We start from the raw sequence: 72,089 nt of genomic DNA on the forward strand, positions 1-72,089 counted from the left end.
AATGTATTTTACACAATCTGTTCTGTTCATTTTCTTTTTTCTATAAACTTACCAATTGATAATTCCATTATGCTACTTATTGTTGTTGCTCAGTTATTTGTTTGAATCATAGGCAATTAATAAAATATATCAATTTAATATGTTGCATCTTCAAATTAATTGACTTTTTTTGCCAATTGTCATCAATGGTTATATGTGTTTCTAAGCAGGTGTGTTAGCAATAGTTTAATAGTGCATATTCGCAGGTACATTGGGCATGATTTTAGCATGACGGCGGGAACTCAGCGGGTGAGTAAACAGTCGTGTGGGAAACCTGGAAATAATTTTAGCATGTCTGATTGAGCGATCGCAACTCAATTGTAGGCACTTAATTTTGCTTCCAGGCTTCACGTCTCCAAGCTGTGCAGCGGGTGTACTGTGCACTCAGATGACGTTTTGTGAATTTAAGCATTTAAAGGGCCAATGCAAAAATAGATTTTGAAGGAGAGAGGAGGAAGAAGTGAAATGGAAGGACACAGAGCAAAGGCAGCATCGAGGTTCACCGACGAATACCTTGAGGTTCTACTGCTGGTGTACGAAGCAGGAGGGAGATGCTGTACCCAGCTGATAGGAGGAAGAGACCTGCTTCTGCCGCCAAGAAGGCACGTCTGGTGGTGGCTGAAGAGATCAGCAGCAGGAGCGCGGTGCCCAGGTCTTGGGTTCAGTGCAGGAAACAGTTTAAATACCTAACCAGGTCAGGAAAAGTGAGTACATTTGCTGATTCACCCACATCCTGTGAAATGCCCCCCACCCCAATCTGTGTTGGCATGCCTACTCCATCACATCACTCCTCACACCCATTTAAGTTTCAGCATCAATCATTATTTACTTTCTATGTACTTCCTCAGGTTCCCATTTGTGTACCCACCACTGCCACTCACCCCAATCCTGATGCAATGTGATGTGTCTGTCTGATAGTTACCCTCTGATGCATCTGTTTCATTGTCAGTCTCACTCAAAGCAATGCCTCCGCCGGGTGAAGACGTCACCTTCAGTCACTCGCAGGTCTGTTCTTTCTCCCCTGGTAGGAGAAGAGAGCACAAAATGCAAGGGAGAGGAGTAGAACAAGAGGAGGAGGCGATGGACATCAGTCGGACAGTTGCATGCCTGGCCTTCGGAGAATGAGAGATCGGCAACCCGAAGATGGCTGGTGACAGAACTTGAATATCTTTCACCACATGATGAGTTGATGTTATCAGTGATTGAACCATTCCAGACCTCAGTGTGATCATTGGAATGATTGTCACTTTTCTGATGAATAATTAATATTGGTTTCTGTTGTCTTCGAGGCCTTCACAGCTTCAACAACAATCAGCCATAATGGCAGAAGGTGATTCCTCAGAGGAGCTCAATTCCTTTGAGGGCGCATCATCACATGACATCCATCCATGCACTAGCGCAGGTACTGGCACTTTGGTGGGCCTGTTAGCCAGCTAGTTGGGTTGTCACCTGGGGATTCACCACTCACAAGTGAGCAAGAGCAGATATTGGTGACGGGCAACTGTGGAGAGTCCGCATTGGGGGTGTGGGGGGGGCGCACTCCTCTCCAAGCTCTGCTGATCTGGACACAGATGCTGAACCCCAGGGGCCATCATTGAGAATGATACAGTTGCAGCTGCAACATTGTGAGGTACTAGAAAAGGTGCCACACACACACTCCACAATAGCGGATGGGATGGAGGAGTCCAACTCCATCGCTAGTGGATTGGTGGCGCAGGTAAGTGCGGGAATGTCTTCGACGGAGAGAATGCTGTTCCCCCATTGAGCTTCAAGCGTGGCTCTCTAATGAGTCCAATCAGGCCATGACAAGGACCATGAAGACTCTGGATGCCAACACGTCTGCCGCCTTAAACAGGCAGACAGATACTCTAGCCATGGCCTTAGAACGTGGCACATCTGCTCACCAGCCTGCTTGCCAGCAGAGTGGTGGGAATGATGTTGCGCTGGCTCAGGAGAGGGACAATTACAAAAGGGGACATGGAAGTGGGGACTCCGCTCAAAGCGCACCCATGTCTCACCCGTTGTCCACTCTTCAACCAATACCCGACATACTGCCTCCTCTCCCGATGGCCGAGTCTGCCCCTGCACAGGTGCAGGTGGACCAGTCTTTGGCGGAGCCCTCGCGGGCTCCAAAACTCAGAGGTCATAGGCCGAGAGCATCTCAACAGTCAGGGCAGGGATCTGAATAACCTGCCACTACCTCTGCTGAAGCGACAGGGGATGTACCATGTAGAAGCACTAGGAAGAGGAAGGCTAAGGTATTGTAATTCACCAAGGGTATGCACAAGGGTGTTTTACGAAATGTCATGTTGTTAATTTTTTTTTTTTTTGGTTATGTCACATTAAATTTAATAATCAACACCACCACTGCCATGTCTTGCCCATTCTTGAGCCTCTTTTGTGAATTCACCCTTTCATGTGTTTCATCATGAATGCCAAGACATTATGCCACCCATTGGGCACGTGTGCACTGGGTGAATGTGTGGTTGAAAGATTGTTTTTTGCAAATAGAGCTGGGGGAGGGTTGCTGGTGATGGTTGTTCCAGGCGGCCTGAGTATTTCAAAGTCTTCAATTTGCAGATCTCATTATGAGAACCTCTTTGAGATGATGGAATTCTTGGCATCATGGGCAGTGATGTGTGCCGCTGCTCTGCCGATGGTTCCCCATCTTCATTTTCCTTGTCCTCATCTGCCTCATCCTCGTCCGCAATGCTGCCGGCAGATGAGGAGGCTTCATGAACACTTCGAGCTCCTCCACCTGTAACCCTCTCTGCTGCTCTATGTTGTGCAGGATGCAGCACACGACGATTCTTCTGGACACACTTGCTGGAGATTACTGAAGGGCTCCCCCAGATCTATCCAGGCACCTGAAACACATCTTCAACATTCCTATGGTTTGTTCAATGACAGACCCGGTGGTGATGTGCGTCTGTTTGTACCGTTGCTGTGCCTCGTTAGTGGGTCATGAATGCCAAGACATTATGCCACCCATTGGGCACGTGTGCACTGGGTGAATGTGTGGTTGAAAGATTGTTTTTTTGCAAATGGAGCTGGGGGAGGGTTGTTGGTGATGGTTATTCCAGGCAGCGTGAGTATTTCAAAGTCTTCAATTTGCAGATCTCATTATGAGAACCTCTCAGAGATGATGGAATTCCTGGCATCCCTTGTGTCATGAGCCACGTCTGCTGGGGGTTTTCTTTGATTCCAAAGAGCCAGCCCTTAAGTCTGTCTCCTGTCTGGAAGAGGGCCGGGATGTTGGACTCGCACAAAATGAATGAATCATGACAGCTGCCAGGGAATCTGGCGCACACCTGCAGAAACCTCCTCTGGTGGTCGCACACCAGCTGTGCATTGATGGAGTGATAGCCCTTTCAGTTTATGAACAGTCTTGGCTCATGTGGAGGAGCTCAGATTGTTACATGTGTGCAATCAATTGCGCCCTGCACCTGTGGGAAGCCAGCCAGAGTGTTGAAACCCATTGCCTTCTCAGTTGGCTGATGTCGTCGATGGGGAAGTTGATGTAGTCAGATGCTCCGGCAAAGAAGCCATCCGTGACCTGGCGTATACACTTATGTGCAGACAACTGAGAGATCTGGAGATGTAACCAGTGAAGCCCTGGAAGGTTCCGGAAGCGAAGAATTTGAGGGTAGTGGTGACTTTAACTGCGACGGGGCAATGTGTGGTCACCAGGTCCACCCGGGAACAGCTTTGCATGAAGGACCCTGCAGATGTCTGCAACCACCTGCCGATTCAATCTCAGTCTGAGTAGGCACTGCTCCTCAGAGAGGTCCAGGAAGCTCATCCTCTGCCTGTAGGCCCTTTCACGTGGGTAGTGCCCTCTGCGACCTCAGCCCCTCTATTGGTCTCCTCTCTGCTCTTCTCCAGGCCCTTGTTGTGCACCTCTGTCTTTTGCACCTGCAGATCCCAGAACTGCACATCGTACCTGCCGTGGATGGTGATGTGCCTCCTCCTCAGATGTACTGTGGAATAGATCCATTGCGGTCCCCCATCCTAATGGTGTCAGTTTGACGGGCTCTAAAATGTGGGTAAATTTGTCTGAACACAAAAATTCTCAGTCTCAACAGAGAAATCTCAGTCTAAACACAAAGAACTCCCAGCCAAAGGTTTGTCTGAGAGAACTGCCCAGCTGCAATACCTCACCTTTTATTGAGATGTTCCAATCACTGGTTTAAAGGGCCAAACGAGCTTCGGCTGCAACTCGTCTCCGTTTCTATGGCATGTTTCAGAAGCCACGGGAGACACGTTCAGGAGAAGTTAAATTTGTTTCAGTTGCAGGATCCACAAAATGTTAAGTACCTAAGGTGTTTCAACTATCTGAATTGGCCCTTTAAATATCGGCCCGCCGGCTTTAAGTGGCGGCGGGACTTTCGGGTGTCTGTTGTGGGCGCACATCAAAACGCGCCTGGGTTAAACTCGGCAGTGGACCCGTTGGAGCCGGGAGGCGGTCCCGCTCCAAAAAGCTGGTACTTTAACCTCCCGCCTGCTCCCAACCCACCGTTCTTGGGATTTAAAATTATCCCCATTGCTTCGGTACAACATTTCCCTCCCAGTTGTATTGTACTGAGATAATCAAGTAGTTCAGTATTTTATATTCAAAAAAAGTATACTTTGTACGCATCACATACAATTTTAAATGGGTTTGTTCAGGTTTCATAAAGGTATCTTGATATCGAGTCACGCTTCTCCATTTATAAAAACACTGATTATGTTTAACAGGAATTGAAGATGACATACAGATTCATTTCAGACAGTTGGGTAGCTGTCTTGTGCATAGAGAGACCTTTCTGAACCAAATCTTGGAACATCAAATGCAGGATAATGGTACTCGTGCCAGGAATTTGTCTATGTTGATGTCTAGCTCAAATGCTATAGGCATAGAGCAATCAGGTAAATTCTGGGCCAACCATGCAGATGGTTCAAATTATCCTTCAAGGAATGAATTGCTCTGTCGCACAGGATATTAAAACAATTAGACCATGTGCATATGATTGTAATATTACAGGGATGATTTTAACTCCCCTCCATCTGGTGGGAGGGGTGCAGATGGGCGCTCAAGATTCTGCCTCAACTTGTAGCACCTCTGCTCCTAGGAAGCCTGACTGCCACTCCAAAAAGGAGCGGAAGTTCTAGGCTGTCGTCTGTAACCATATATTTACTCACTATAATCTCAGACTAGCCTAACTCTGTATATCAGACTGGCAGGGAACTTTAAATTCACTTGACTTTACAGCTGTTGACCGCTTGTTACAAACACGCTGTCTGTCCTTTCACTGTGTCTATGTGCCTCTCTCTCAGAACTGCCGCCTTAAGCCTGTGAAATAGTGTACTTGCCCACCAAGCTGTCAATCACATAGGGCTCCACCTTATCAAAGACCTGCCCCTTTTTCCATTGGTCTCAGAAACAGCTGTCAAACAAAGTTGCAACCCCCCCACCCCCCCCAACCCTGGACCAGGGCTTTATCCTTTGAAGTGCGAGCGGATGAAATATCTTTCATAATTTAATTAAACTAAAACACCTGAAGGCAGTGTCCATTGAAGACCTAGGATACTTGTCAATGAATGTGATGATTCCAATTAATTGACGGGCAGTTAAATTAGTCCAGGAGACTTACCGCCCAACGTCCCGCTGTCTTCTATTTTAAACTACTCCTCTGAGCAGCTGCAAGGACACCCACCTGAAGCTGGCAGGGTCCTTCTTTTAATGTGCAGACTGGGGTCGGATGATGTCATCGGGTCCCGACTGCAATTCTAACTGGTGACCTGAACAAGAAAGCCGTTGTGACTTGACCGCCAGGTGAAGATAGTGGGAAGAAGTTCTGGGGCCAGAAGAGACCCAAACAGGTACGTTTATTTATACTCCGACTCCTACAAGGAAAATTTAGGCCTCCTCTGCCTTGGGCTCCCCCACTTTTCCCGAACATGAATTGCCCTCACTGTGGCTTAACTGATTGCCAGTGACTGTTCCTTCAGCCCTGGCCAGTGGTCTTCTCATGCTTGACACTCCCCTCCTGCCCGCCAAACAACTGCCGCTTCCCATCTGTTTCAGGGGGCAACGGACCGGAGGCATGCAAATGAGGCCCAGTCATTAAAATTGCTCCGGGGCTCATGCTGCTAAGGTCACGGGGGTTTGGGGCTCACCTCTACACCACCACTGCCCAGCCGATAACCATTCTGAGTTCAAATCAAGGCTATAATCATTGTTTCAGTATGCTAATTATATGTTCTACCAGATTTCGGGTGAAGACATGAGCATCATTGTATCCGCATTCTGCCTCAGTTCAGGGTTTCTCAATGGGATTATTAGCAAGAGCTGCAGTGGCTTGCATCCAGCGTTTATGATGTTAAATTTACTCACTTTAAATTGAGTACTAACTGAATATCTTAATTTTCCACCAGCTTCGTTTTGAATCTTGTTTCAGATAATCAAGTAGAGAATGTTGGGCAGATATTGGGGTAGGATTTTGTCATGGGCAGCAGTGCAATGCTGGGGGATTCGGCGATGGTAATGCCATTGAATGTCAAGGGGAGGTGGTTAGACTCTCTCTTGTTGGAGATGGTCATTGCCTGGTACTTGTCTGGCACGAATGTTACTTGCCACTTATCAGCCCAAGCCTGGGTGTTGTCCACTTCTGACCTCATGATGGAGGAAGGTCATTGATGAAGCAGCTAAAGATGGTTGGGCCTAGGACACTGCCCTGAGGAACTCTTGCAGCGTTGTCCTGGGGCTGAGATGATTGGCCTCCAACAACCACTACCATCTTCCTTTGTGCTCGGTATGACTCCAGCCACTGGAGAGTTTTCCCCCTGATTCCCATTGACTTCAATTTTACCAGGGCTCCTTGGTGCCACACTCGGTCAAATGCTGCCTTGATGTCAAGGGCAGTCACTCTCACCTCACCTCTGGAATTCAGCTTTTTTGTCCATGTTTGGACCAAGGCTGTAATGAGGTCTGGAGCCGAGTGGTCCTGGTGGAACCCAAACTGAGCATCGGTGAGCAAGTTATTGGTGAGTAAGTGCCGCTTGATAGCACTGTCGACAACACCTTCCATCACTTTGCTGATGATTGAAAGTAGACTGATGGGTCAGTAATTGGCCAGATTGGATTTGTCCTGCTTTTTGTGGGCAGGACTTACCTGGGCAATTTTCCACATTGTCGGGTAGATGCCAGTGTTGTAGCTGTACTGGAACAGTTTAGCTAGCGGCGTGGCTAGTTCTGGAGCACAAGGCTTCAGCAATACATCGGGATGTTGTTGGAGCCCATAGCCTTTGCTGTATCCAGTGCACTCAGCCGTTTCTTGATATCACATGGAGTGAATCGAATTGGCTGAAGACTGGCCTCTGTGATGGTGGGGATATCGGGAGGAGGCCGAGATGGATCATCCACTCGCCACTTCTGGCTGAAGATGGTTGCAAACACTTCCACCTTGTCTTTTGCACTCAGGTGCTGGGCTCTACCAACATTGAGGATGGGGATATTCACGGAGCCTCCTCCTCCCGTTAATTGTTTCATTGTCCACCACCATTCTCGACTGGATGTGGCAGGATTGCAGAGCTTTGACCTGATCCTTTGGTTGTGGAATTGCTTAGCTCTGTCTGTGGCATGCTGCTTCCACCGATAAGCTTGCATGTAGTCCTGAGTTGTAGCTTCACCAGGTTGACACCTCATTTTTAGGTACGCCTGGTGCTGCTCCTGGCATGCTCTTCTACACTCCTCATTGAACCAGGGTTGATCCCCTGGCTTGTTGGTAATGGTAGAGTGAGGAATATGCCGGGCCATGAGATTACATATTGTGGTGGAATACAATTCTGCTGCTGCTGATGGCCCACAGCGCCTCATGGATGCCCAGAATTGAACTGCTAGATGTGTTCTGAATCTATCCCATTTAGCACAGTGGTAGCGCCACACAACACATTGGATGGTGTCCTCGGTGTGAAGACGGGACTTCGTCTCCACAAGGACTGTGCGGTGGTCACTACTACAAATACTGTCATGGACAGATGCATCTGCGACAGGTAGATTGGTGAGGATGAGGTCAAGTAGGTTTTTCCTCGTGTTGGTTCTCTCGCCACCTGCCACAGGCCCAGTCTGGCAGCTATGTCCTTCAAGGCTCGGTCAATAGTGGTGCTACCGAGCCACTCTTGGTGATGGACATTGAAGTCCCCCATCCAGAGTATATTCTGTGCCCTTGCTACTCTCAGTGCTTCCTCCAAGTGGTGCTCAACATGGAGGAGGACTGATTCATCAGCTGAGGGAGGGCAGTAGGTGATAGCAGGAGGTTTCCTTGCCCATGTTTGACCTGATGCCATGAGACGTCATGGGGTCTGGAGTCAATGTTGAGGACTCCCAGGGCCACTCCCTCCTGACTGTACACCATTGCACCGCCACCTCTGGTCGGTCCGTCCTGCCGATGGGACAGGACATATCCAGGGATGGTGATGGAGTCTGGGACGTTGGCTGAAAGGTGTGATTCTGTGAGTATGGCTATGTCAGGTTGTTGCTTGACTAGTCTGTGGGACAGCTCTCCCAATTTTGGCACAAGTCCCCAAATGTTAGTGAGGAGGAGTTTGCAGGGTCGACTGGGCTTGGTTTGCCTTTGCCTTTGCCTTTGTCGTGTCTGTTGCCTAGTGGTCCGATGCCGGGTGGTCTGTCCGGATTTATTCTTCTTATGACTTTTTGTAGTGGGATTGTACAACTGAGTAGCTTGCTAGGCCATTTCAAAGGCCAGTTAAGTATCAACCACATTGCTGTGGGGTCTGTGCTGTGAGTCATTGGAACTGAAATTCTACCTAAATGTTTATCATCCATGCAAGCACCTTCCTTACCAATATCTCAAAAATAGTATATATTTTCACATTTTGAAACACTGTTAGAGATGTATGACTGTAATGGATTTATCACAAAGTAATTTTGAATGTACTCGAGTAGTGAATGGCACAGAAGCCATTTCATAGCTGTTCATTTGTTACTGATCGATCTCCTAGTTACTATACCTCTGCATCTCCAGTTCCCCACATCAAGTCCTTGTTGATGCATGGTCAATAATGACAAGTGATATGAAGAAGGATGGCTGGTAATGAACCACTATAGACAGCAGACTGACAGTTGTACCTGTTATAGGGAGGGGGGCCGGGATGACAAGCATTCTGTATTAGGTCTGTACCTAGTTACTCATGCTATCACAGATGGTGCTTCAATCCCTTGTGCCCTACTGGACTGAGTTTATTTATTCAACGCAAGTATACGGTAAGATCCAATGTCAGCACTCTATTACATTTCAGTTTCTCTTCTGTTTTCAGATGTATAAAATATGAGATGTATAAATATGGGATTAAAAAAAGATGATGTAATACATTGATACTACTTTTCAGCTTCAGGCAAGCTTCTAACAAACATTGAGTCATTCCTTAGAAACAATTTATCTCTACAAGCTCTGAGCTTGCAATCTGAAAAATACATTATTCATAATTAATCTGTGAAAAATGTTTTTTTTTAAAGTAATATATTCAGTGATTAACAGGCATGAGGATATGCAGAGTATTGTAGAATTGTAGTTTTCTAGGTTGGAAGGATGTTGCTGCACATTTATTGCTTATAGCTGTGTCTTTTTATGATGGTAATGCCACTTTTAGCATAATTACTATCAATTTGCACTTCCATTTTGAATTAAACACAAACATGGTACTTTAGTGCACAATAACTAAAACACCAATTAAGCTCAATACTAGAGGTGTACTTGTTTCAAATAAGCTTAGCTTCTGCTCTCGATTTCTCACCGAATTTCGGCTGAGGATGGGCAAAAACCAGCTTGAGTGGCCACTTCCACTGTTTCTCTCGGGTTTCCACCAATCTTATGACAAAATTACGGGGGAGACAGGGAGAATCCCCCCAGAAATTTTAACCCCAGACCAAACTTTAAGCAGGCAGAAAAATCTACAAAAATCACCTCAAACAAGTGCAGACCTAATCTCGAGACATCAAAAATAGGGTTAAAATGAAAATATTTATATCCTTGGTACTAAAACTAACTTTTTTTATCCAAGCTACCCACGTCAACTCTATAATCACACTAGGGTATAAATCGGGTCACAAAACAAAATCATGAAAAATAGGGAGAAGATATGAAAAGATTCCTTTTTAATAACTCTTTATAAAGAACCATTTAAACATGGAAAAACTTTTTTTTTAAATTGAAACCACGCAAATAGGGAGAATGCAATTTGTAAGAAAAACAGAAAATGCTGGAACACACAACAGGACAGGCAGCACCTGCGGAGAGAACAGACAAGTTAATAGGCCCGAAATTGCTCCGAGTAACGAACCAGCAGTGCTCGCCGCTCATTAGATTTAAAGTCACCCACTAAGTTACCGTGTTCTTTTTGGTGGCAACTTCCTTGAACTGCAAGTTCAAAAAACATCAGGGTTCTTTCCTGGACTCTGAGAGTGGTGAAAGGATCTCTAAGGCCCCTTAGCCAATTAGCTTGAAGTAAGCCACGCTGTGAGAACCAGGAAGTGCAGTTCATGGACAAACCGCTCAAACTAAAAACTCGGATGTGCCAAATATCGAATTATAAAATAACATAGAAAAAGTGAAATAAAGAGAGGGTAAGATTACAAGATTCAGATAAAAGAGACAAAGAAAAAGTAAAAAAAATTAAATCTTTTAATTATTTTTTAAAAAAATGTCCAAAAACGATTAAAATCAGGAGTAATGAGACTCCACATTTTTAAAAGTTAATTTTCAGTGCCAGAGAGGTTGTTTGGCAGTCATTAATACTTACCACGCTGTTAAAACTTAGTTTAGACTTTAAAAAAACTCAGCGTAGCTGTTTTGTGGCGAGATTAGATAGTTTCCAGCTGGAAGTGCAGCAAGTTGGCGCTGGTCCATTGATTGCAGTCGCGAGGTCCCTTTAACATGAAGCTGACAGATCACCGGTCAACCAGGAACAGCAAGTTCCGGATTTCCGCGTTTGACTGCACATGTGCGGTTGCTGGAACTTGCTCTTCGATTTCGCCACTAATCACGGTGAGCGCTTTTACAGCACTGTTATTTTAAAAGCAATATCCAGCCCAACGTTTCAGGTGTGGATCTTTCATCAGAATTGGGAGATATTACAGATGAACAACATTTAGAAAAAAACAGAACAATGAGAAAGAAGACGGACACACACACACGGACACACACACACGGACACACACACACGGACACACACACACACACACACACACACACACACGTAGAATTACCTATGTATGTTTTCCCCTATCCTTCCCTTTGTTTTGTTCCATTTTAAATAGAATCATAGAAAGGTTACAGCACGGAAGGAGGCCATTTGGCCCATCGAGTCCATGCCTGCTCTATGCAAGAGCAATCCAGCTAGTCCCACTCCCTGCCCTATCCCCATAGCCCTGCAAATGTTTTCCTTTCATGTACTTATCCAGTTACCTTTTGAAGGCCATGATTGAATTTGCCTCCACCCCCCCCCCCCCCCCTCAGGCAGTGCATTCCAGATCCTAACCACTCGCTGTGTTAAAAAAAAGTTTTTCCTCATGTTGTTTATCTGCAATTTCTCCCAATTTTGATGAAGAGTTCACACCTGAAACATGAGCTTGTCTGTTCACAGATGCTCCCTGACCTGCTGAGTGTTCCCAGCATTTCCTGATTTTGATTCAGATTTCCAGCATGTGTAGTTTTTGCATTTGTAGAATACAATTTGTCTCTTGTCCAGGACAGTACATCTCGAGGGGATGGGGAGGAAATGGAATCTGCCCAGCAACAGCCTGCCATCATTTTAACACCATACAACAGAAAACACAGGGAAAAATCTGTAAAAATGAATTTTTCTCTTCAGAAGCCCATTAAATTGAGTTCTGGACACCAAACATGATTTTTAATACATTAATTATATGGCTAAACTTTAGCACAGGGGAAAAAATGCAAAAATATCCTAAAAATGAGTGCAAAACTAATCTCCAAACATCGAAAGAGAACAAAAATGAAAATATGTGTCTCCTTGGTGCTAAAATTAACTTTTCATTTACCCAGCCCACCCAACACAATTTCAGGTAAAATCGGGTTAAAAAATACAGATTGAAAAAATAGGAGAAAATTCAGAAACCGATTTCTTTTTAATAAATTTTGCCTACAAAGAACTATTTAAAAATATATTAAATTTCTACAAATATACACACGAATGAAAAACCTTAAAACAATTGAAACTATAGAAATAAAGAGGATTAAATTTGTAACAAAAACAGAAAATGCTTGAAACACACATCAGGTCAGGCAGCATCTGTGGAGAGAACAGACAAGTTAATGTTTTAGGTGTGGACCCTTCATCAGAACTAGAAGATACTACAGATAAACAACATTTAGACAAAAACAAAACAAAGGGGAGTGGAAATGAAAAAAACAAATATACACAAATAATGAATCCATACAAATTGAGAGGAATGTAAAAACAAAGATATAAAATAAATTCACATTAAAAGTAAAATAAATTCTTGTTAGTTCTTACCAATTGAAAACTAAGGATCACAAAACCAGCTAAAAGCCTTTCCAGAAAATCAACAAAAATTAATTACAGTTCAACATAATGGCCACATATATATCGGTAATAAATAGCAGCTGCTGTGTGGGTCACCAGTTTTGGGGAATCTGTAACAGGCAAGGTGTATAAGGGGGCATAACCTTCCAATTAGAGCTCAGCCATTCAGGGGTGATGTCAGGAAGCACTCCTTCACATAAAGGATAGTGGAAATCTGGAACTCTCTCCCTCAATAACCCATTGAGGCCAGGTCAATTGAAAAATTCAAAACTGAGTTAGATAGATTTTTGTTAAATGTAAGAAATCTTACAACACCAGGTTATAGTCCAACAGTTTTATTTGAAAATCACAAGCTTTCTGAGGCATTCTCCTTCGTCAGGTGAGTGTGGAATTCCTTGAAGGTTACCGCATATATAGTCAGAGAACAATGCCTGGTGATTACAGATAATCTTTCCAACTGCCCGTTGTCAAGGCAATCAGACAGAGAGACAGTACCTACAAGACTACTGAATATACGAATGGTCCAAACCCAAAGACAGAGCGAGAGAGAGAGAGAGAAAAACATCGGAAAGGAAGAGAAAGAGAGAGAATGACCAGTTGTATTAAAAACAGATAACTCTTTTTTCGCTGGTGGGGTTACATGTAGCGTGACATGAACCCAAGATCCCGGTTGAGGCCGTCCTCATGGGTGCGGAACTTGGCTATCAATTTCTGCTCGACGATTTTGCGTTGTCGTGTGTCTCGAAGGCCGCCTTGGAGAACGCTTACCCGAAGATCAGTGGCTGAATGTCCTTGACTGCTGAAGTGTTCCCCGACTGGGAGGGAACCGTCCTGTCTGGCGATTGTTGCGCGGTGTCCGTTCATCTGTTGTCGCAGTGTCTGCATGGTCTCACCAATGCGTTCTCCAAGGCGGCCTTCGAGACACACGACAACGCATGTTGCACTACACGTAACCCCACCAGCGAATAAAAGTTATCTGTTTTTAATTCAACGGGTCATTTTCAGTCTTTCTCTTCCTTTCGGATGTTTCTCCCTCTCTCTCTCTGTTTTGTGTTCTGGCCGTTTGTATATTCGGTGGTCCTGTAGGTAACACCTCTCTGTCTGAACACTTTGATTGCCTTGACAATGGGCAGTTGGAATGATTATCTGTAATCACCAGGCATTGTTCTCTGACTATATATGCGGTAACCTTCAAGGAATTCCACACTCACCTGACGAAGGAGAAAGCCTCAGAAAGCTTGTGATTTTCAAATAAAACTGTTGGACTATAACCTGGTGTTGTAAGATTTCTTACATTTATCCACCCCAGTCCATCACCGGCATCTCCACATGACAGGTTTTTGTTAGGTAAGGGTATTAAGGGATATGGAGCAAAGGTGGGTAAATGGAGTTGAGGTACAGATCAGCCATGATCTAATTGAATGGCGGAACAGGCTCGATAGGCTGAATGGCCTATTCGTCTTTCAAACACTTTTTTTGTATATCGAGAATATGCATCACAGCACCACCTATAGGCATACCTGGTATTACAGGTATTATCATGGGAGTTTTCATGTAAGAGCAAGATTGTCATGAACATTTTCAATGAAAGGTAGGCCCCATATACCGAATTTAATGTATAAAATAGATATTTGCATTTGTATGTGATAGAGAGAGAGAGAGAGAGAGAGATGTCAGTGAGGCTTCCCCGATTGCGCCATCTAGCATGTTAGAGTTACGTCGGCCAGAAAGTCCCCAAGTTTGATCCCTGGTATGTGTTGAGCTGTTGGATTGGTACAATTAGCTTTAGCCTTGATCATTGCTGAGTGACTCCTAACACAAGGTCGTGGTGGGGGGGTCGGAGATCGTGAGGGGTTTAGTCGATCGTGTTTGTGGGGTCGCGGCAGGTAGCCTTGTTGGGCCTGGAGGAAGCAATCCTGCTCCTCCTGGCCCACAAACAGTGCAATAAACCACTTAACTGCTGATCCGGGCCTTCTCGCCTCCTTACGTGGCATGAAGCAGATGGCCCGGGAATCCCAGCCCCTAGGAGTTTTAAAAAAAAGCTATCAAAATGGAGGCCCGCAGCCTCCTTAAAAGCTTTCACTGATCGACCTGCCTCCTGAGAGGGGTTGGTCGCCCATCCCTCGATCCGCCTCCCTGACTACTGGAGGAAGTGGGCGGGTTAGAAGCGGGTTTTAGTTTTTTACAATTTTTACCTTCCCACTCGCCCCCAACCCACCCGTTTGTGGGGTTAAAATTTACCCCTAACAGTCTAGTCTTATAGTTGAAAAATGGCCAGTTGGTAGCAGTGCTGTCGACCTGTTGATACCTGTGGAGCAATACTCCCGGATAAGTCACGATAAGTCACTCCCTTCAGGAATGGAGGAGACAAAAAGGAAGGGAAAAGGTGTCTATGAATCCTATCATGTTATGTGCTGAATTAAAAACTCATTCAAGATGCCAACGCACAAAAGCATACACCTTGCACAGACTTATACATAATGTGGTATACAAAACACAATTTTGACTTTGTGCGGTAGTGTAAAGTGGGTGATAGTGAATTGGCAGCCCGTTTTACATCTCTCCCAATTTTTATTTCCGTTGACTTCAATGGGAGAGATGTAAAACGGAAGGGATATAAAATGGGCTGCCGATTCGCTATTACCAGTTTTACACTATCGCACAAAGTCAAAATCTACCCCAATGATACATGCCGCTATATGCATCCCAGTGTGGTGCCTAATAAACATCACTGATGTGCTTTTGTATGGAATTGCTTCCCCACACCAACAGGTAGGCACAATATCAATTAGTGGGCACTGTTGAAAAGAAAGATAGTGACAGCTCTTTGATCCTGCCAGAGCTCCATCATCTGTAGTGAGCTTCATTGTATTTTGACAGTTGTATAGCAATGGCAGGTCTGACGTATCTACTTTCACCTCCCTCACTGCCAACTTATATATTAGAACTGGTAGGACTGCTGTGGTTCCTTTCTATTAACTAATGAAAGGAAATAACAACATATAATTTTAAAAACTGCGGATGGATCTTATTTAATTACAGTCATTCTAATGAATGTTGCATACCATCTTCAAACAGTACTTATTTTATTAATCATTCAGGAAACCCGACTGCAATATTTAAAAGGAATCAATCTTACATGAATTATACACAAAAAGGCTTTAAGCAGTTTTCAAACACAACAGTTAGGTGTCAAGGCGACTGGATGGATTGAGTTACAGCTGAATCAGGAGCAGAGAATAGTTGGATGGAGGACAAGCTGGCACCTCGAGCTTTCATCTTGCACCCCAGGCGAAGATTGTGAGCCAGCTTTGTAGCATTTCATCAATGTTAGTTCAAAGACTTGATCTCGAGCTTATTTCATCAGGGTCTTTTAGTTTTGATGAAGGGGAGGAAAGGGCTACATGAAAGGGACTTCGAAGGTGTGTTTGTTAAATTAATGAGGTTCTGGTGCACAATGGTGGCAAGACTAACATTCTCCAAGAGAATTTACTACCCTTCTTCAGGAAAGTATAAATTCACAGCATGAAATGGCTGATTATCAAGGCAGGGATGGAAAAAAAGATGAAAACTCGTTAGTTTCCAGGAACAAGGAAAGCTTGTTTCAGCAATATTGGCTCATTGGTAATAAATATCACTGATTGTGGTTGGTTTGTGCCTTTTTTTCATCGTTAATTTTATTTGTTAAGCATAACATTAGCATCCTACGGGTAATGCAGACTGTTGTAAATAAATTAATGGCTCCAAAAATCCACACCAGCACATCCCAGTGTATGTGCTTGCCCAGGACATCCAAAGTTTGCTGGGTCAGGGGATGGTTCCTGATTTGTACGCAATGCCAGGCGCCTACAACACCAGGGGCACATCTAGGGTACCTGCTCTCCAAAGAGGCTGGAAAGTCTGCCTAATGAATGGCCTGCCAGGGAGGTGCCAAGACCCCATTGTAAGGTTGGGGGGGGGGGGCAGAGGTTGTGCCCCTCACTCTTTCTGCTGGTTTGTGCCTCAGTAACTGAGGATATTAATTTAAGATAATCACCAAAATAACGAAGGGAGAGGTTAGGAGACATTTTTTATGCATAGGGTTGTTAGGACATGGAATACCCTACCAAGCACAATGTTGGAAACAAAATGCATTAAAGTTTTTAGAAGGGAAGTAGATAAATATTTGAAAAAGGTAAACTTGAAAGGATATTAAGAAAGGGCAAAGGAATGGGACTAAGTGGATAGCTCTTTCAGAAAGCTAGCACAGGTGCAATGGGCCAAATGACCTCTTCCTGTGCTATAAAATTCTATGATTCTATCAAATTGACAAGTCCACCTGATCACCTGTTATCACCTCCTCATCTCCCTCAGCATCCACATTTTCCTGCCTTCTGCTACCCTCACCCTCGATCTTTGGAAAAAAACTCCCCCCGCCAGACTCCCTTTTTGCTGGCCCTCCATCTAGCTGACCTGACTGTATCTGTTGATTTGGTCAACAGCTCCCTTTGTTCTGTCGTTGATGCCTGCACTCCTGCTGAGTTCCTCATAGTCTTTGGCCTCTGATGCTTTCTTGGTACAGTTCCCATCTCTGCACTCTTAACACCAAGGTCCACAGACTTAAGGCCACTTGGTGCATAACTGGCCTGGTTGTCCACTGTCACATCTGGCTGGATAGTCTCAAACAATACTGCCTCTCCCTCTTCCTAATCGTTGTACTAATCCAGGATTCTATCTGAGGGTCAATGGCAAAGAACCTTCTCCAACCGCCACTCACCCCTCCATCCTCATCTCTAACCTCAAGTGTGACAAGCTCATGGATTTTTTTTTGTGTGTCTCAGATTGAGACTATCCAGTCAGCTGCCTCAACCTTCTCATCCTATCCTGTCCCAAGCCTGCCAGCCCTTTCCTTATTCCAGCCCTGACCCCATTACACTGTGTAGCTTCTCCCCTATTACCCCCTCAGCCCATATCAAACTAACTTCCTCCACAAGACTCATCGCCAACTGCCTTGACCCTCTCCTCACCTAGTTCCTGACCAAACAAATATCTTCCCATGCCACAATGCTTGTTGACATCCATTTGCATCAACATTGTCCCCCTCCCTTCCAAAACAGCCAAGAGAATTCACCTTATAAAGCCCACCAATGACCCCTCTGTCCTCTCTAATGACCATTCCTTTTTAACCCTCTTCTCGTTAAGGTCCTGAATGTACTATTGCATTTCAGCTCTGCACTCATTGTTCAACTCCCTTCAGTCATGTTTCCTACCTACCCACAGCACCAAGATCATCCTGGTCAAAGTCACCAACTACATCTCCCATGACTATGATTGTGGTGTGTTATCTCTTCTTGTGCTCTGTGGCTTTTAACATGGTCAGTCACTTCATCTTTCATTTTCTTCTCTGTGGTCAACCTCCATGAGACTGTACTCTCTTGGTTCCACTCCTACCTTTCCCAATGTAGCTAATACATGTCGAGCAATGACATCTCCTATCCTCTGCATGATCACCTTGGGAGTACAGCAAGGCTCCATTCTTGGTTCCCTCTTTTTCCTTGTTTAAATGTTGACTCTCAGTGATATTATCCTTAGGCACATGGTCAGCTTCCACGAGTATGCTAATGACACCCAGTTTCATCTCTGTCACCTTCTTTGATTCACAACCACTATTTTGCTGTCAGATTGCTTTTCTAACACCAAGTCATGGACAAGTCAAACCTTTCTCCAACTTAACACTGGTGAGACCAAAACCATCTTGCTCCCACCAAAACTCTGTACCCTTGCCTGAGTCCGTTCCCCTCCATGCCTACTCACTTTGACTGAGCCCAGTGGTGGGCAGCTTTGGTGTCCTGTTCAACCCTGAACTGTTTCAAACCCCATAACCTGTCCATCATCAAGAATGCTTATTTCCAATCTGAAATAGCGCCCACCTCTGCCCTGATCTAATCTGCACTGTTACTAGACCACCCACACTTTTGTAACCTCCAGGCTTGACTACTCCAATGCCCTCCTTGCTGGTCTCCCAACCTCCAGCCTTTATGGATTTCAACTCTTCCAAAACTCCATTGCCTTCACCCTGTTCCACACTAAGCCTTGTTTACCTATCATTCCTGTCCTAGCCAAACTTTATTGGCTCCCTGTCCCCAACACCTTAAATTCAAAATTCTTATCCTGGTGTATAAATCTTTCCATAGGCCTCTGCAACTTTCTCCAGCCCTACATCCCAGTCCTGTCTTTCGGTTTCCCACTTCTGGCCTCCTGTGCATCCCACCTCCCTTCTCACTACTGCTGGAAGAGACTTCAGCTGTGTCCACCCTACTCTTTGGAACTCTCTTCCTAAACTCTTCTGTCTTGACACCTCTCTCCTCCCCTTCAAAAGCCTCCTTAAAAAACCTATCTGTTTAACTGTGCCTTTGGTCAACTCCTCTAACTTTTCTGTCACTGCTGGACATCTGTGAAGCGCCTTGGGACATTTAATATGTCAAAGGTGCTATAGAAATGCACATTTTTGACATATGAATATCGCTGTTCAGTTCTGCGTTGTGGTCAAAATGGTGAATGAGTCTTTTGGTTCTTCTCCCCCCTCAAACAAAAAACAAGGTTTTCAAATATTTTTTCATGAAGGACAGAGCAGAAATCATTATTCTCCTGTCCTGCCAAGTCCTGTAATTCTCGGAAAATAGCAGGAATGTGTTAACTCAGGTGCTAGTGTGACTATGTCCTGCCTCCCCATGGTGACACCCTGCCGTGGCTCTGACATATTTCTGGATAGCACTTCTTGAATTTAATTCCTTTCCACTTCATTTTCTAAATAACTTCCCCTTATGCCACATGCCATTCTCTGCCACCTGTCAGTGCTGCTTATCCAACAGTTGTTAGGTGTGGGTTGACTTTCCTCTCAGGGAGTATCTTGCATTTGCTAGTGCCTTTCCTGAGACTAGGAACTGATCATGTGGGGAATTATAGAAGGTGATTCAGCAATTCGGCACATCCAGCAGGGAGCCCATTTAGAGGAAATTGCGGGCACACAGCCCATGGTTTTCCATCCATTCATTTTAATAGGCAGAATTTGAATTAATTTTAATGCTTGGAAGGTCACAAGCTGTGTGCTCGTGATTCCCTGAGAAGCATTCACTGCGAGTGCCACTTTGCCTTGGGAGCACCCTTATATCTTATCAATCTGCTTGCAATAAGTCTGCACGTCACTATATTCGTACACTATGCCAATGTCCCAGGATTTTGAAGACTTTTATAAAACATTAATAGACATGCAGGTAAGATGTAATTCTGAGCGCAGTACTGAATTGACTCGCATATGGATTGAACTTTGTTAAAGCAACAAATTAGTTTGAGATGGGGATGCAGCCTATATGTGAGTTTATTATTTTTTTCCTGGAAGAGATGATTAAAGTTTGGGGTGCGGCCTATGTGTACGTCAATATGGTAACTTTTTGTAGTCTTTGTACTTTACACTGTGCTGTAATCAAAGATGGCAGCTCTTTTAAGTGAGAACATATGTTTGCTATTTTGCTGTTAAATAGTGCAGCCTGTACTGCAGCATCTGTCATAGTAAAACCAGAAATAAAGCAACTACTTTCAGTTTATTTTTACAAGCAAAATGTAACAACTTATTTTAACTTAGTTTGGTTTGCTCTTGAGCTTCCCTTATTAAAATGCAAATGAGTTGGCCTTAGGGGAATTTTACTATTAGGTCAAAACAATGTAATTGTGATACTCCATGCAATTAAATATCATTAAAATTATTTATTTAAAATCCATAACTCATTTTATCCTTATATTTAATGCACTGATTGAATTGGCATCTTTCGTGTTATCAGCTAAGTGTTTTTTTCTTTGAAGGATTAACTGAATGTGGCATTAGTATATCAAGAAGGTATACTCACTGCAGCTGCCACAGATGTGCAGAATGTACTAAATAAAGTCAATGAATGAAGTTCAGGTCCAGAAATGCACATCAATGTTCTTACTAGAGGAGAGGCTGTGATATTACAAGTGTGATTTGGTGATTCAGAGTTAATATTTTATTCTCAGTAACAACGCAATTTAATTTGCCATTTTTTTCTCTTTGGAAACCACAGTACCAGATGGAATCAGTACTTTGTAGCTCTCCAGGAGGGCTGTTCAAAGGCAGACTCAAGGACTGGAAAAACTGCAGACTTTTTACTGATATTAATGTATTTTTAATCGTAAAATACTGAAGAAAATTAGGTTTTACTGTTCTTTAAAGCCACTACCTTTTAATCTGAAATTAAATCTACAACTTTTAAGTATATGAAATGCATTCAGCAAACTGCAGATAATAGAAGAAAGGAAAGAACTTGCATTTATATAGTGCCTTTCACGACCTCAGGATGTCCCAAAGTGCTTTACAGCCAATTAAGTTCTTTTCAAGTTTAGTCACTGTCGTAATGTAGGAAATGCAGCAGCCAATTTGTGCACAGCAAGGTCCCATAAACAGCAATGAGATAATGACCAGATAATCTGTTTTAGTGATGTTGGTTGAGGGATAAATATTGGCCAGGAGACCTACCCTGCCCTTCTTCGAATAGTGCCATGGGATCTTTTACATCCACTGGAGAGGGCAGATGGGGCCTCGGTTTAACATCTCTTATGAAAGACGGCACCCCTGACAGTGCAGCGCTGCCTCAGTACTGCACTGAAGTGTCAGCCGAGATTATGTGCTCATGTCTCTGGAGTGGGTCTTATTTTCATTCAGCTAATAGTATTATCTGGGACACCCATTAAAAAGCTAAGAAAAATTATGGTGTGGTATATTTTTGTTTTCAATCTGCACAAAGTTACACAGATGTGAGTATTATGATAAATATCCAAAAATATGAATGTTGCATCAGAAAAATGTTTAAAAATCAATTTTTATTTTTCATTGTTCCACTTTCTGTTGCTTAGGAATTTTGTGCCCTGATTTACATCTTCACTAATAAGCCAATTTGGATTTAATTTAAAATTACGACATCTCCTGTGTTTCACAACATACAGCAGAAGCTCATGTTAAAATTAGCCATGAGGAACTAAATCTCAGGAGCACTGTTAAAGCTTCTGCCCAACAAAACTGTTACCTCTAATTCACTGTTTTCTGCTTTAAAGGTTGTTTTGTAGCCAATAAAATGTTCTAATATTGACATGGTCACATTAAATTCTGTCAAAATCAACAAGTAAAGCCATTAGTGGTCCCTGCAACCCAACAGTGCCTGGATAGGTAAACTTACTGTAATGGCTTCCTTTTCCAGTTGATTGTTCTTGTTTAGTTCCAGCCCTGAATAAGTTGTCATGTTTGTGTCTTGGGATGGCTACAGTCCTACTCCGTGCCTCCCTACCTAAGAATTCTGACATTTGAGACCTACTGTAACCTTGATTTTTCACCCTCAGATCCTACTGTGAGCATGAGTTCTGACCACATCCTTTGATCTCTGGGCTTAGTGAGCAGCTTAAGCCAGTCTCTTGGATTGCAATATTCCTTCTGACACTTCATCAGATATGCCTGGGGTTTTTCTTTGCCTTATATGTCACATTTTGACCTATAACATTTCTGAAGCTTAGCTGTTCCTACTCCTTTGGCCTTATTGTATGACAGATGACCTGACTGCTAGTCAATCACTGGGTTTACTCAATAGCCTCATCCTAACTGCTTACTTAGAGCTCCTTCCTTGTTGATAAAAGTGAAGAACTAACTTGAACAAGGTGCCGAACCTGCAGATCCAGGTACTAATCCTCCTTCAGCATTAGTGAGGTTTATGGGATGTAGTTGTTGTTCACAGTCAAAATATGGTGTATGCCAAGTATAATTTTATTGTAAGAATTCATTACATTGAATGTATCTTGGAACATTTTAATGGGTTGTTATCTTAAAACATACTCTTGGTATTTATGCTGCATAATTTAAATATGACAATTTTTAATTAGTTTTTTGCGTTTCAACTTCATAACCACCTGTTAGTCAATAAACATTGCATTATGGGGCAAGAACAGAAAGTAGAAAGCATTTTACAGAAGTTTGGGCAGAGATAAATAATTACCCTTTAATAAAACTTGAAACTTGTTGGACCATAAAGGCATCAGCAACCTTTGAAAGGATATATTAGAACCAGACTTTGCCACTTCCTCACAAACTAATGCGAACCATGTAAAATCGCTGTTCAAACAGCTGTTGTTTCCATGGCGTGCAGGTCTCTTGCACTGTGTTCCTTAGGGTTAATAAACACTCTTTACTGCTTATCAGAGAGTGAAATGACACAGAGGGCTTTAGCAGCTGTATTATAACAATATACTTTGTAGAATTTTGGCATATATTTATTTGTGTATATGTACATATACACAAAGAAATGCCAGCAGGCTAGATTTTTAAATAGATTCTAGTAGACACGGAAAAAATGTCAATAGTTTGGAGGAATTCCTGTTTGTTTGTTGAAACTTATATCCATCCTCCAAATGTGAGAGTTATTTGATGCTACTTCAGTTGAGAAAAATATATTTACCATTCTTGATATAAATCGATGTAGTTCAATGAGAACTATTTTAATTTATGTGAATGTTCATTGCTTAACCAGATGAACTGATTTTTAATACAAACTATCACATCAGCCCAGAAAATGCTCCGAGCAGTGAACCAACAGTGCTCACCGCTCCATAAATTTGACTGAACAGTCATCTGCATGGCCATAATCCTCTTTGAGTCAAAGAAAATGACTAATTAAAAAAATATAGGGAATTATTTTCCAAGCATCAGTAATTTTTATGCTAACTTGACCCAATCTGAATGTGAGTTGATCTAAATGTGAGAGACATGCGCTAACTCTCTTCCAGTCTATCCTCCTTTAGTCCTAAGTCCAATTTCTCACAAGTGAGATGACTGAGAGACCTGGATGGAATGTTTCAAGTGCTGTTCAGTATTCAGTGCAGGCAATGGACATATACCATATGGTTTATACACCTTTAAAATCCTGCTCAGCTATTGCCCTTGGTGTACCATACATCGCATTATTGGTATCACTACCAGAGAAGTTGCAGAGCAAACTTCCACCAGATCCACCAACAATGTCTTCATGCACAAAAGGTGGGGTGAGGAATGGTCCTTATTGGCTATTAATGCTATCAGTTAGTCTCACTTGGCTTGGTTGTCAGCCAAGACCGTTTACCAGGATTTGACTGCTATGATGTAAAGAAAGCTACTTGAAGCCACAAAATGAGTTATGGTGTTATAAATGTGTTTTTATTAATGTAATAGTTATGCGTGCAATATGTTTAATGTGCCAATGTCCTCCAGAGTGTTCCTCCCAGCTCCACATTAACCCCACTGGCCATTGCGAGCCACCACTTGCCCCCCCCCCCCCCCCCCCCTTCCAATTGCCAACCTCCCTCTCCCGGGGCCTTGGGCCTACCTGATCTGGCACAGGCTGGTGCGAATTAATTTGTAGGCCACTGACTGTTCATAAAATCATGCACACCAGAATTTCCAATATGGACTCTCGGTGGGCAAGGCTCCTTGCCTGGAGTGCATGGTTGGAAAATTATCCCTGTATTATTGTCTTGCTGAATGACTATCACACAGGCACAAATCCAACTTGAGTAACATCACAGAGACTATCGTATTATTAAAGTAATGTTTGAAGATGATTATTTAGGTTAGCGTTTTGACATTTCATTCTCTTCTGTTTTCTCAGGTATATGGTGTAGAAGAGCAAATGATGGTGGTCGCTCTAGGACAAGTACCTGCTGGTCAGAGGTCCTGCAAGTTTCCCATCTCTGGTGCAACATTTTTAGATTATAATCTCAAAGTGTCTGCTCATATATGGAGACTGCTGCTCGAGCAGGATCTTCTACCTGAGTTACTTGTATCTGTGAAAAAAAATGCTGCAAGGTCTGAAGAAGTCCACTACCTGGATCTGCTCAGTTATTAATGAACAACCTGCACTGCTATGAGTCTGCCATGAGTAAGTGACATCTGCAGCAGAGCCTTTACAGCGCAGATCATACATACGGTAGAGGCACCTCTCATCATGCGGCTGCTATAGAGGACTTGGTCATAATTCGTAAATCAGTTTTCTTGGCCGACTTCGACATGCTGGGAGATTGGGTACAAACAACCTTAAGGCAAGGAATCACAGGCCTCGGAGATGCCTAAAGTTCTGCTCTCACACAGATCAATGGACATGTTAACAATATGCCTGTAGTGGTCACAGTTCTCAAGCAGATGGCACATCAAACATCCCTTTGCAAATGACAGTGGTGTCAGAAAACAGCTTACGTGCTAAACTACAAAACTTGTGAAGAGTTGGCAAACAGCTTGACACATACCCAAAAAAGATGAGAACTCAAAAAACAACATGCAACTGAAAAACAGCTCTGAATAATACACTGACCAAGGCCACTGTTTCAAGGTGACTGAATAAGTTAGAGTCCTTTTTATTACATTGGATTTCAGGAGTTTTATTACTCTTGAGAGTTTCTGTCTCCAGTATAGAGAAACAGAAAACAAGGCCTACAGCATTGGAAGTAATGCAAAGAGAAGCAGAGCCTGTCTGATGCATTAGCCACTAGGCTTGGGGAGTGACAATGAGTTCAGGCCATAGGATGGATGGAGCAAATTTGCAGGGAAATTACAGAGAGGTGCAAGAACTATAGGGTAGTGATAATGGGAGACTTCAACTATCCTAATATAGACTGGAATAGCAATAGTGTAAAGGGCAAAGAGCGGGAGGAATTTCTGAAGAGTGTTCAGGAGAACTTTCTTGATCAGTATCTTTCCAGCTCAACGAGGAAGGAGGCATTGCTGGATCTGGTTCTGGGGAATGAGGTGGGTCAGGTGAAGCAAGTGACAGCGGGGGAACATTTAGGAACAGTGATCATTGTATCATAGGGTTTAGATTAGTTATGGAAAAGGACAAGGAGCAATCTAGAGTAAAAATACTTAATTGGAGGAGGCCCAATTTTAGTGGATTGAGAATGGATCTGGCCTGGGTAAATTGGAATCGAACAATGGGCGGCCTTTAAAGAGGAGATGGTTCGGGTACAGTCTAGGTATATTCCCACGAGGGGGAAAGATAGGGCAAACAAAGCCAGAGCTCCCTGGATGACAAAAGAGATAGAGAGTAAGATGAAGCAGAAAAATGGGGAAATGGGGCATATTACAGATGTCAGGTTGATAATACAAGTGAGAACCAGGATGAATATAGAAAGTACAGAGTGGAAGTGAAAAAGGAAATAAGATTGGAAAAGAGAGAATATGAGAATATACTGGCGGCTAAAATAAAAGGGAATCCAAAAGTGTTCTAAAGGCATATAAATAGTAAACAGGTAGTAAAAGGAGGGCTGGGGCCGATTATGGACCAAAAAGGAGATCTACGCACGGAGGCAGAGGGCATGGCTGCGCTACTAAATGAGTAATTTGCATCTGCCTTTACCAAGGCAGAAGATGCTGCCAAAGTCACAGTACTTAAAGTGGATAAGTCACTCGGTCCGGATGGGATGGGATGCATCCTAGGTTGCTGAGGGAAGCAAGGGTGGTGGTGTTCTCTAGGGGTCGGTACTAGGACTGTTTTTTTTAATTTATATTGATGACTTGGACTTGGGTGTACAGGGCTCAATTTCAAAATTTGCAGATGCCATAATACTTGGACGTGTAGTAAACAGTGGGGAGGATAGCGATAGACTTCAAGAGAACTTCAAGAGAGGCTGGTGGAATGGGCAAATGCACGACAGAGGAGATTTAACGCAGAGAGGCGCGAAGTAATACATTTTGGCAGGAAGAATGAGGAGAGGCAAAATGAACTAAATGGTACAATTCTAAAGGGGGTGCAGGAACAGAGAGACCTGGGGGTATATATGCACAAATCTTTGAAGGTGGCAAGGCAGTTTGAGAAAGCAGTTAAGAAAGCATACAAGATCCTGGGCTTTATAAATAGAGGCATAAAGTACAAAAGCAAGGAAGTTATGTTGAACCTTTATAAAACGCTGGTTCGGCTACAACTGGAGTATTGCGTCCAATTCTGGGCACCGCACTTTAGGAAGGATTTGAAGGCCTTCGAGAGGGTGCAGAAAAGATTTACTAAAATGGTTCCATGGATGAGGGACTTCAGTCACGTGGATAGACTGAAGAAGCTGCGGTTGCTCTCTTTAGAGCAGAGAAGGTTAAGAGGAGATTTGATAGACATGTTCTTTAGATAAAGCAAATAAAGAGAAACTGTTCCCATTGGTGGCAGGGCCAAGAATTAGAGGACACATATTTAAGGTGATTGGCAAAAGAACCAAAGGCGACATGAGGAAAAACTTTTTTATGCAGCAAGTAGTTATGATCTGGAATGCGCTGCCTTAAAAATGTGGTGGAAGCAAATTCAATAGTGGCCTTCACAAAAAGAATTGGATAAATACTTGAAGGGAAAGAATTGCAGGGCTACGGGGAAAGAGCAGAGGAACTAACTGGATTGCGCTTACAAAGAACTGGCACAGGCTAGATGGGCCGAATGGCCTCCTTCTGTGCTGTAACCATTCTATGATTCTATGATTGCGTGAATGGGGATCCCAAACACTGATTGTCCACATAAAAAATTATATTTATGACATATTGCGCCTGTAGTGTAGAAAAATGTCCCAAGGTACTTCACAGAAGTGTAATCAGACAAAAATAGGCGCTGAGCTAAACAAGGCAATAGCTAAGGAGCTTTAAGGAGGTTCCTAAAGGAAAAAAGAGAGATGGAGAGGTGGAAAGGTTTAGCGAGGGAATTCCAGAGCATAGTTCCTAGATGGCTGAAGTCATGGCCGCCAAAGGTGGGGCAAAAGAGTGAGGGATGCACAAGAGACCAGAGTTGGAGGAACACAGAGTTCTTAGAGGTTTGTAAATCTGGAGGAGGTTACAGAGATTGTGGGGGGGGGGGGGGGTGATGGGCAAGGTCATGAGGGGGCTTAAACATGAGGGTGAGAATTTTAAACTTGAAGTGTTAGGGGATTGGCCGCCACTGTAGGTCTTGGAATGGGATAGGATGGAGAGAGCAGAATTTTGGGAAGTTTGTGGAACGTTGAGAATGGGAGGCGGCCAGTAGAGTATTTGAATAGTCAAGTTATCCCTATCCTTTCATTTCCATTGCAATATTTCTAGTTTATTTATTTTGTTTCTTATTTATTTTGCTTTCCATTCTCTCATATCTTAATTATATATTTTGTTGGTTGTAGCCTTTTTGCTTCTTTCTCTTTTATCCATTTCACCTTTTTATCTTTATCTCTTTATCTTTATTCCTTCCCTTTTCTCCTTTCAGTTCTTTAAAAACTTCTATTCCAGTCAGCTATTTCTTTGTCAATTCTCATTCTCCATTTGATTTTTATTCTCTTTAATTTCCTTTTTCCTCTTGTGTTTTATTGGATATGCTTATTTTCCTGTTATTCTCTTTCTTATTGATTCTCCCATAGTCTATGTCTTTTATCCTTGAAATTATTTTCTCTGATATATATTTCTCCAGCTTTAATCATTTATTCTTTCTTCTTTCCGCTCCCTTCCTGAGTCTCACCAAATGCCTGTTCATTGTTTCAATCTGCGTTAAGAAAAGACCTGTATTGCTGTTGTATTTTTCTGTTTTATTTGGTATTTTTGAAAATCTTTGTCAAACAGATCTCTGGGTCAGCATACAAAGGAAGACAGCTCGCTCTATGAAGAGATAAGAGGGTTATTTGAAAACAGGACAATTATTTTGATGGGAAACTTCAATCAACCTAATATAAATTGAGAAAACCCAAGTTGTCTACAGTCAGAGTTGGTAAATGTCATACATGACTGCTTCATGGCCCAGTGCGTTAGAGAAGCCACAAGAGGTAATAATCATCTCGACATAAATGACCCAGACAAAGTATAAAAATGGAAGTCGTGGGACCCTGGGGGCAGTAGCCACAGAATGATTAAGTTTAAAATCATCTGGGATTCAGAAATACCAAGACCGGGGGGGGTGGATTTTAACCCCCAAGAACGAATAGGTTGGGGGCGGGTGTGAGAAAATGACAGAAGCTGGAAGTGGGACTGCATCCCGGCTTCAACGTGCCCATTCCGGGTTTAACCCAGGTGCGTTTGGATGCGCATGCGCAACCAAAACCTGGTAATCCTGTCCCCACATAAAGCTGGTGGGCCGATTTTTAAAGGGGCAATGTAGGTAATTTAAATACTTGAGGTACTTAATTTTTTGTTGATTCTGCAACAGAAATGGATTTAACTTCTCCTGCACGTGTTTCCCATGGCTTCTGAAAGGTGCCATTGAAACGGAGGCGAGATACAGCCGAAGCTCATTTGGACCTTTAAACCTGTGATTGAGACATCTCAATAAAAGGTCAGGTATTGTAGCTGGTCTCTCAGGCAATCATTTGGCTGAGAGCTCTTTGTGTTTAGACTGAGATTTCTTTATTGAGACTGAGAATTATTGTGTTCAGACAAATTTACCAACATCTTCGAGCCTCTTAAACTGACCAGATCAGGATGAGGGCCATAATGGATCTATTTCACATACACCAGAGGAGGAGGAAAATAACCATCCAGGGCAGGCACCTCATGCAGTTCTGGAATCTGCAGGTGCACAAGACAGAGGTGCGCAACAAGGATCTGAAGAACGGCAGAGAGGACACCAACAGAGGGGCCGAGGTAACAGGAGGCACTTCCCACGTGAGAAGGTATACAGACCTCTCTGAGGAGCAGTGCCTATGCAGGCTGAGACTGAGTCGGCATGTGGTCGCAGACATTTGCACGCTCCTTCATGAGGAGCTGCTCCTGGCTGGACCTAGTGGCCACGCATTGCCCATCGCACTGAAAGTAACCGCAGCTCTGAATTTCTTTGCCACTGGTTCCTTCCAGGCTCCACCAGTGACTTCTGTAGGGTCTCTCAATCGTCAGCACACAAGTGTATAAGGCAGATGACGGATAGGTTGTTTGCCAGGGTGTCCAATTATGTGAACTTCCCCTGCGATGACAACAACCAGAATGAGCGGGCACTGGGTTTTTCCTCTCTGGCTGGCTTCCCAAGGATGCGGGGCAGACTCGGTCATCGGGAGAGGAGGCATTATTTCAGGCACTGGTTGGACAGGATGGTGGAGGGGGGAGTTGGGGTGGGGGGCAACACGTGAGACGTGGGAGCACTTTGAGTGGAGTTCCCACTTCCGTGTCCCCTTTCACCATCATCCCTCTCCTGGGCCAGCCCCACATCAATCATACTACTTTGCTGGAGAGCACCTTGGTGCAGATCAGTGATGTATTCTAAGGCCACTGATAAGGTATCTGTCATCCTGTTGAAGGAGGCAGACATCTCCTGCACGGCTGTGGTCATGGCCTGCATTGACTCATTTGTGATCTGTGCTTGAAGCTTAACGGAGGTGGTCACTCTCTTCAGTGCAGATATTCTCGCACTTACCTGGGACAACAATTCACTAATGCTGGATTTCGACTCCTCCATCCTCTCAGCTATTATGGAGAGTGTGCGTGGCACATTTTCTAATACCTCGCAAAGGTATCTCAATCATTCTCCTTCTCAGTGATGGCCCCCGGGGTTCAGCATCTGTGTCCGGCTGAGCAGAGCTTGGAGAGGAGTGCGCCCTCCGACATGGACTCTCCACATCTGCCCCTGTCACCAGTGTCTGCTCATGCTCACTTATGATTTGTGATTCATCAGGTGACAACCCAACTAACTGTCTAATAAGACCCACCAAAGTGCAAGTATCTGCGCTGGTGCACGGCTGTATGTCCTGTGGTGGTGCACCCTCAGAAGGAATGATATCCTCTAAGGAATTGACATCATCCATATGAGCAGAATCTTCTTGTAGAAATGAAGGCCCTGGAAGCCAAAAGAAAGCAAAACAACTTAGCCTCGGCACAATAACAATCTTGCCAATTTTCCATACTCAGGCTTCTCATACTTCAGGCATTGATTAAACAAAGTCAGCACCTTTGTGAAATACATCACCAGCCATCTGTGAGCTCTCAGTCTCTTCATCTCTGATTGAGAGGACCGCAGATGTGCCACTTATCTCCATTGACTCCTCCTCCACTCCAGTTAATTCCACAATCTGTGGAGGTCCACCACCAGTCCTTGCCCTCTCTCTTGCATTTTGCGCTCTCCTCTCCTACAAGGGGCAACAGGACATACCTATGAGTGACTGAAGGTGCTGTATTCACCCGATGGATGCAGTGCATTGCATGAGGATGACTATCATACAGATGCCTCAGAGATTAACTGTCACATCGATGAGTGTTGGTGCTGGGTTCATGACTGGGGAGATGAGCAAGTGGATAGAAAGTGAAGGATGGTTGCTGATGATACTTAAGTGGGTATGAGGAGTCTTGTGATGGAGTACGCTTGCCAAGACAGTGTGATGGAAGTGTTGGGGGGAGGGTGGTGTTGTACACAGATGAATGCGGGTGAATATGCAAATGTACTCACTTTTCCAGATCTGATCAGGACATTGAATTGCCTCCTGCACTGCGGCCAAGACCTGGACACCGTGCTCCTGCTTGTTTCCTCTTGTGCCACCTCCAGCCAAGCCTTTTCAGTGACAGAGCCAGGTTTCTTCCTGCCATCCCTTGGAAACATAACCTCCCTCCTGGCTCTCACTGCAGCCAGAAGAAATCTAGGGAGGCATCACTAAATCTAGACACTGCCTTTGCTCTCCTCAACTCCATTTCTCCTTCCTCCTTCAAAATCCATTTTTGAGCTGGCCCTTTAAATAGTGCAGTTACAATCGTGTCATCCGGGTGCGCAGTGCGTCCACTGCGCAGCTTGGAGACGTGATACCCGGAAGCAAAGATAATTGACTGCAATTGAGATGCAATCGCAGATTTAAACATGTTCACTTTGCTTCCGGGTTCCCCATGCGCAAATCCACCCACCCGCTGAGTTCCCATCTCGATGTTAAAATCCAGGCCCAGGAGTCAGGTGTATAACATTAAAGGGTCTCATTTCAAAACAAGAGGGAACAACTTAAAATTGACTGAGGGGAAATTGTTCAACAATACTTCAATAGAGGAAAAGTAAACTAACTTTAAAACCTTGATGCTGAGCACGCAAGATAAATACATACCTAAAATGAACATGCTGAAACTAAATAGGGGTGTCCCTAAATGGATTAATAAAAAATGAAAAGTGAAATAAAGAGAAATAATGACCTCTACAGATCATATAAGGAGAAACAGGTTGGGATTCATTGGAATGAATATAAGAACATGCAGTAACATGTTCAAAAGCTGATCTGAGGGGCAAAGAGAGATCAAGAAAAAAGCATAGCTGCAGAGGCAAAATATCACAGTAAAAAATTATTTCAGTAGTGCAATAGTGAGAGAGCAATCAGAGAAGAGGTGCAAACCATAAAAAGTACAAATGGACGCAAAACAGAGGACAAACACAGGATAATAAATATTCACAACAGAAGAGAGAAGCAACATGCCCTCACCAAAAAGAGCTATTCAAAGCAAAATTAATGACTTTGATTTAACCGAGATGGAAGTCCTAAATAGGGTAAAAGGGCTTAGATGGTGTTTATCCCAGAGTGCTAAAGAAGACTGGGGAGGAGATTTGTGATGCATTGGTAATCATTATGATGGAGTTTCTGGACACTGGGGAGGTGCCAGTAGATTGGAAACAGGCCAACATGGTGCACATATTCAAAAAGGGGACAAATTAGAAACGGGCAACTACAGGCCCAACAGTCTTACTTCAATTCCGTGTAAAATCATGGAATCGATTATCAGATATAAACTTGAAGATTACCTCTATAATAATAGCTTAATTAACAGCAGTTGACATGGATGAAGAATGGGGAGAGCCTGTCTGACCAACCTCCATAACTTTGAAAAAACAACGTTTCAAATTTACTGTGGTACGCTTTAGAACATGTTGTACTTAGACTTCTAGAAGGCATTGATAATAGTTTCACACAAAAGGCTATTGGGTAAGCTTAACTGGAAACAGCTACTTGAAGGTAAATCAGTGTCAGAGCAGTGGGAGGCATTCGAGGGGGAGATTCAAGGGGTTCAGAGTGAACATGATAAAGGATGGAACTGCCAAATTCTAGATGACAAGGAGCATACAAGGTAAGATAAGGCAAAAAAGGGATGCTTATGTCAGACAAAGAGAACTCAATACTGCAGAAAGCCTAGAGGAATATAGAAAGTGCAGGGGGGAAATTAAAAAGGAAATTAGGAAAGCAAAGAGAGGGCATGAAGAAATACTGGCAATTAAAATTAAGGAAAACCCAAAAATGTTTTATAAATAGATAAAGATCAAGAGGATAACTAAGGAAAGAATAGGGCCTATTAGAGACCAAAAAGGTAACCTATGTGTGGAGGCGGAAGATGTGGGTATGATTCTTAATGAATTCTTTGCGTCCGTCGTCATAAAAGAGAGGGACAATGCAGAGATTGCAGTTAAGGAAGAGGAAGAGTGTGAAAAATTGGATGGGATAAACATAGTGAGAGAGGAAGTATTAAAGAGTTTAGCATCTTTGAAAGTAGATAAATCACCAGGCCTGGATGAAATATATCCCAGGCTCTTAAGAGAAACAAGGGAGGAAATAGCAGAGGCTCTGGCCTTCATTTTCCAATCCTCCCTGGCTACAGATGTGGTGCCGGAGGATTGGAGGTCTGCTAACATTGTACCGTTGTTTAAAAAGGGAGAAAAAGATAAACCGAATAATTATAGATCAATCAGTCTAACCTCGGTGGTGGGCAAATAATTAGAATCGTTTCTGAGGGACAGCATAAATCGTCATTTGGAAAGGTACAGATTAATCAAGGACAGTCAGTGAGGATTTGTTAAGGGAAGATTGTGTCTGACTAATTTGATTGAATTTTTGAGCCGGTAACAAGGAGGGTCAATGAGGGTAACGCATTTGATGTAGTGTACATGGATTTTAGCAAGGCTTTTGACAAGGTCCTACATGGCAGACTGGTCAAAATGTAAAAGCCCATGGGATTCAAGGGAAAGTGGCTATTTGGATCCAAAATTGGCTCAGTGGCAGGAAGCAAAGGGTAATGGTTGATGGGTGTTTTTGAGACTGGAAGGCTGTTTCCAGTGGGATTCCGCAAGACTCAGTACTTGGTCCCTTGCTTTTTGTGCTATATATTAATGATTTGGACTTGAATGTGGTGGGGGGGCTTGATCAAGAAGTTTGCAGATGATACAAAAATTGGCCTTGTGGTTGATAGTGAGGAGGAAAGCTGTAGACTGCAGGAAGATATCAATGGACTGGTCAGGTGGGCAGAAAAGTGACAAATGGAATTCAATCTAGAGAAGTGTGAGGTAATGCGTTTGGGGAGGGCAAACAAGGCAAGGGAGCACATAATAAATGGGAGGATACTGAGAGGGGTAGAGGAACAATGGGACTTTGAAGTGCATGTCCACAGATCCCTGAAGGTAGCAGGACAGGTAGATAAGGTGGTTAAAAAGGCATACGGGATACTTTCCTTTATTAGCCGAGGCATAGAATATAAGAGCAGGGAGGTTATGCTAGAACTGTATAAAACATTGGTTAGGCCCCAGCTTGAGTACTGCGTGCAGTTCTGGTCACCACATTACAAGAAAGATGTGATTGGACTAGAGAGGGTACAGAAGAGATTCACGAGGATGTTGCCAGGGCTGGAGAATTTTAGTATGAGAAAGGATTGGATAGGCTGGGGTGGTTTTCTTTGGAGGGGAGATTTAATTGAGGTGTATAAAATTATGAGAGGCCTAGATAGAGTGGATAAGGAGGACCTATTTCCCTTAGCAGAGGGGTCAGTGACCAGGGGGCATAGATTTAAAATAATTGGTAGAAGGATTAGAGGGGAGCTGAGGAGAAATTTTTTCACCCAGAGGGTGGTGGAGGTCTGGAACTCACTGCCTGAAAGGGTGGTAGAGGCAGAAACCCTCAACTCATTTAAAAAGTACTTGGATGTGCAGTTGAAGTGTCGTAACCTACAGGGCTATGGACCAAGTGTGGAAAGTGGGTTTAAGCTGGATAGCTTTTTTTCAGCCGGCACGGACAAGATGGGCCGAATGGCCTCCTGTGCCATGATTTTCTATGATTCCATGATTCTAGAGCTGTGGGGAATCAGGGTAAATCTTAGGCAGGGATAAGAAATTGGCTGAAAGGTAGAAAACAATGTGTACTTGTTAGAGGAGTTACAACAGGATGCGGGGAAGTACTGAATGGGGTGTCCCAGGGATTGGTGTTGGAACCATTACTGTTTCTAATTTACATCAATGATTTGGAGTCAGAAACCAAATGGAAATGGGTCCAATTTGCAGATGATACCAAACTAGGAAGAGCAGTGGAATTGGAGGAGGCAGAATGATTTGGACAAATTATGCAAATAGGCATAACAGTGGAAGACAATGTTTAATACATACCAATGTAAAGTGCTGCACAGTGTAAGGAGAAATGGGCAACACACATACACTATGAATGGAGTTGAAATAGCTAAGGATGAAGTTGAAGAAGAGCTAGGACTCTTAGTGGACTTGGCACTCAAAATGACCAACCAATACAGTAGAAGCCTACAAAGCCAATAGAATGTTGTACTGTTATATCTGAAACAGTATATGGTGCGGTAATGTAGTGGTTATGTTACTTGGCTAATAATCCAGTAAAGGTGAGTTCAAATCTCATCATGGGCAGTTTGAGATTTTAAATTCTCAGTAAAAGTGACCATGGAGCTAACAGATTGTCATAAAAACCCAAATGGTTCATTAAAAATTCTTGGATCAGCATATTAGCAGTAGTTGCTTCAGAATATGTTCTTTCCAGATGGTGATATGACATCAGGTTCACACTAAACTTCCGTCTTTGGTAATTCTTGATTTCGCTCAGATCAACATTTCTTGCTTATCAGTGTTTAATTTTCCTCTTCTGTCAACAGCTGATTCCCATGGTCTTTCATATCAATCATGTGCTCCTGTTTTCCCTCCTGCTCCATGCCAAATTTCACTCACACACAATTCTACTTTCCTTTCTCCAGCACTTTAGATCATTTTTGCCCTTCTGTTACAACTTTTCTTTCTCCATTGATTCTCAGATAAACCCTTTGATGGCCCCTGCCAGATTTTGATTTCCCTTTTTTTAATTCACCTTTCTGTCTCCGACAATCTTAGGAATATTATATTTCCATTGCAGGACCAAAAAATTATGCAACTGGATTCTTCCGGAGCCAATTGGCGGTGCTGTGCTGGGACTGGGACTGGATCCCATCCCCTGGACCACATGAATTTTGTGAACTCTTGTCATTTAATAGTTGGATTGCTTTGCAATTGGTCGAGTCAGTTAGTTCTCATTGGTTTCACTCTAGTTTTACAGTTACCAACAATAAGCCAGCTACCTTTTTGTTACAAACAAATGACATAAGAATGCATTGTGTCTGTCTGCTAATATCAGCCATTGTTTTTTTAAGATTATGTGATGTTTTAAGCGATGTAGTGACCAATAATAACAACCTGATACGGGGGTAGAATTTTGAAGTGGATTGTTCATTGGCTAGGTGGTAGGCAGAGTGATTATAATGCCTGCCCAACGTAGCTAGCAAGTGGCCCAAACCATTTTAATGCTCGGAGCTCATGGACATCGAAGTGGCAAGTTGCTAGCGTAAACTAAGCGCTGAGAGTTGGCTCACCAATCTGGGGCATGGGAATTCTGGTGGCCAATCCACAGAATCGAGACAGTAGAACTCCATTAAAGGGGAGGGCCAGGTTGATCGGGGGAAGGAGGTGGCAAACATGAAATTTAAAGTTTGGTAGGATTTTTAGTGAGGCACAGGAAGAATAATTATGCTCCTCTGGCTGCCAAAAGACTCTCACCAACCATTATTTTCACTTGTTTCGGCATGGCTACCAGCAATACCTTTAAGGGATGCTGGATGTGGCCGCTTTATGCTCGGGGCAGTGGGTGGGTCCTGTACTTTGTGGGCGCTGGGTGTTCCGGAACTAAAAATGCGTTGGGGTCCTATCTATGTCATGGGACACCAATTTACATCACCTAACAAGGTTCCTACCTATTTCCAGTGGGAACGCTGGCCACCTATAGGCCTTTGGCATCATTTTTTAAAAATTGATTTTGGTCTTGCTACCACACCATTCCCACCTCCAACAGTGCAGCACTCCCTCAGTACTGCACTGGAGTGTCAGCCTAGATTTTGTGCTCAAGTCTCTGGAGGGGGCTTGAACCCACAACCCTCAAGACTCATAGGAAAGAGGCCTGCAAATGAGCCAGAGCTGACACAAGAGTTCAAGCGATTATGCACCATTAAATACATCCCACAGCAATAACCAACACTGGCACTCCACCACCTCCAAAATATTATTCAACAATGTCGAAATAACTAAGCAAAATCATGAAGTATCATGATGTGGAGATGCCGGTGATGGACTGGGGTTGACAATTGTAAACAATTTTACAACACCAAGTTATAGTCCAGCAATTTTATTTTAAATTCACAAGCTTTCGGAGGCTTCCTCCTTCCTCAGGTGAACGTTTGTTGGAAAACAAACGTTCACCTGAGGAAGGAGGAAGCCTCCGAAAGCTTGTGAATTTAAAATAAAATTGCTGGACTATAACTTGGTGTTGTAAAATTGTTTACAATCATGAAGTATCATAGCAACATAAGGTCGGAATTCCTGCCGTCACCCTGCATTTGTTGTCTTTTCCTTCATTGAACTAAACTATAATCACAGTCCTTTGGAAATAATGCTAACTGATGATTTATAGAATTATGCACCTGATGGACTGATGTTAATAATCTGATTAATTGACCTCAAGCAGTAAAAATATCAGCACTGAGAGCATTCATTTCCATTTCAGTGGTGCTAGCACAAATTCTTAATGGTCAATCTGCCACTATGGTATCAGAGTACTGCCAGAGCTTAGCGTCCCAATTTTCTTTATGGCATCGGGCCAGTCGCAAGGAATGCATACAACTAATTTAAACCTACGTTTGGCATTCACTACCCATCTCCAGGTCAATTTTGTCAATTTGCTTGGGGAATTAGGATGCCACATTACGGGGGTTAAATTGGTTAACCACCGAAAATGGGCACAGGCATCGTGTTGTGCGATTAACCAGTGCCCGGTCGATCTGTCACAGGTGGGACAAGACATTCATGCTACCACAGATCTTACTCTCTTTGACAGCCTGCCAAAATCTCTTAAAGGTAGCCAGTACCTGTTATTTGCTAAAAATAACAGTATGCTGTCTGCACGGAGTCTGAACGGAGATCAGACATCGCACACATAAAACACAGATGCAGGTCCTGTCCCTATGTTTACAAACTGTTGAGTTATGTTAAAACATTGAATAAAGGATGCGCATTACTAAATCCCACATCCTCCAATCTGCATACCAGACCTCACCAGTCTGCCAATCTGAGTTTGTACCATGCCTGCAATATATTTTTTTAAATATTCATTCATGGGATGTGAGCATCACAAGCAAGGCCAGCATTTATTGCCCTTGAGAAGGTGGTGGTGAGCTGCCTTCTTGAACCGCTGCAGTCCGTGTGGTGAAGGTACTCCCACAGTGCTGTTGGGTAGGGAGTTCCCAGATTTTGACCCAGCGATGATGAAGGAACGGCGATATATTTCCAAGTCAGGATGGTGTGTGACTTGGAAGTGGTGGTGTTCCCATGTGCCTGCTGTCCCTCGTCCTTCCAGTAGGTGGAGGTCTCGAGTTTGGGAGGTGCTGTCAAAGAAGCCTTGGCGGGTTGCTGCAGTGCATCTTGTAGATGTTACGCACTGCAGCCACAGTGCGCCGATAGTGGAGGAAGTGAATGTTTAAATGGTGAATGGGGTGCCAATCAAGCGGGCTGCTTTGTCCTGGATGGTGTTGAGCTTCTTGAGCATTGTTGAAGCTGCACTCATTCAGGCAAGTGGAGAGTGTTCCATCACACTCCGGACTTGTGCCTTGTAGATGGTGGAAAGGCTTTGGGGAGTTAGAAGGTGAGTCACTCACCGCAGAATACCCAGCCTCTGATCTGCTCTTGTAGCCACAGTATTTATGGCTGGTCCAGTTAAGTTTCTGGTCAATGGTAACCTCCAGGATGTTGATGGTGAGAGTTCGGTGATGGTAATGCCGTTGAATGTCAAGGGGAGGTGGTTAGACTCTCTCTTGTTGGAGATGGTCATTGCCTGACACTTGTCTGGCACAAATGTTACTTGCCACTTATCAGCCCAAGCCTGGATGTTGTCCAGATCTTCCTGCATGCGGGCTCGGACTGCTTCATTATCTGAGGGGTTGAACACCGTGCAATCATCAGCGAACATCCCCATTTCTGACCATATGATGGAGGGAAGGTCATTGATGAAGCAGCTGAAGATGGTTGGGCCTAGGACACTGCCCTGATGAACACTTGCAGCAATGTCGAGGGGCTAAGATGATTGGCCTCCAACAACCACTAACATCTTCCTTTGTGCCAGGTGTGACTTCAGCCACTGGAGAGTTTTCCCCCTGATTCCCATTGACTTCAATTTTACTCGGGCTCTTTGATGCCACACTTGATCAAATGCTGACTTGATGTCAAGGGCAGTCATTCTCACCTCACCTCTGGAATTCAGCTCTTTTGTCCATGTTTGGACCAAGGCTGTAATGAGGTCTGATATCAAGTGGTCCTGGCGGAACCCAAACTGAGCATCAGTGAGCAGGTTATTGGTGAGTAAGTGCCGCTTGATAGCACTGTCGACGACACCTTCCATCACTTTGCTGATGATTGAGAGTAGACTGATGTGGCGGTAATTGGCCGGATTGGATTTGTCCTGCTTTTTGTGGACAGGACATACCTGGGCAATTTTCCACTTTGTCGGGTAGATGCCAGTGTTGTAGCTGTACTGGAACAGCTTGGCTAGAGGCGCAGCTAGTTCTGGAGCACAAGTCTTCAGTACTATAGCTGGGATGTTGTTGGGGCCTATAACCTTTGCTGTATCCAGTGCACTCAGCCGTTTCTTGATATCATGTGGTGTGAATCGAATTGGCTGAAGACTGGCCACTGTGATGGTGGGGATATCGGGAGGAGGCAGAGATGGATCATCCATTTAGCACTTCTGGCTGAAGATGGTTGCAAACGCTTCAGCCTTATCTTTTACACTCACATGCTAGGGTCTGCCATCATTGAGGATGGGGATATTCACGGAGCCTCCTCTTCCTGTTAGTTGTTTAATTGTCCACCACCGTTCACGACTGGATGTGGCAGGACTGCAGAGCTTTCATCTGATCCATTGTTTGTGGGATCGCATGGCTCTGTCTATATTGAAGTCCCCCACCCAGAGTATATTCTATGCCCTTGCTACCCTCACTGCTTCCTCCAAGTGGTGCTTACCATGGAGGAGGATTGATTCATCAGCTGAGGGAGGGCGGTAGGTGGTAATCAGCAGGAGGTTTCTTTGCCCATGTTTGACCTGATGCCGTGAGACTTCATGTGGTCCGGAGTCAATGTTGAGGATTCCCAGGGCTGCTCCCTCCTGACTGTATACCACTCTGTCGCCACCTCTGGTCTGTCTGTCCTGCCGGTGGGACAGGACCTACCCAGGGATGGTGATGGAGGAGTCTGGGACGTTGGCTGAAAGGTATGATTCTGTGAGTATGGTTATGTCAGGCTGTTGGTGGACTAGACCGTGGGACAGCTCTCCCAATTTTGACACAAGTCTCCAGATGTAGTGAGGTGGACTTTGCAGGGTCGACTGGGCTTGGTTTGCTCTTGCCATGTCTGGTACTGAGTGGTCAGTCTGTCTTTTTGCCCTTGGTTCACAGAAAGTTAGGGCTGGAACCTAACAGCGTAAGTACCTTTTTAACGACATGATCATTGTTAATGCAATGTCAATCAACCTCTCCCAGATAGGGAACAATTTAAAGTGTTCAATCTCATTCCTGCAGTTGGTAAATTGTTGTTAGAGATTTTAAAAATGTCAAATTTTAAATTTTAACTTTTTTTCTTTCTTTTCCTTTCTGTCTCTTTTTTAACTCTCTCTTAAATCCGATCTTTCCCTCTCTTTATTTCTATCTCTGTACCTCTCCGTTGTTCCTCTGTTTCTTTCATAATCCTTAAATCTCATTGGTTAAGGAGATACGCTGTTGCTCCCACCGTTCACTAAGGTCCCAGATGCCCCGTTGCCCTCGACATGCCATTATCAGCTTGCACTTCTAGCAAGTTACGGCGCAAAAAATTTTTGGACTGAAGGGTACAGGAAAAAGTCTAATTAACGACGTACATTGCAAGATGCCCTGCTCCAGCAAGATCTGGCCCAGTGTGAGTTGTATGAGACTCACCATATTTCCCTACTGCTGGCATTTGAAGGTGTAGGAAGAATAGCAAGTCTGGCACAATTTGTATTTTGCCATTACCATGAGAGTGAAATATATCAGATGGGTACGTGTATCACTTTTGTTAATCTGTACTGGTAGGTTATCTTACAGAAGCTCCTCAGTACCAAAATAAATAGGCTTAATAGAGCTAATTTGATGAAGTTGCAAATAAAGATTGTCTTGCTAAATAAATTGTAGCTAAGTCAATGTTTGTACTGATCACATTTCAAGTGTGACTCCCTCACTTTAATAACTTTTCATTTAATGTTGTTTTTTTGAAAAATAAACACAGTTCTCCATATGGAACTACCTTTCTAATCTCCCTTCTTGTAATTATTCATGAGATCTCACCCTTGGGAAGGATATCCTCTTGAAGTTTCAGTTGAAATGAAGTAGCTTCAGATTGAATTTTGATATATGTTTCCACAATGTTACCTAGTGATTTGCATGCATGCCTTTTGGATTTCAAATGACATTCCAGCATCCTTTGAGAACACATGCTTCTATTTAGCTTAATAAAAAATGACATTGCTTGGACCATTACAATATAAAGTACAATGAATCAATCTTTATTTATATTGAATTTTGATTCAAAGACTCAACTTTTAAAGGTTTCAATTCCTATTGGAATAAGAGAACACATACTGATTCATTGATGTTACAATCAATCCTGTATCTGATATCCTGTATCCGGTATCATTCTATACATACTGCAAACAATAACATTTATAGTTTGCATTGCATGTATTGAAAAATAATTCACAACTAAATTGGCTTTAGGACAGAGCATGTCTGAGCATATAATTTAATTCTGGTATGCATTTTAATATATTATTCAGATATTGTTTTTTTATTCAGACTCTATTAAGTCAGATGTGAAGCTGCTAATTTGAATATATTAATTACCCTACACCATTTTGAAATGTAAGGATTCGCACAACACCAGGTTATAGTCCAACAGCTTTATTTGAAATCACAAGCTTTCGGAGCTTTGCTCCTTCGTCAGGTGAGTGAAGGGTTCCATAAAGGCACAGCATTTATAGTCAGAGAACAATGCCTGGTGATTACAGATAATCTTTCCAACTGCCCTTTATCACACCTCGGCAGAGAGATAATCACAGCAATCAAAGGAGTGGATGGTGTTCAGACAGGTTAGTCAGGGAGACATTACATCCAAGAATACTGAATACACAAGGGATCACATCACAAAGACAGAGAGAGAAAGACCAGAAAGGCAGAGAGAGAGAGAGAGAGAGAATGACCAGTTGTATTAAAAACAGATAACTTTTTCACACTGGTGGGGTTACATGTAGCGTGACATGAACCCAAGATCCCGGTTGAGGCCGTCCTCATGGGTGCGGAACTTGGCTATCAATTTCTGCTTGACGATTTTGCGTTGTCGTGTGTCTCGAAGGCCGCCTTGGAGAACGCTTACCCGAAGATCGGAGGCTGAATGTCCTTGACTGCTGAAATGTTCCCCGACTGGGAGGGAACCCTCCTGTCTGGCGATTGTTGTGCGGTGTCCGTTCATCCGTTGTCGCAGCGTCTGCATGGTCTTGCCAATGTACCATGCTCCGGGGCATCCTTTCCTGCAACGTATGAGGTAGACAACGTTGGCCGAGTCACAGGAGTATGAACCATGTACCTGGTGGGTGGTGTCCACTCGTGTGATGGTGGTCTCTGTGTCGATGATCTGGCATATCTTGCAGAGGTTGCCGTGGCAGGGTTGTGTGGTGTCGTGGACGCTGTTCTCCTGAAAGCTGGGTAATTTGCTGCGAACGATGGTCTGTTTGAGGTTGGGTGGCTGTTTGAAGGCGAATAGTGGAGGCGTGGGGATGGCCTTAGCGAGGTGTTCATCGTCATCGATGACATGTTGAAGGCTGCGAAGAACATGGCGTAGTTTCTCCGCTCCGGGGAAGTACTGGACGACGAAGGGTACTCCGTTGGTTGTGTCCCGTGTTTGTCATCTGAGGAGGTCAATGCGATTTTTCGCTGTGGCCCGTCGGAACTGTCGATCGACGAGTCGAGCGTCATATCCTGTCCTTACGAGGGCTTCTTTCAGCGTCTGTAGGTGTCCATCGCGTTCCTCCTCGTCTGAGCAGATGTTGTGTATTCGCAGGGCCTGTCCATGGGGGATGGCCTCATTGACGTGGTTAGGGTGGAAGCTGGGGAAGTGGAGCATCGTGAGGTTGTCCGTGGGCATGCGGTAGAGTGAGGTGCTGAAGTGCCCGTCTTTGATGGAGTGAGAGATTTCATTGGAATTTGTCTTCATTGAATATCAGTTTTTAAGAACAGATATTTTTGAAATGTTTGGAAACATTGGTCAGACAGTTCTCTTTAAATGAAGCTGACATCATTTGCAACACAAAAATAATGCAAATTATTTAGATAAACAGAAAAATTCCAGATGTAAGAAATCTGTAATATAAATTTAATTAATGCAAAACAGTTCAATGAGTATCCAAACAAACCAAAACTTTGATTTGACCACCAATGGAAGGGTTGTTTATAAATGATATCCTCAGAAGTGTGTGGTGTTTTCATATTGTAAAATTATTTTGTTTTGGGCAAGATTTGAGAAATGTGTCTGGTGAATTGAATACTTGAAATAGCGCATCAAGTAAAAAGGGAATTCTGACCTGACTCTGCAACAGTTGAATTTGGACATTAAAACATAGTTCTGTAAACCAGCCATTAATAGAGTATCATTCTAGTCCTTCACTATAATCAATAATTATGTTTATATATATTACACCATATTAATTTTGACATAATTGAGATATAAGACACAAATATGCTAGTAAAATATGTGGCTGAGTGATACTGGAGGATTAAAACAACAGGCTTGTTGTAGATTTATTCTGACATGAACATGCAAAGCTTTTGGTAAGGGTTAATCATCTCCACAAATGAGCAGCCATAGGAATAATTGACATCCTCTTACTTATATATATAAAAAGGGCATTAAACAAACACAGATTCACTTTATTTTTGAAATACAGGGGGTAATTTTAACCTACCTGCCCAGTGGGAATCTGACAGGATCAGATCAGATGCCCATTTTATACCCCGCCCGATTTTGCTTTCTAATGAAGTCAATGGAAAGTAAAAATGGGCAGCCGATCTGATCCTGCGAGTTTCCTGCCGGGCGGGTTAGGTTAAAATGATCTAATACATTGATAAATCTAATGGTGGTGACCATTTCTGAGTTCAATTATTGGATGCCTGCCATTCTCGAGCACAAATTCTTCACAGTTAACCTGCAACAGAAAATCTAAATATGGTATTAAATCATCTGAAATGATAATCTGCTGAGTTTTTATGTGCTAATTATGGGGCTGTTAAAGTGATGCTTGGTATTTGTAGCATTGATGTGGATCAGGTGACAACACTCCATATAATGGGGTGCTGAAGACAGAATCTTACTCAGCACTTCACTCACCTGGCACATCACCAGGCACCCCTAAAGTACCTGAGAAGCACTCCAGACGTACAGTGCCCATTTGGAACAAGGTAGTCCCACAACAAAAAGGAACTTTTATTCTCAGGCTGGCCCTCTAGCTTTACCAATAGGACCATGCTTCTGTCTGCCAGTAGCCCTATAATGAAAGTGGTCATTGTGCCCAATCTTCTCATCCCAGGAAATAGTGGCACTATACAGGCAACCAACAGCCCTTCCATTGCTACTGGCACTTGACAATGTAGCCTCTGGCTCCAATGGCGTTCTTAGCACATCATGCACTGGGCACCTGGAGCACCGCTAATATGTGTACATGAATTGACGTTGCATCATCATGAAAGGCCAACTTATTCGGGCTGAAGGAGCAGCAGCCTCCATATTTTCAGAACACATTCTTCATCAAATTGATTGCTGAAGATTTTTCTGAAGTTTCTTTATGGTATTGTGATATATTATTGATAGTAATTTCAATGCACGCTAAATCTGATTTCAGGGACTTTCTATCTCAATATGAACGTGATTTTAAATAACCAAATACAAACGGTAAGTCAGGACTGTGGAAATTATTTTTCTCAGATTGTTGACCGCACTCTAAATCATTTTTTTCGGGGAGCAACAATGAGGAGAGCTGATTGAATTCTGTGTCCATAACATTTAAAATGCTGAATTAAAAATGTTTCTTTAACGGTTGTGAAGATGTACTTGTTGCAGTTCTCTTAACATTTTTAACTTGTGATCATAGTAAAAAGACAATTTCCTTGAGCAGATCGAGAACCAAAACTCACACCTTTCATCCATGCTGTGAATGGAATAGTGTGCACTGGACTAACAATTACCCTTTACTTATAGTATATACTGTGGATGTCCATCAGACTCTCCTGGACAGCTTGGAAAGGCAGAAAATATCACACTATCAAGCCGTTAAATTCAGGCTAAAACTAATAGATTAATTTACAAGTGAGACACAGAATACAATACAAAGTTTTTTCAGTACAATACAGTATTTTTGTAAGGGTGAAGGCTGTTTCAGACTCTCCATCTGAGAAGATGGGTATTCACTGAATCTTTTTATGCAGTACTTGCAAGAGTGAACTGCCCGGAACAATGCTAACAAGTTACATAAAATCTGCAGCACAGAAACAGGCCATTTGGGCCCAACTGGTTTATACTCCACACAAGCCTCCTTCCACTCTAATTACCTTGTCCCACCCTGCACCCATGTCCCCCCTTTCCCTTATCACTCATATATGCACCAAGCGTCCCCTTGAATGCATCAATATTATCAGCTTCAACCATTCCATGTGGCAGCGAGTTCTACATTCTCACTACTCTGTAAAGAAATTCCTCCTAAATTCTTTATTTGATCTGTTAGTGGGTATCTTATATTTATGCCCCCTTGTTCTGGACTCACCATCAAGTGGAAACAGTTTCACCACATCCTCCCTATCGAACACCTTCATAATTTTAAAGACCTCCATCAGGTTTCCTCTTTGTCTTCTCTTTTCCAAATAAAAGTGGCCCAACCTTCTCAATCTTTCTCTCAATTCTGGAAACATCCTTGTAAATCTTTTCTGTACTTTCTCCAGTTCCTCAATATCTTTTTTTTGTAGTATGGAGACCAGAACTGCACACAATACTCCAAGTGTGGTCTAACAAGGTTCTATATAAATTTAACATTACCTCCCTGCGTTTGTATTCTATTCCTCTAGAAATGAACCTAAGTACTTTGTTTCCACACTTAATGGCCTTATCAACTTGTGTTGCTACTTTTAGCAATTTGTGTATCCCAGATCTCTTTGTCCCTCTAACCCATTTCGTTTCTTACTTTCCGAGGAATAAATGGCCTCCTTATTCCTGCTTCAAAAATGAGCCACCTCATACTTTGCTATGTTGAATCTAATTTGCTATTTACTCTGCAAGCCTGTTTATGTCTTCCTGTATTTGGTGCAGTCCTCCATATTATGAGCTGTACTCACAATTTGGTTTCATCTGCAAATTTTGACACCATGGGCTCGATTTTCAAAGTAAAAACGGGTGGGTTGTGGGGGAGGGGGCATTGAAAATTGCCACCATTTCAGACCTGCCCCCAATCTGCCCATTTCCGGTTTTCACAGGGGCAGGATGAGGAGCGGGTGGCCAACCCACTCCCAGGGGGCGGGTCAGGCCTTAAAACCTTTCAAGGAGGCTTCAGGCCTCCATTTTTAACTAATTCCCCATTTCAACCCCGGGGGGCCAGGATTCCTGGGCTTTCTGTTTTAAGCTTCGTAAAAGGAGGTGAGAAGGCCCGAGACTGCAGGTAATTACTTAGAAAGGCACGGCTTATGGGCCCAGAGGAGCAGGAGTGCTTCCCCCAGGCCCAACAAGCCCTCCTCCAACGCGGATCCCCCCCACCAGATCGTGGACCCCTGATCCCGACCCCGATCTCCTGACCGTCCAACCCCGATCCCAATCCTCCAACCCCGATCCTCCGACCTCGATCATCTGATCCCGATCCTCCGACCCCGAACCCGATCCTCCGACCCCCGACCTCCGACCATCCGACCCCTGACCCCGATCCTCCGACCCCGATCATCTGACTCCGATCCCTCAACCCCTATCATCCAACCCCGCCCCTCTGACCCCCGACCCCGATCCTCCGACCCCAATCATCTGACAATCGCGGACCTCCACTATGACCCCCGATCCCTTCCCCCATGACTGACCCCCAATCCCATCCCCCATGACTTGCGACCCCCGTGCCCACCTATGCCCATCCGTGCCCGCCTATGCCCCTTGCCCACCTATATCCCTTACCCACCTATGCCCCTTGCCCACCCATGCACCCCGTTTCCCCTCCTCCTCCCCCCATGCAAACAAAGACTTACTTGCAGACATCCTCTCCCTGGATGGTTTCCCGTCTGACTGAGATCAGCCTGTCAATCAGCCGGTCAGTTGGAAGGGAAACCGACAAAAAAAAATAAAAGACGTCCATACGTCAAAATCGTAAGGATGTCTGGGAAGCCTGTACTAATTGGTTTCCCGAACTCAAATTGACCACCCCCCCCGCCCACTTCCTGGCTCCGTTTCAAAATTGTGCCCCATACCTCCAATTTTTGAGTCCAAATCATTTATGTATATGGTGAACAACAGTGGCCTCATCATGGATCCCTGCAGGACACCACTTCCCACTATCTGCCAGTTCGAGAAACTTTCTTTAACTCCTACCCTCTGTTTTCTGTTTTGTAGCCTTCTATCAATCCATCCCGCTCTCTGGCCCCAGACTCCACAAGCCTTGACCTTTGCCAAGAGTCCTTATGTGGCACCTTATCAAAGGTCTTCTGAAAGTTCATGTATACCACATCCACTGCATTGCCCTTGTGTACTCTTTCTGTTACTTCTTCAAAGAATTCAATAAGGTTGGTTAAACACAACCTTCCTATTAGAAATCCATGCTTACTATTTTTTATTCTAATCTCTGTCTCTAGGTATTTTGTTATGTAATCTTTTACCAAAGATTCTGGTATCCTTCCTATCACTGGCAGTGAGCTAACTGGCCTATAGTTCCCTAGGTTAGTTCTATCTCCCTTTTTGAAGAAAAGGATTACAATTACTGTTTGCCAGTCCTCTGGCACTATTCCTTTTTCTATTGAATTTTTATATATGAATACTAGTGCCTCTGCTATCTCCTCCCCAGTTTCTTTGAGTATCCGTGGGTGCAATCCATCTGAATCCGGGGTCTTGCCCTCTTCAAATTTGACCGGTTTGTCCAGTATCTCCCTTCTTTCTATCTTAACTGTTGTAATAACCCTCTTGACTTCTTTTACTGATGTCATTTCCTCTTTGTTCACCTCTTCAGTGAAAACTGAGGCAAAATATCTATTCCGTATCCCTGCCATTCCAGTACTATCTCCTGTGAGTTTATCTTGTTCATCCCTTAGTGGCCCTATCCCTATCTTAATTCTCATTTTGTTACTCGTGTGCCTATTGAATACTTTACTATTTATTTTTATATTCTTTGATATTTTATTTCATATTTCCTCTTTGCCTATCTAATTGTCTTTTTAACCTCTTTCCTAAGCTCACCGCATTCCCTTTTGTCATCCTCTCTTTTATTGTTTATATACTTTGCGCATGCCTTTCTCTTTAGATTCAATGTTATTGTCACCTCTTTATTCATCCATGGCATCTTATTTTTGGTTACTTTGTTCTTTTTTAGTCAAATATATTTCTCTTGGATCCTATTGACACAGCATGAAAGAAACTGCTTTAGTCAGATAGCAAAACCCTTGAAAACAACAAATGATAAGAACTCACATTTCTTTGTAAAATGCATCCCTCACATTATCCTTCAGTTTGCATGTTTTGTGGAATCTATAAAAATAAAAGAAAGTTTTACTATAAGACAAATAGAGACAAGTATTGCACAACAGAGAATAAAAGTAGTGACAGAGAAAATCATTAATTGACTAGGTGAAGAATTATAACATGTCACAAATAATTGTAGAGTTGCAAAAGCAATCACCTAATTTAAATCAAAAGCAAAATACTGCAGATGCTGGAAATCTGAAATAAAAACAGAAAATACTGTATCAGTGCTGATGAAAGGTCTTCGACCTGAAACGTTAACTCTGTCTCTTTCTCCACTGATGCTGCCTGACTTGCCGAGCTTTTGCAGCATATACTTAATTTAAATCATCCAATTGGACAATACAGAGCGTGAGAAATGAGCCAGGACTGGGTCATGAAAAGGAACTTTTAGGATAAATTATATACAAAGTATCGGGGCAATTAGATGATTCCAAATTAAGTTTTATAGAAGTATTGAGCTTTCCTTTGCACCTAGTACAGAACCATCTCAAACTGTGTCGTTCTGCATTATTTATTTCTCATATCCATTAGAACTAGTCTCTTGGGGCTTTCTCAGCTCTAAAAAGTGGCTTTACATTGGCAGACAATGAATTAATGAAACTGTTATAATCTTGTGTTTATGTAGCATATTAATAGTTTTGTACAACAGCTATAAATAATATGATTTATGTTATGTATTGCCTGAGATAATGGTATTATAGCCGATAACTACAATCCTCAAACTATTAATCTTGGGAATCAGATAAATCCTTAGATCTTATTAATAATTATATTTTTAACCAAGGTTTGCATCAGCGGAGCCAAGAACACATGTTTTAATTATGTCCCCAAACAGTTAAGTATATCCAGTTTGCTTCATCATCTAGCTCCTGCTTCAGGACATAATCTGACTATTTCCTCTGTTTTTCAAGTCGCAGGCGAACGGAAGCTCATCTTAATTAATAGTCTACACTTCACAAACAGATCATGTAAAAGGGCCATGGAAAAGCAATTACCATGCTGCCACAAGGCTCTTGTGGACATCTCTGTGTGGATCTAGAATGTGGGAACAGGGGAAGATCTCACCAAAGTGGTACATAAATCAAACTTTTTAATAAAATGTGATAGTATTGGCTGGGTAAGGGCAAAGATTCTCTTCTATTTTCCCTCAGTTCTCTACTCAAATATTTCAATGAGGTATTGTCTAGCTACAAGAGGACAGAGGGATTGTATTAGAGGCTAGACACTCGAATAAAGTAATTACATACTGTAAAAGTACTAAGCACATGAAAAAAAAATAAAAACTAAAATAAATAGCAGTTGAATGGAGCAATACCTTGCAACACTGCACCATACATTAGAAAACCTGCCTTTCAATCTTAGACTCAGCTGGCAGGTGTCAGCCGTTGCTCAGTGGTAGCACTCTTGCCTCTGAGTCAGAAGGTTGTAGGTTCAAGTCTCCACTGCATAGACTTGAGCACCAAAACTAGGCTGACACTCCAGTACAGTAATGAGAGAGTGCTGCACTGTCAGAGGTGCTATCTTTCAGATGAGATGTTAAACCGAGGCCCTATGTGCCCTCTCAGGTGGATGTAAAAGATCCCATGGGCACTATGTTGAAGAAGAGCAGGGGAGTTTTCCCCGGTGTCCTGGCCAATATTAATCCTTCAACCAACATCACTAAAAAAACAGATTACCTGGTCATTACCACAGTGCTGTTTGTGGAACCTCACTGTGTGCAAATTGGCTGCCACGTTTCCTACATCACAATAGTGACTACACTTCAAAAGTACTTCATTGGTTGTGAAGTGCTGTCCTGAGGTTGTGAAAGGCGCTATATAAATACAAGTTCTTTCTTTTTTAAATTTGTACTTGAGCTTTCTCTGGAAGAGACTGACAGTAGATCGGCAATCCCTGCTGGATCTCCAGGCATCATAGGCACAAAGACAACTAGAGGCAATGCGGGAGACCTTCTGCTCCGATGTGTCGGTGGCCCATGCATATGCTCGGCATGGGTGGGTGGTAAATTTGGGGCTGAACTGGAGCGATGAAAGTACCCCAGAAGCACATTGCCCGGTGGGCAATACAGGGAGCTCAGGAGCTCACACTGCTAGAATGCATGAACCTCATTAAAGGTTCCCTCCCCACCTGTTCTGATAGTTTCATCTGAAACACTACATCATCACTGTATACCTATATAAATTAGGTACGCTTCCAAACTGACTTCCTAGTCTTCAGAAATTAAGTTCTTAAAGCTTTATATCCCCTGGTTTTGTAAATGACAGAGGAGCTGTATTTTTTGGCCTTATTGTTTTGGCTTTGTTGCCTTCCTTAGGAGCATATTTCTTTATTTAAAACTACACTACCATTCAGGGAGTTGACCTATGAATGGAAACAGGTTGGCGGTAGCACCTCGGTATTGTTTAAGGTTAAGAAGTAGATCTAGCACACTTTAAACAGGCACTGGTGGAAATATGGCTGTAGGAAAGAGATAATGTCAGTTTTGTGAAAGCCATAAATATTCAAACTTTTTGTTTGATCTTTTGATACTGTTTGGAGGCAAGTATTTAGTATGAAAAATGCCAGGCAACATGCCAACTCAGCATGAGAACATGGAATGTGGTGTTTGTGAAGCATCTACTGTATTAGAAATGACAGTTGTATGAAAGATGGTGGGTAGGAGTAGATGCCTGGAAGAAGTTATGAATTACTATGTTTCAAGCCCCTCTCCCTACCTGCATATCGTAAACCTCTATATCTGCCTCCTCTTTATTGCCCTCTACCTGTGGGACTCCTGCCTCAATGGTGTCCTCATCCTCCAACTGCTTGCTTATTCCTCTTTGTAAAGCATAATTATGCAGCATGCAGTAGTTGCGCAGAAGGTGGGGAATTTTATCGGAGGTGCTCCACTCTGCTGCCGTAACTTCGCCAGAAGTGCAGCGGAAACCCTGTTGACAACTCCAGAGATGACGATATGGTGGTGGGAAGAGAATACATTGATAGAGATACTCTGGCAACAACCAGATAAGTAAGAATGGAACTAAGTGAGGGCAGACCTACAGAGCTGGATCATGGAGCAAAGGTGTTGGAGGTGTTGACAATGTCAAAGCTGCAGAAGGTTGAGGAGAGAATAATGTACCATCGTCACAGCCAAAGAGAAGATCATTCGTGATTTTAGTTAGGGTTGTTTTGGTGCTGTGGAAAGGGTGGAAGCTGGATTGAGGAGATTCAAACAGGGAGCTGCAGAGGAGATGGGCACAGATCTGGGAGGCAATAACACATTAAATTACCTAGGAGAGGAAAGGGAGGTTGGAGACAGGGTGGTAGTTAATGGGGACAGAGAATTAACTAGCCTAATTTTAATAAAAGGTTAGTATCCTCATCTATATTGGTTTTGGCATTTGAGGCTTGCCAGAGCAGAGAAGGGGAAGAGAGAAGTGGTGGAAAGTGAAAAGTTGTATTAAACATAAGTGGCCTTATATGAAGGCAAAATTTGTTTTATCTTTTAAAAAGGCAACAATTCATGCACTTACCAAATGCATAGGCATGCTTTAAATGAGTACTCAGCAATGCTCCCATGAGACTGCATTTGCTCTATAGGCCATTACGTGTGACAAGCAACAAAGACCAAGCACCTAGACCTAAAATAAGGAGGGTAATTTTAACTTTGGGTGATGGTGTATAACTGCCAATATTAAATTGACCACCCATCATACACCTCGCCTGATTTTGCCTTCCATTAACTTAAATGAAAAGGAAAATTAGCAGGTTAAATAACGGGCGGCTAATTCAATATTGTCCATTTTACACAATCGCACAAAGTTAAAATAACCTGCTAAGTACCTGTACATGGTGGGCAGAACTTCCAACTTTGGTGGGGGTGTAAAACTGGCGATTTTGGATCGGTTGCCTGTTATACACCTTGCCTGATTTTCCTCTCTGCAATGGAAAGGGGTGTATTATGGGCAGCCAATTCGTTACCGCATGTTTTACACCGCAGCTAGTTGAAAGTTCCGCCCATTATGTTCAGATTCACTTAAGATGACTGCTGGTCTGGACACATATTGGGGCAGATTTTCCTCTCCTACACGGCTGGGGAACACAGTTCCCCTGTGCAAAGGGGAAGATAAAAGGGTGAAGTCCTACTACGCCAGGACCGTTTGCGTTGCTCAGGGATTTTCGGGGGATGGGGGGGGTGTGGTTGAGGCACAGTGCTTGTGGCTGATGCAAGCATAAGCAAGGGGCAGCTATGTAAGTGATGCAGGAGAGTCCTAATAGAGCCTTTGACCTCATTTCTTTCACTTTTGATAAGCAGGTACCCATTTGGAGGGGGACCCAGAGGTTTGTCTTAGCTCTCATACTCAGCCCTGTTCAAAGCAGAGGATCTGTGTGGGATCTGGGTCTCCTGTTTCTGAGGCCTGCAGTAGTGGCTGGATTTCTGCACCCCCCCCCCGCACCCGATTCGGAACATGAAAATCTAGTAGGTTCAGATCATCTCAGATGGAGGGAACTTCACTTTACAGTGGTGCCCTGGCACAATCGGGGGAGAAATAACAGAACTATCTTTTTTCATATTCTTTATTCCAACACATACCCGTTTTCTATCTGCTTGTAGGAGAAGGCCAAACATAAGCAGTGCCAACTCATGCAGAAAAGGGAGGCCTTCACCTAAACTGTGACCCTTAACACCTTATGAGGAAACACCTGTGTAGATTCTAAGCATAAAGCACCAAGTCCCCATTCTCCCATCACCCCTGTGCTCGCTGACCTACTTTGGCTCCCAGTTCAGGAATGCCTCAATTTTAAAATTCTCATCCTTGATTTCAAATCCCTCCATGGCCTCGCCCTTCCCTATCTCTGTAACCTCCTCCAGCCCTACATCCCGCCAACATCTCTGTGCTCCTCCAATTCTTGCCTCTTGCGCATCCCCAATTTTAATCGTTCCATCAGTGGTGGCCGTGCCTTTAGCTGCCTAGGCCCTAAGCTCTGGAATTCTCTCCCTAAATTCTCCACCTCTCTACCTCTCTCTCCTCCTTTAAGATGCTCCTTAAAACCTACCTCTTTGACAAAGCTTTTGGTCATCTCTCCTAATACCTCCTTATGTGGCTCGGTGTGAAATTTTGTTTGCTAATGCTCCTGTGAAGTGCCTTGGGACGATTTACTTCATTAAAGGCGCTATATAAATGTACATTGTTGTTGTTGTAGTAGTAGTAGGCAATAAGGGAAAGACCCAACATAAGGAAAGTGACTTTCAACACAGCGAGCATTTCATATGTCTGGAGCACTGTTCAGGCACGTCAAGATATTTTTATTCATTCTCAAGATATAGACATCATAGACAAACTTGGCATTCATTGCTCATCCCTAAACTGAATGGCTTGCTAGGCCACTTCAGAGGGCAATTAAGTATCAACCATGTTGATGTGGGATTGGAGTCACATATAGGCCAGACCAGGTAAGGACGGCAGATTTCCTTCCCTAAAGGGCATTAATAAACCAGTTGGGTTTTTACTACAATCCGACAGTTTCATGGTCGCATTTTTTTTTAACTAAACACCAGCTTTTTATTTCCAAGATTTTTTAAACTGAATTCAAATTCTCAAACTGCCATGGCAAGATTTGGACTCACGTTCCCTGGATTATTGGGCTATTCCCTAATTAAAATAAAATTTAGGTCCTTATTGAACCTAGTACATGCCAGGTGTACAGGTTTTCAGCATCAACGCTGCTTCAAGACCCATTATGGCATACCCTGTGCACTGAACAGGCCTCAGCATCCCATAACATGGGGCATTGGAGCCCATAGCGCCACAACATTGCACTATGAACCCTCAAATCTTGTCATACAGCTGCGTGGAATTTTAATTATCTACCCTCAGTAACAGCAGTAAAATAAAGTGTATTGTGCACGACAGAAAAATCCCAGAATAGAAAACCTAATGAGCCAACATTATTTCTCTGGCTTCTCAAGCTGTGGTTAAAAAAAATCATTATAAAGATTATCCAACTTCTTTAAAACCTATTATGTAGTTTCTGTGAGAATTATTTTATAGTCCTGCAATAAGCAATCTGGGGGAAAGATTTCCTCTGTTTGCTGTTTGGATCCACACAGTAGACAGAGGGAATCTTCTACCCATTACTACTGCTGTGACCCGCGTATCTTCAGTCATCACATTTATTTAAAGTTTTATTCTTCCAGAATAAGTTGTCCTGATATCACTGGGTAGCTCTAGTAAAAGTTAGAATCACATTTTAAAATGTCTTGATTGTTGTTCACATGTAGACCTCTCAATCACCATGTAATTAATGGGATCAAGCATGATCTTTCCAGATGAGGAAGGCCAATCAGCCTATTTTAATACATCCATCCAGAACAATTTACCCTCTCCCCCATTCTTACATTGAAAAGGAAAAGTTTGTAGGGCTATGGGGAAAAAGCAGGGGAGTGGTACTAAGTGGATAGTTCTTTCAAAGAGTCGGCACAGGCACGATGGACTGAATGGCCTCCTTATACGCTCTATAATTCTATGATCTAGATCTACGGCCATAGTAAGATTTGAACTCATGTTCAAATGATTCTGGGGTCTTTGCCTCCACCACTCTTCTCAGAAGTCCAGTCCAAGTATTGATCACTCGCTGCATGAAGAAGAGTCAGTCTTAAAATTACCTTTTACTAAAATGACTGAATTTCCCCTCTCTCTTCATCCTATTTTATTTAGCTCATTCTGTACCTCCTCGGCTGCTTTCTTCAATTCCAATGTCCCTCCTAATTTATTATCATTTGCAAATTTAATCAACTTGCATTGGGTTTTAGAATTCAGGTCATTGATGTAAATTAGAAACAGGAGTGGTCCCAACACTGAGCCCTGGGGCACCCATTCAGTACTTTCCCCAACCCTGACATTACTCCTCTGACCAGTACCTGTTGTTTTCTACCCTTCAGCCAATTCCTTATACCCAAGTATTTCCCTGAATCTACACAACTTTGAGATTAATTATTGGCATTTTAAGTGGAATTTTATCAAACGCTTGAGTGGGGTTTACCACAGTCAACTTGGGTTATCACTTTCTCAAAGAAATCAAGGCAGGTGATCAGGCAGGATCTCTACATCTAAAACCGTGTTGACTGCTTCTTACTAGGTTTTTGTTGTATAGATAATGCTCAAGCTTATTCTTGATAATCCATGGAAGTGAAGTGAAGCTGATGGGCCTGTAGTTCCTATGTCCGCTTTGTCACCTGTTTTTAATCTGGGCACCATGTTGGTCAGTTTCTAATTGACTGGTACTGCCCTAGTGTCCATTGACCCCTTGCAATGATAGTCAGTGCCTCACAAATACCCCCCAGGTCTCTCTCAATACCCTGGGAGAAATACCATCTAACCCTGGGGTATTGAGTCCTTTTAACTTATCGAGGATTTCCATCGCATTTATATTGAAATCTTGAATTATGACTTAGTACATTTCTTTGTGGGGGAGGTGGGGGGGCGGGGAGGGGAACGCCATGTTGTTCATGTCTTCCATTGTGAATTCCAAGATGAAGTAATCATTCAGAATATTTACTATCTTATACTCATCACCAGTTTCAAGTCCATTTGCATCTTTTAATGTTCTCACCTCTTCTCCGACGGCTTTTGCTATTGTAGTATGAAAGAATTTTTTACTGTTATGTTTTGCCTCTGCAGCTATGTTTGTTTGTCTTCTCCATTTGTTCTTTGCATTTGGAATTCCGAATCAATGTCGTTTTATTTTAAACTGAGTACAGGCCACAGATTCTGCGTTTCATCTGTGAGCAGAACTAAACAGGTATGGCAGAAATTGGGATCAGCATTAGGAAACTTGGACTATGGATTACAGTTTAGATGATTCAAGGTTTCAGTTCTTCAGATTGAAAAGTTTGAATCTTAATGGCATGAATCATCGTAAGTTTTTGTCTACTTTCTAGATTGTGCCCTGAATGCTGAGGGAGGCACAGCAAAGGCTAGTAACCAGAGTACACAGATTTAAGGTGATTGGCAAAAGAACCAGAGGTGACATGAGGAAAACATTTTTTACGCAGTGAGTTGTTGTGACATGGAGTGTACTACCTGAAAGGGTGATCGAAGCAGGATCATAGAATCATGGAAAGTTACGGCACAGAAGGACTCCATTCGGCCCATCGTGTCCATGCCGGCCGAAAAAGAGCTATCCAACTTAATCCCACTTTCCAGCACTTGGTCCGTAGCCTTGTAGGTTACGGCACTTCAAGTGCACATCCAAGTACTTTTTAAATGAGTTGAGGGTTTCTGCCTCTACCACCCTTTCAGGCAGTGAGTTCGAGACCCCCACCACCCTCTGGGTGAAAAGATTTCTCCTCAGCTCCCCTAGGAACATAGGAACAGGAGTAGGCCATTCAGCCCCTCGTGCCTGCTCTGCCATTTGATAAGATCATGGCTGATCTGTGATCTAAGTCCACATACCTGCCTTTGGCCCATATCCCTTAATAGCTTTGGTTGCCAAAAAGCTATCTATCTCACATCTAAATTTAGCAATTGAGCTAGTATCAATTGCCGTTTGCGGAAGAGAGTTCCAAACTTCTACCACCCTTTGTGTGTAGAAATGTTTTCTAATCTCACTCCTGAAAGGTCTGGCTCTAATTTTTAGACTGTGCCCCCTACTCCTAAAATCCCCAACCAGCGGAAATAGTTTCTCTCTATCCACCCTATCTGTTCCCCTTAATATCTTATAAACTTCGATCAGATCACCCCTTAACCTTCTAAACTCTGGAGAATACAACCCCAATTTGTGTAATCTCTCCTTGTAACTTAATCCTTGAAGTCCGGGTATCATTCTAGTAAACCTACGCTGCACTCCCTCCAAGGCCAATATGTCCCTCCGAAGGTGCAGTGCCCAGAACTGCTCACAGTACTCCAGGTGTGGTCTAACTAAGGTTTTGTATAGCTGCAGCATAACTTCTGCCCCCTTGTACTCCAGTCCTCTCGATAAAAAGGCCAGCATTCCATTAGCCTTATTGATTATTTTCTGCACCTGTTCATGACACTTCAATGATCTATGTACCTGAACCCTTAAGTCCCTTTGGACATCCACTGTTTTTAACTTTTTACCATTTAGAAAATACCCTGTTCTATCCTTTTTTGATCCAAAGTGGATGACCTCACATTTGTCTACATTGAATTCCATCTGCCACAGTTTTGCCCATTCACCTAATCTATCAATATCCCTTTGTAATTTTATGTTTTCATCCACACTGCTTACAATGCCACCAATCTTTGTGTCATCAGCAAACTTAGATATGAGACTTTCTATGCCTTCATCTAAGTTGTTAATAAATATTGTGAATAATTGAGGCCCCAAGATAGATCCTTCTACCAATTACTTTAAATCTATGCCCACTGGTCACTGACCCCTCTGCTAAGGGAAATAGGTCCTCCTTTTCCAATCTATCTAGGCCCCTCATAATTTTACATACCTCAATTAAATGTCCCCTCAGCCTCCTTTGTTCCAAAGAGAACAACCCCAGCCCATCCAATCTTGTCTCATAGCTAACATTTTCCAGCCCTGGCAACATTCTCATAAATCTCTTTTGTACCCTCTCTAGTGCAATCACATCTTTCCTGAAATGCAGTGACCAGAACTGTATACACTACCCAAGCTGTGGCCTAACCAATGTTTTATACAGTTCTAGCATAACCTCCCCGCTCTTGTATTCTATGCCTCGGCTATTAAAGGAAAATATCCTGTATGCCTTTTTAACCACCTTATCTACCTATACTGCTACAAGCTTTCGGAGGCTTCCTCCTTCGTCAGGTGAACGGTGTGGAAATTTCCACACCGTTCACCTGACGAAGGAGGAAGCCTCCGAAAGCTTGTGGAATTTAAAATAAATTTGTTGGACTATAACTTGGTGTTGTAAAATTGTTTACAATTGTCAACCCCAGTCCATCACCGGCATCTCCACATCATATACTGCTACCTTCAGGGATCTGTGGACATGCACTCCAAGGTCCCTTTGTTCCTCTACACCTCTCGGTATCCTCCCATTTATTGTGTATTTCCTTGCCTTGTTTGCCCTCCCCAAATGCATTACCTCACACTTCTCTGGATTGAATTCCATTTGCCACTTTTCTGCCCACCTGAGCAGTCCATTGATATCTTCCTGCAGTGTACAGCTTTCCTCCTCACTATCAACCACAAGGCCAATTTTTGATTCATCTGCAAACTTGTTGATCAAGCCCCCCACATTCAAGTCCAAATCATTAATATGTAGCACAAAAATCAAGGGGCCTAGTACTGAGCCTTGCGGAACTCCACTGGAAACAGCCTTCCAGTCGCAAAAACATCTGGCAACCATTACCCTTTGCTTCCTGCGGCTGAGCCAATTTTGGATCCAACTAGCCACTTTCCCTTGGATCCCATAGGCTTATACTTTTTTGACCAGTCTGCCATGTGGGACCTAGTCAAAAGCCTTGCTAAAATCCATGTTCACTACATCAAATGCGTTACCCTCATTGACCCTCCTTGTTATCTGCATAAAAAATTCGAACAAGTTAGTCAGACACGACCTTCCCTTAACAAATCCAAGCTGACTGTCCTTGATTAACCCGTGCCTTTCTAAATGACGATTATAGCTGTCCCTCAGGATCGATTCCAATAATTTGCCCACCACCGAGGTTAGACTGACTGGCCTATAATTATTCGGTCTATCACTTTCTCCCTTTTTAAACAACGGTACAACATTTGGAGTCCTCCAATCCTCCGGCACCACGCCTATAGCCAGAGAGGATTGGAAAATGATGGTCAGAGCCTCCACTATTTCCTCTCTTGCTTCTCTCAACAGCCTGGGATATATTTCATCCAGACCTGGCGATTTATCTACTTTTAAAGAGGCTAAACCCCTTAATACTTCCTTTCTCACTATGTATATCCCATCCAATATTTCACACTCATCCTCCTCAACTAGAATCTCTGCATCGTCTGCCTCTTTTGTGAAGACAGGTGCAAAGTATTCATTAAGAACCATACCCGCATCTTCCGCCTCCACACATAGGTTACTGTTTTGGTCTCTAATCGGCCCTACTCTTTCCTTCGTTATTCCCTTGCTCCTAATCTATATATAAAACATTTTTGGGTTTTCCTTAATTTTAATTTTAATTTTATTTTTTCATGCCCTCTCTTTGCTTTCCTAATTTCCTTTTTAATTTCACCCCTGCACTTTCTATACTCCTCTAGGCTTTCTACAGTATTGAGCTCTTGGTGTCTGACATAAGCTTCCCTTTTTTGCCTTATCTTACCCTGTATGCTCCTTGTCATCCAGGGGGTTCTAGATTTGGCAGTCCCACCCTTTTTCTTTTTGGGGACATGTTCACTCTTAACGCCTTGAATCTCCCCCTTGAATGCCTCCCACTGCTCTGACATTGACTTACCATCAAGTGACTGTTTCCAGTCCACTTTTGCTAAATCACTTCTCAACTTAGTAAAATTGGCCTTTCCCCAATTTAGAACTTTTACTCCTGATTTATCTTTGTCCTTTTTCATAACTATGCTAAATCTAACTGAATTATGATCAATGCTACCAAAATGCTCTCCCACTGATACTCCTTCCACCTGCCCAGCTTCATTCCCGAAAACTAAATCCAGAACTGCCCCCCCACCCGTCTTGTTGGGCTTGCTATGTACTGGCTAAAAAAGTTCTGAATGCAATTTAAGAATTCTGCACCCTCTGTACCTTTTGCACTGATTGTATCCCAGTTAATATTAGGGTAGTTGAAATCCCCTACTATTACTGCCCTATTGTTTTTGCACTTCTCAGAAATTTGCCGACATATTTGCTCTTCTATTTCCCTCTGACTGGGGGTCTATAGTACACTCCCAGAAGTGTGACTGCCCCTTTTTGTTCTTTAGCTCATCCCATATGGCCTCATTTGATGATCCTTCTAACATATCATCCCTCCTCACAGCCGTAATTGTTTCTTTAACCCATATTGCCACCCACACTCCTTTTTTATCCCCCTCTCTATCTTGTCTGAAAACCCTGTAACCAGGAATGTTGTGCTGCCATTCCTGCCCCTGTCTAAACCATGTTTCAGTAATAGCTAAGATATTGTACTTCCATGTGTCTTTCTGTGCCCTTAGCTCATCTGCCTATACTCCTTGCATTGAGATATATGCCATTAAGCACTTCCAAACTCCTTTGTTGTCTAGTTTCTAACCTTTGTCTCCTCTGCCTTCCAAACTCACTTACTAATTTTCTGCCTTCCATTTCCAGCTCTGCTTCTCTCCCTTCTGAATCTATGCTCAGGTTCCCATCCCCCTGCCAAGCTAGTTTAAACCCTCCCCAACAGCACTAGCAAACCTCCCCGCGACGATATTGGTCCCAGCCCTGTTGAGGTGCAAACCGTCCGGCTTGTACAGGTCCCACCTCCCCCAGAACTCGTCCCAATGCCCCTGGAATCTTAAGCCTTCCCTCTTGCACCATCTCTCCAGCCACGCAATTATCTGCTCTATCCTCCTATTTCTATACTTGCTAGCGCATGGCACTGGGAGTAATCTGGAGATGGCTACTTTTGAGGTCCTGCTTATTAATCTCTTTCCTAACTCCTTAAAATCTGCCTGTAGGACCTCACCCCTCTTTCTTCCTAAGTCGTTGGTACCCATACGGACCATGACTTCTGGCTGTTCACCCTCCCCCTCCAGAATGTTCTGCAGCCGCTCAGTGGCATCCATGACCCTGGCACCAGGGAGGCAACATACCATCCTGGAATCACGTCAGCGGCTGCAGAAATGCCTGTCTGCTCTCCTAACTATGGAATCCCCTATCACTATTGCACTCCTGACCTTTCTCCTCCCCCCCTGTACAGCTGAGCCACCCATGGTGCTATGGTCTTGGCTTTGGCTGCAGTCCCCAGAGGAATGCTCTCCCTCACCAGTATTCAGAACTAAATACGGGTTAGAGAGCGAGATGCCCACAGGGGATTCCAGCACTATCTGCCTGGTCCTCCTTGTCTGACTACCGGTCACCCAGTCCCTCTCTGCCTGCACTCTCTTAAGCTGTGGGGTGACCACCTCCTGAAACGTGCTATCCATGTAGCTCTCAGCCTCGCGGATGCACTGCAGTGATGCCAGCTGCTGCTCAAGCTCCGAAATCCTGAGCTCGAGCTCCTCCAGCTGACGACACTTCCTGCACCAGTGGCAGTCCTGGAGTTCTCACATGGCACAAGATGCGCATTCCATGGGTCTGAGCAGCCCTTCCATGCCTCGATTTATTAGATTATTTAACAACTTAATAGAAATAAACTAGACTTAAAAAATCCACTCATCAGCTATTCACCAATTAGCTCCTTCTCTTGTGCTGACGTCACTTTGCGTTTTTTTTCTCTCTGCCTGATCTCCGCGCTCCGACTCCTGTCTTTTTGTGGGCCGTTCCCTCTCCTCTGCTCCGCCGCCTCAGCTGCTCTCGGGCCTCCGATTCCTGTCTTTTTGTGGGCCGTTCCCTTTCCTCTGCTCCGCCGCCTCAGCTGCTCTCGGGCCTCCGACTCCCGTCTTATTATGGGCCACTCCCTCTCCTCTGCTCCGTCGCCTCAGCTGCTCTGGGGTCTCCGACTCCCGCCTCTTTATGGGCCGTTCCCTCTTCTCTGCCCCGCCGCCTCAGCTGCTCTCGGGCCTCCGACTCCTGCCTTTTTATCGACCGTAACTTTCGATGGTGACTTTCAAAAGGGAATTGGATAAATACTTGAATGGAAAAAATTTGCAGAGCTATTGAAAAAGAGCAGGGGAATGGGACTAATTGAATAAATCTACCAACAAACCAGCACAGGCACAAGGGGCCGAATGGCCTCCTCCTGTGCAGTATCATTCTATGATTCTAAAGGAGGGTTGCTATCTCTGGATATCTGTAAGGCACCCTTTTCAGAATTCTGCCTAGGACAAGGTGGCAGAGTAGGTGAATGTCATTTCATACCTGAGGAAGCCACTGACACAGGTGGCCAAAAAAATTGACATGCTGAGAAATTTTGTTTAGGTTTGTGTACCCTGAATGTAGCTGACTCAAGTATAATGGCCTGAATGCAGCATAGAATTTCACCTCCGCAAGGTACATATTAGCTTTGGATGCATGTTGATCATTTGGGAAACCTTTAGCTTTTCTCATGCAATCACAAGGCAGCCTTCATACAATCATGCATGGCTCCTCTCCCAGCTTACAATGTAACCGTCTCATGATGTGGCTCACTTATCAGAAAATATTGGCCTAATTAATGTCGAGGCAATAACGGAGACCTGGCTCAAAAAAGGGCAGGATTGGGTACTAAATATTCCTGGATACAAGATGTTCAGGAAAGATAGGTAAGGAAAGAAAGGAGGGGGTTGACAGTATTGATTAAGGAGAATGCTGCAGTGATGGAGAGAGAGGATGTCCTAGAGGGGTCATGGACAGAATCTATTTGGTTAGAGTTAAGAAATAAAAGAGGTGCTATTACACTAGTAGGTGTATTCTATAGGCCACCAACTAGTGGGAAGGAGATAGAGGAGCAAATTTGCAGGGAAATTACAGAGAGGTGCAAAAGCTATAGACTAGTGATAATGGGGACTTCAACTATCCTAATATAGACTGGGATAATAATAATATAAGGGGCAAAGAGGGGGAGGAATTTTTGAAATGTGTTCAGGATAACTTTCTTAACCAGTACGTTTCTGGCCCAAGGAGGAAGGGGGCATTGCTGGACTTGGTTTTAGGGAATGAGGTGGGCCAAGTGGAGCAAGTGTCAGTGGGGAACATTTAGGAAGCAGCGATCATAGTATCATAAGATTTAGAATAGCTATGGAAAAGGACATGGACCACTCTAAAGTAAAAATACTCAATTGGAGGAGGGCCAATTTCAATGGGATGAGAACTGATCTGGCCCGGGTAAATTGGAATCAAAGATTGGCAGGCAAAACTGTAATTAAACAGTGGATGGCCTTTAAAGAGGAGATGGTTCAGGTACAGTCTAGGCACATTCCCACGAGGTAGAAAGGTAGGACAACTAAAGCCAGAGCTCCCTGGATGACAAAAGAGATAGTGAGTAAGATGAAACAGTGTGACAGATGTCAGGATGATAACACAAGTGGGAACCAGGCAGAATATAGAAAGTTCAGAGGGGAAGTGAGAAAGGAAATAAGAGGGGCAAAGAGAGAATAGGAGAATACACTGGCAGCCTACAAAAAAGGGAATCCAAAAGCCTTCTACACACATGTAAGCAGTAAATGGGTAGTAAAAAGAGAGCCGATTAGGGACCATAAAGGCTGCTGTACTTAGAGTAAATACGTCACCCGGTCCGGATGGGATGCGTCCTAGGTTGCTGAGGGAAGTAAGGGTGGAAATTGTGGAGGTACTGGCCATAATCTTCCGAACATCCATAGATACGGGGGTGGTGCCAGAGGACTGGAGAATTGCAAATGTTACACCCTTGTTCAAAAAAGGGTGTAAGGATAAACACAGCAACTGTAGACCAGTCAGTTTACCCTCAGTGGTGGGGAAACTTTTAGAAACGATAATCCGGGACAGAATTAACAGTCACTCGGATGAGGGTGGATTGATCAGGAAAAGCCAGCACAGATTTGTTAAAGGCAAATCGTGTTTAACTATCCTGATAGAGTTTTTTGATGATGGAACAGAGAGGGTAGATGAGGGCAATGCAGTTGATGCAGTGTATATGGACTTTCAAAAGGCGTTTGATAAAGTGCTGCATGGTGGGCTTGTCATCATGACTGTGGCCCATGGAATAAAGGGGGCAGTAGCAACATGAATACAGAATTGGCTGAGTGACAGGAAACAGAGAGTAGTGGTGAACGGTTGTTTTTCGGACTGGCGGGAGGTGTACAGTGGAGTCTGGTGCTGGGACCATTGCTTTTCTTGATATATATTAATGACTTGGACTTGGGTGTACAGGGCACAATTTCAAAATTTGCAGATCACACAATACTTGGAAGGGTAGTGAATAGTGAGGAGGATAGTGGTAGACTTGAAGAGGATAGAGACCGCCTGGTGGAACGGGCGGACAAGTGGCAGATGAAATTTAATGCAGAAAGATGCAAAATGATACATTTCGGTAAGATGAACGAGGAGAAGCGATATAAACTAGAGGGCACAACTCTAAAAGGGGTGCAGGAACAGAGAGATCTAGGGGTATATGTGCACAAATTGTTGAAGGTGGCAAGGCAGGTTGAGAAAGCAGTTAAAATAGCATACGGGATCCTGGGCTTTCTAAATAGAGGCATAAAGTACAAAAGTATGGAAGTCATGACGAACCTTTATAAAACACTGGTTCGGCCACAACTGTAATATTGTGTCCAGTTCTGGGCATCACACTTTAGGAAAGATGTGACGGCCTTAGAGAGGGTGCAGAAGAGATTCACTAGAAGAGATTCCAGGGATGACGGGCTTTAGTTACGTGGATAGACTGGAGAAGCTGGGGTTGTTCTCCTTGGAACTGAGACGGTTGCGAGGAGATTTGATAGAGGTATTCAAAATCATGAAGAGTCTAGTCAGAGTAGATAGAGAGAAACTGTTCCCATTGGCAGAAGGATCAAGAACCAGAGGAAATAGATTTAAGGTGATTGGCAAAAGAACCAAAGGTGACAAGAGGAAAAACCTTTTTACACAGCGAGTTGTTAGGATCTGGAATGCACTGCCGAGGGGGTGGTGGAGGCAGATTCAACCATAGCCTTCAAAAGGGAACTGGATAAGAACATGAAAGAAAATAATTTGCAGGGCTACGGGGATAGGGCAGGGAATGGGACTAGCTGGATTGCTCTTGCATATAGCCGGCATGGACTTGATGGGCCGAATGGCCTCCTTCCGTGCTGTAACCTTTCTATGATTCTATGATTCCACCAACAGTCATTTGCATGCTGTGTGTTCATGTTTTGAGAGGCAGGGTCTCCATTTGCATTGCAATGTCAGGGCTCTTCAAACTTGCAGCACTTCACCAATCTGTTTATGCTTTCAGGGAAAAGAAGCTCATAATAGAAGGGAGGGGTGAATAACTGGTGGAGGACCCTCCAATCAGAAGTCCCTAGCCTGGCCTTGAGGGAATGACCATGTAAATTGTTGGTCCAGAATCAGTGGAGCCAACTGGAAAGGGTCATACAGGAGGGCATCATGTATCTGCAGGCTATTTCTCATCACTGTTGCTTTTTTCCCCTCTTCTGCTTAATTTTTCACACATTTAGGCACTTGGTCAATCACAAACTTAGCAGGCACCACAGCGTCAAAGCACAGCATGAATTGGTAAATCACTTCCATTACAAAGCGTGTGCTGCTGATATCAGAATAATGCTTGTTCCTCTTATGTTTTCATAGATGTCCCTGTGAAGCCATGAGCTGCAGGCCTGGAGTATGTTGAGCACAATACACAGAGCCACACCACTCCATCTGTTGCAAGAACCAACACAGGACTATCCCTTCCGAGGGATTCAGATTTAGACTTCAAGGCAGCAGCACTGGGTGAAGCATGTGACATGAGTATGAAGGAGCAACTTTAGGTAGCAGCAAAGGAGCAGGAACAAGCTGGCTAGAGGGACTGTTCAAGGCCAACTTCAGCTGATGAGTTTCAAGATTGGTGCCATCTAGGCAAAAGATTGCTGCTTTATGATCTGCATCATTCACAGAGTAATTTAAGAGTGTTGCAAGAAGTAATGGTTCTTGTGGAGGGGTCTACCAGTTATATTGATGCAGCTGTGTTTAAACATGTTATAGAATTACAGTCTACCCCAGAGCACATGAAACCTCCAGAGAAAGAAAAGAAAGAACTTGCATTCATATAGCGCCTTTCATGACCTCACAACGTCCCAAAGTGCTTTACAGCCAACAAAATACTTTTGAAGTGTAGTCACTGTGCTAATGTAGGAAATCTGCCATCTGCAGCACAGCCCCTTGGAACAGAGGTCCTCAAATATTCTAACTGATATGAGATCTTGGGATTCAATGTCTGTGAATCCGTCCTTGTTTGGATTCACCATGCTGGGGAATTGACTGGATAGTGCCTTGCCACAAGGCTTCAAAAACCTTATAACAATCCTGCGGTCTGCTCCAATGCAGATCAAAGAACATGTTGCGGGAGTATCTTTAAACAGTGCTGGTCATGGATAAGGGAGCTGTCTCTCAGTGCAGATCAATAACCGTGCCATCGAGCCACCGCACTAAAATGACCAAATGCGGAGTCAAAAAGAAGACGGGTCCAGGCAGTGATCAGATTTATGTGAGAATATAATTATTTTGCAAGGCCACCTTATGACCCAGCACAAGCAGATAAAGAGGTACCCCCATCTTGGGAAACATTCAGTAACTTCCAGCAGGTAGTCACCTCACTTCTTTCTCCCACAATGGTAGCACCTAGAAGGAGCACTCGATTAGGTGGTAGGATACACTCACCGTAAACAGTCACAAAGGGGAAGCACCAGGTGAATAAACACTAATTTATGATACACTGAGTACGTTTAGGGTAATAAGATATTTGAAAGGTATTTTCAGTTTGTGCAGAGTTCATTTGAACTGGAACAGATTTCTGTAGCAGGAGATGAATGGTGACTGAGGTCACGTATAGGATAATGTTGGGCATGGAGTTTGGTGGGCTGGTTCATTAGGAACATTGTTCAGCAATGCTTCGGATGGGGCGACGTTGACTTTTAATTGAAATTGCCCTCCTTGCTGCAGCTCTAGCACAGCTGCAACTCTTCAGCCTCGGGCTCATTGTCATCATCCTGTTCAGGACCTGACTAACTCTTTTCCACCTGCTGCACAGACTCCTCTTCTGAGAACATAATTTTGTAGCATGCAGCACAACATATCATTTAGGATACCTTTGTGAGGCTAAACAATAGGACACCTCTCAGACCAGTTCAAGAAGCAGAATCTTGGCTTCCGTGTGCCTATGGTATGCTGTATTTGTATCTTTGCGGAGGCCTGTGTTGCATTATATTTTCTTTCAGATGTGATTTATGGATTGTGGACTGACTTATGAGAGTATCCAGGTCCCCACAATTCTTATGCTTAAGCTTATGCTCTTATTCGGGTTTACGTTTCCAATTTGAAAAATGTAACCAAATGCTGGTCTGCACACATATTGCGGACAGATTTTCCTCTGCTATGTGGCTGGGGAACACCCATTTCCCATGTGCAAAGGAGAAGAAAAAAGACCTGCAACGTTAAGACCATTTACGTTGCTCAGGAATTTTCTGGCGGGGCCCGGGGCGGGAGTGTGGGAGATGGTTGAGGCACAGTGCTTGCGGCTGGTGCAGGCACAAGTAAGGGGCAGCTATGTGAGACAGGAGGGTCCTGATATTGCCTTTGACCTTATTTCCTTCACTTTTGATGGGCGGGTGCCCATTTGGAGGGGTACCTAGAAGTTTGCCTTAGCTCTGATACTCAGTCCTGTCCAAAGCAGAGGATTTGTGCGGGGTCTGGGTCTGCTGTTTCTGAGTCTGTTGGATTCTGCCTCCCCCCACCCCCAACCCGCAATTCTGAAATGGAATCCAATAGGTTCAGATCATCTCAGATGGAGGGTGCTTCACTTCACGGGCATAGTAGGGGGAGAAATATCAGAACCATCTTCACTCAAAATCTTTATTCCAATATATACCCGTTTTCCATCGCTTTGCAGGAGAAGGCCAAACAGATGCAGTGCCAACGCATCCAGAAAGTGAGGGCATCATCTAAACTGTGCCCTTGACATCTTATGAGGAGAGATCTGTGTAGATTCTGAGCATATAGGCAATAAGGGGAAGACCCAACGTAGGGAAAGTGACTTTAGACACAGCGAACATTTCATACGGATGCTTGGGGTTCAATTTTAAAATGGTGGCGGTTTGGCTGCGGTGGGGTGGGGGGGGGGGGATGGGTGGGTGAAGGTGCACGTGGCAAATCCAAATAAAAAAACTTACCTTTTCGGACATGATCGCGATGTAACTGATGGTGATTAAAATTGTTTCCGGGTTTCGCGCCCGATAGCCAGCATGATTGACAGACTGCCAACAGGAGCTACAACGCCGAGGCAGGGGGGGGAGGTGGTAAGAAAGAGAGAGGGAGACGTCATCCGGCACTGGAATGGAGAGTGGAGGACGGTGAAGATCTTGGGGGGTGGGGGGGGACGGAGAGGGGAAGATCGGGGAGGGGTGGAGGGGGAGATCCGAGAGGGAGACAACAGGGCTGAGAGGGACATCGGAGAGAGAGCTATCAGGGGGAGAGGGGAACATCGGGCATCGGAGCAAGACGGTGCAGGTGACATCGATGGAAAGGTAGGATTATTTTGTTTTTTAACTTTGTGCAATGGTTTAATACTTAATTTATTTACTTTATTTTTGCCTAATCCAGACTTTCATGCCTGGTTTCACCGTGGGAAAGCCTCCCAGGTAAGTTTAAAATCAGTTTAACTATCTACTATGTCAGAAATAAAGTACCTTAGAGGTACATTTGTTTCTTTATCATCCCGCCAGCAATTAAAGCTGGTGGGACTTCCGCATTCGGGAAGCGCGCGAGCACATGGGCGCGTCTGTGGGAAACCGGGAAGTCGGCAGATTGGGGCCGGCTTCCTCACCCGCTCGGGATTTTCCAGATTTTCGCAGCCCCCCACCCCACTGTCCCCAACGCAGGCACAATGTCATTTGAAAATCGGGCTTCAGTGTCTGGAGTACTCTTCAGATTCCAATGTCCCTCCTAATTTATTATCATTTGCAAATTTAATCAACTTGCATTGACTTTTAGAATTCAGGTCATTGATGTAAATTAGAAACAGGAGTGGTCCCAACATTGAGCCCTGGGGCACCCATTCAGTACTTCCCCCATCCCTGACATTACTCCTCTGACCAGTACCTGTTGTTTTCTACCCTTCAGCCAGTTCCTTATACGCAAGTATTTCACTGATTCTACACAGCTTTGAGATTAATTATTGGCATTTTAAGTGGAATTTTATCAAACGCTTAAGTGGGGTTTACCACGGTCAACTTGGGTTGTCACTTTCTCAAAGAAATCAAGGCAGGTGATCAGGCAGGATCTCTACATCTAAAACCGTGTTGACTGCTTCTTACTAGGTTTTTGTTGTATAGATAATGCTCAAGCTTATTCTTGATAATCCATGGAAGTGAAGTGAAGCTGATGGGCCTGTAGTTCCTATGTCCGCTTTGTCACCTGTTTTTAATCTGGGCACCATGTTGGTCAGTTTCTAATTGACTGGTACTGCCCTAGTGTCCATTGACCCCTTGCAATGATAGTCAGTGCCTCACAAATACCCCCCAGGTCTCTCTCAATACCCTGGGAGAAATACCATCGAACCCTGGGGTATTGAGTCCTTTTAGCTTATCGAGGATTTCCATCGCATTTATATTGAAGTTTTGAATTATGCCTTAGTACATTTCTTTGTGGGGGAGGTGGGGTGGGGGTGGGGAGGGGAACGCCATGTTGTTCATGTCTTCCATTGTGAATTCCAGGGTGAAGTAATCATTCAGAATATTTACTATCTTATACTCATCACCAGTTTCAAGTCCATTTGCATCTTTTAATGTTCTCACCTCTTCTCCGACGGCTTTTGCTATTGTAGTATGAAAGAATTTTTTACTGTTATATTTTGCCTCTGCAGCTATGTTTGTTTGTCTTCTCCATTTGTTCTCTGCATTTAGAATTCTGAATCAATATCCTTTTGTTTTAAACTGAGTACAGGCCACAGATTCTGCATTTCATCTGTGAGCAGAACTAAACAGGTATGGCAGAAATTGGGATCAGCATTAGGAAACTTGGACTATGGATTACAGTTTAGATGATCCAAGTTTTCAGTTCTTCAGATCCAAAAGTTTGCATCTTAATGGCATGAATCATAGTAAGTTTTTGTTTACTTTCTAGGGAGAGCCCTGAATGCTGAGGGAGGCACAGCAAAGGTTGGTAACCAGAGTACACAGATTTAAGGTGATTGGCAAAAAAACCAGAGGCTTTATGAAGAAAACATTTTTTACACATTGAGTTGTTGTGATGTAGAATGCATTCTCTAAAATGGTGGTGGAAGCAGATTCAATAATAACTTTCAAAAGCGAATTGGATAAATACTTAAAGGGAAAAATTTGCAGATGTATGGGGAAAGAGCAGGGGAATGGGACTAATTGGATAGCTCTACCAAAGAGCGAGCAAAGGCACGATAGTTCAAATTGTTAATTGTATCCATGTGATTTATATCAATTAGTGTTAATTGTATTCAAGTGGTGGGTATCAATTGGGGACTCTATTTTATCCATTTATAAGGGGGCTTATTGTGAGGGTTGTGTTGTTTTCTGTGAATAAAGGCTTGGAAGCAACTGAAGACCAGGCTCTAGTATTCTATCCTTCAACACCTGGCTATCCAATTTGTAACACGAATGGTCACATTCTGTGCTGTATTAATCTATGATTCTAAAGGTGGGTTGCTATCTCTGGATTGTAAGGCACCTTTTCAGACGTCAGCCATAAGCTGCCTAGGACAGGATGGCAGAGTAGGTGAATGCCATTTCACATCTGAGGAGGCCACTGGCACAGGTGGAGAAAAAATTTGACATGCTGAGGAATTTTGTTTAGGTTTGTGTAACCTGAATGTAGCTGACTCAAGTATAATGGCCTGAATGCAGCATAGAATTTCACCTCCTCAAGATACATCTTAGTTTTGGATGCTTGTTGATCATTTGGGAACCCTTTAGCCTTTTTCAAGCAATCACAAGGCAGCCTTTATACATTCATGCATGGCTCCTCTCCCAGCTTACAATGAAATGGTCTAATGATGTGGCTCACTTATCAGAAAATATTGGCCTAATTAATGTTTCCACCAACAGTCGTTTGCATGCTGTGTGTTCATGTTTTGAGAGGCAGGGTCTCCATTTGCATAGCAATATCAGGGCTCTTCAAACTTACGGCACTTCACCAATCTGCTTATACTTTCAGGGAAAAGAAGCTCATAATAGAAGGGAGGGGTGAATAACCGGCGGAGGACCCTCCAATCAGAAGTCCCTAGCCTGGCCTTGAGGGAATGACCCTGTAAATTGTTGGTCCAGAATCAGTGGAGCCAACTGGAAAGGGTCCATGCATCTCCAGGCAATTTCTCGTCACTGTTGCTTTTTTTTCCCTCTTCTGCTTAATTTTTCACACATTTAGGCACTTGGTCAATCACAAACTTAGCAGGCACCACAGCGTCAAAGCACAGCATGAATTGGTAAGTCACATTCTTTACAAAGTGTATGCTGGAGAAGCAGGAGTTTTTCCTCCAAACTCAACAAGCTTTCCTGCCACGATCCAGCACACGCGATCAGTCGACCCCACACACGCGATTAGTCGACCCCACCCCACTGCCATATCCGACCCCCCCACCCCATGATCTCCAACCACCCCCACAATGTCCGGTCCCCCCCACGATCTCCGACACC

This window comes from Heptranchias perlo, chromosome 4 (assembly GCF_035084215.1).
Source record: "Heptranchias perlo isolate sHepPer1 chromosome 4, sHepPer1.hap1, whole genome shotgun sequence".
NCBI classification, from domain to species: Eukaryota; Metazoa; Chordata; class Chondrichthyes; order Hexanchiformes; family Hexanchidae; genus Heptranchias; species Heptranchias perlo.